At 43.8% G+C, this 56307-nt stretch overlaps 8 protein-coding genes and 1 long non-coding RNA gene across 9 annotated transcripts; 7 read left to right on the forward strand and 2 right to left on the reverse strand.

Moving 5' to 3' along the window:
• LOC8055268 lies at positions 9890-15173 on the forward strand. Its single transcript, XM_002456462.2, has 2 exons — positions 9890-10710; positions 14701-15173. Exons 1-2 carry the CDS (start codon positions 10180-10182, stop codon positions 14713-14715), a joined length of 546 nt encoding a protein of 181 aa, XP_002456507.1. The 5' UTR covers positions 9890-10179; the 3' UTR covers positions 14716-15173.
• Positions 16694-20886, forward strand: LOC8055269 (leucine-rich repeat protein 1). The gene is made up of 6 exons (XM_002456463.2): positions 16694-17169; positions 18125-18196; positions 19172-19315; positions 19589-19660; positions 19749-19820; positions 20572-20886. The coding sequence occupies exons 1-6, from the start codon at positions 16952-16954 to the stop codon at positions 20639-20641; spliced, it is 648 nt and encodes a 215-aa protein (XP_002456508.1). The 5' UTR covers positions 16694-16951; the 3' UTR covers positions 20642-20886.
• LOC8055270 (L-2-hydroxyglutarate dehydrogenase, mitochondrial) lies at positions 25453-28707 on the forward strand. The gene is made up of 5 exons (XM_002456464.2): positions 25453-25881; positions 26590-26871; positions 26984-27423; positions 27896-28055; positions 28168-28707. The coding sequence occupies exons 1-5, from the start codon at positions 25609-25611 to the stop codon at positions 28276-28278; spliced, it is 1266 nt and encodes a 421-aa protein (XP_002456509.1). The 5' UTR covers positions 25453-25608; the 3' UTR covers positions 28279-28707.
• Positions 28885-31944, reverse strand: LOC8055271 (probable U3 small nucleolar RNA-associated protein 11). The gene is made up of 9 exons (XM_002458614.2): positions 31770-31944; positions 31556-31646; positions 31282-31373; positions 31093-31186; positions 30913-30992; positions 30736-30819; positions 30402-30501; positions 29349-29451; positions 28885-29276 (listed from the first exon to the last, which is right to left on the reverse strand). The coding sequence occupies exons 1-8, from the start codon at positions 31823-31825 to the stop codon at positions 29350-29352; spliced, it is 699 nt and encodes a 232-aa protein (XP_002458659.1). The 5' UTR covers positions 31826-31944; the 3' UTR covers positions 28885-29276; position 29349.
• Positions 32978-36452, reverse strand: LOC8082418 (ribonuclease III domain-containing protein RNC1, chloroplastic). The gene is made up of 5 exons (XM_021456320.1): positions 35689-36452; positions 34880-35084; positions 33536-33622; positions 33328-33431; positions 32978-33134 (listed from the first exon to the last, which is right to left on the reverse strand). The coding sequence occupies exons 1-5, from the start codon at positions 36450-36452 to the stop codon at positions 32978-32980; spliced, it is 1317 nt and encodes a 438-aa protein (XP_021311995.1).
• LOC8082419 lies at positions 36826-40365 on the forward strand. The gene is made up of 3 exons (XM_002456465.2): positions 36826-37314; positions 39567-39691; positions 39767-40365. The coding sequence occupies exons 1-3, from the start codon at positions 36954-36956 to the stop codon at positions 39968-39970; spliced, it is 690 nt and encodes a 229-aa protein (XP_002456510.1). The 5' UTR covers positions 36826-36953; the 3' UTR covers positions 39971-40365.
• On the forward strand, positions 40804-43410 carry LOC8055272 (calmodulin). The gene is made up of 3 exons (XM_002456466.2): positions 40804-41080; positions 42407-42779; positions 42863-43410. Exons 1-3 carry the CDS (start codon positions 41005-41007, stop codon positions 42966-42968), a joined length of 555 nt encoding a protein of 184 aa, XP_002456511.1. The 5' UTR covers positions 40804-41004; the 3' UTR covers positions 42969-43410.
• On the forward strand, positions 44036-45713 carry LOC110433488. The gene is made up of 2 exons (XR_002450920.1): positions 44036-44431; positions 45428-45713. It is a non-coding gene; the product is annotated as an uncharacterized LOC110433488 (long non-coding RNA).
• LOC110433487 lies at positions 46670-52397 on the forward strand. Its single transcript, XM_021455716.1, has 5 exons — positions 46670-50578; positions 50657-50803; positions 50879-50944; positions 51021-51094; positions 51165-52397. The coding sequence occupies exons 1-5, from the start codon at positions 48946-48948 to the stop codon at positions 52020-52022; spliced, it is 2778 nt and encodes a 925-aa protein (XP_021311391.1). The 5' UTR covers positions 46670-48945; the 3' UTR covers positions 52023-52397.

Here is a 56307-nt window from a genome sequence, read left to right on the forward strand (position 1 = left end):
ACTCCCATAACAAAATGCAAAAGATAAAAATAGGTCATCTCCAAAGGAATTGGCATTTAGACTTGGCAAATGATAAAAATAGAATGTCTCCAGGCGTGCGCGCTTTCCTCGCGCGTGACTTTGCTCGCGCGATTGGGTTTGCAAAGCCATCCACAACTTGGCATTTTTGCCAAGTTTGCTCCCTCATTTGCCAAGTTGCCCGAATTGCAAACTCCAAATGCAAAACCGTTGGATACCTCTTTTAGAGCTTTTTAGCAAATTACTCAAATGCAAACCTCAAATGCAAAACCCTTGGAGATGCTCTAAGGTGTTGTTTCAGAACAAACTAGCAAGCTGGTCCGTGTAAATAGTGCGGCTATCTAGTTTTTTTTGTCATTATAACATTTATTTATATTCTCACTTGAAGGTAACTTTTTTCAAATAATTTTGTTTATTACACTATTATTGAAACAATTTTCATAAACGCTCGAATCAGGTTTCTAGAGGTGGGCACGAAGTTTACCTTCAGCGCACCTTCACTATAAACCGGTACTTTTGAAGACGGTCAAGTGTACCTCCAAAAATAGAGTAAAAAGAAAAGGCTTGTTGTTGAGCCCTCTGAGCCCATCGACGAGGCCCACCAAGCCGTCCACTTGCTCGCGCCGCCTCCTCCGATTTAGAGGCCGCCGCCCTTGTCTACCCCACCAGGAGCCCTTTCCACAACTGCATCGTCGCACTACGCAAGAGACAGACGACAATTTGATACATTGGTGGCTACGGCAGAGATAGGCAGTTGACGTTGTAGTATGCAAGAGCTTCGATGGCCTAGTGCTGCTTGTTGAATGGACAATATGGAAAGAAAGTAATACAAAGATCTTTGGGCATACAACTAGGCAACCGAGGGACGTCTTTAGTGAGATAGTCACGGAGGGGGACAACGGGATAGAGGCAGACTTCGGGAGCCTTGCCAGGTTTTTTAGCAACTCGGTCATTGCGCAATCTTTGGCCGCATAGCACACTAATGTACTCGAGATGCTAAACCAGTTTACTTCTTTGTTTGCATTGGCAGATTATGACTTGCAACCGCGCCACTGCAACTCAAGGTGGCTAGTGTGTACATTGAAATTATATTCTGCTCTTAATGAAACACAGATGCAGTCCATTCTAAAAAATGCTGCCCCAAGTCCTTGATCTGTCGCCATGCTTTCTGATTCGCCGCTCGAGTCTCTGTTGCTAGGCCATGTGCCGTTGTCTCGTTGTGCAGTTCTCTACCTCAATGTAGTGCTCTAGTCTCAATGATGGTGGTCGTGTGGGGGGAGGGGTAGGCGTCAGTCTGAGAGCGATGGAGAAAACATTAAAAATGGCTATTATAGATAAGTGTTGCTAAAGAAAATGTCAAAAAATGGCTATTAGGTAAGTGTTGCTAAAGAAAACATCAAAAATGGCTATTATAGAAATGGATGGCTATACGAACAAGCAAATAGAGGGCATGTTTAGATAGCATTACTGGAGATGCTCTTAATTAATCATACATTCCTTATCATAGAACTAATCAAAGTTCAATGCATATATTGTCTGCCTTCTAATGTGAGGCACACTTAAGGCTGACTTATAAGTACTAAAACAAACAATGTTATGCACCACCCGTTGTTCTAAGTGGAGGTGTGTGTGTGTGTGTGGGTATGTGTAAGAGGTGGGATTTGGATATTAAGGCGACAACAACCTATTTAGACCAATTAGTCCGCCCATATGCATGTGGTTTTTTAGTTGTTGCAATTGTGTAGCGTGCAAGATTAACATGGACCTTTGAGAAAGTAGCAATCTCATCAACAATATGTAGACCTGGTGGGTACAAACTTGCATTTCAGGATAAAGAGATAGCCTAGGTCTAACTGAGAGAGAACTAGAGGGAGAGATAGAGGTAGAATAGTGGGGGTGATGTTACCGACCATCGGCAGGTTCAGAGGAGGAGCTCGAGTCCCCCGTGATGTCGGTGGTGTGGTTAGCGATGATGTAGAGGATGTTGTGAAGTCTAGTGATGCGATCTAATGGTCGGGGACGATGGCGTAGAGGTGGCAGAGAAGACGATGGCAGCTTCCCGTCGTTGGTTGCACATCCTCTAATATTGGGCTAGGGTTGTGTCAGCGGGAACAGTGGTTGCGGGTGAACCTCGTGTCTCGAGCCACCATCATCTAGCTTTTATATTGCTCAGTGCAATGGGGGGCACCAAACATGTAGGGTTAGGCGCCCCGATCAGGGGGCAGGATCAAGGCACAAGTTGACTGTTGAGCCAACTGGGTGGGACATCAACCTAACACAACAGGGTCTAAGGACTGGAGGAGATTGAAAAAGATTTTGATTTTTAGGATATTATAAATCCCCCACCCCTCCTCTAATCCCGGGCTAGAGCAATCGAACAAATGAAATGAGAGGAGAGAAAGAAAGAAGAAATTTATATTATCTATAGCCCATATGTATATCATTACTACCTAGTGCACATATATTGTACTCATATATGATGTCATGTGTATTACCTTTTTTCTCTCTGTGGTTGCCCTTAGGCCAATATCAATATGCAGCTATACACCCTTAGGCCAATATTAATGCAGACATACAACAACATTAGCCTAAAAAACCACATAGGGCCATGATATATTGAAACCATAATTCACTCAAAGAAACCATTACAAGGTTCCACAACTTTGCACATTACTCAGCTCCTGCCCATGAAAAAGTTGATGTGAGTGAGCAACATCTTTCGGGTGTGGAGAGAGAACACTTGGACCAAACATAGTCTAGAGTAGTCTAAAGTTATCCCTCACCATAGCATGCTCCCTAGTTTTATCTTTTGACTTTTGTGAGACAAAGTGATGGTTACTTGTACACGACTGACATTCTATAAGGCTATAATTTCCTATGATATGGATGTTTAGAGCTGAGGTGGACAATGATGCAGCACGTGTGTCGGGAGGCCCTTAGTTCTTAGTGGCTCCACGGTGTGTGCACATAGAATTCTAGAATCTAGACCATTCCTTTTGAAAACAATTTAGATTTAGAAAGCTAGCAAATGGAACCACTCGTGGCACATCTTGAAAGCATTAACAAATTGCCTGATTCACATGGAAAATACTACGCAACTATTGATGATCAAGATAAAAAACCCTAAACCCTACAAAAGCAAAGAGATATCTTCAAAATTAGGAGTACTCTCTGACCCTTTTTATATGTTGCGCTATTGTATTCGTGTTGATCAAACTTTGCTGAGTTCAGCTAGGTTTGTGGAACATATTAGTAATATTTATGTCATCAAATAAATTTATTATTAAAATATATTTAATAATTTATCTAATAATACCAATTATATACTATGAATATTATTTTTTTTCTTGTATATTTAATTAAAATTGAGTGTGTTTCACTTCTCACAAAGTGATAAAGATAGTTAAAAGGAACGAGGGAGTAGCATAGAAAAGTTGCGAGAGGGATGCATTTGGTTTGTTGTGCGGCGCCGTTAATCCCACCCAATGCAAACTTCACGGTGGCCATGGCCGTGTTTACTTCCCGAACGAAAAAATTTCGGGACACTGTAGTATTTTCGTTTATTTGTGGTAATTATTGTCCAATTATAGATTAACTAGGCTCAAAAGATTCGTCTCGTAAATTTTAACCAAACTGTGCAAATAGTTTTTATTTTTATTTATATTTAATACTTCATGCATGCGTCTAAAAATTTGATATGACAAAGAATCTTGAAAATTTTTGAATTTTTAGGTGGAAGTAAACAAGGCCGATGTGAGAGATCAAAAGAGTGAACACGTCATCTCCATGGAAACGGACACAAGCTCCTCGAACTCCAGCCTCATAAAACAAAGATGCTGTTAACATCATCTTATCTAGTAAAGCTTGCTCTCTCAAGGTGGATATGATGGAAGATACGACACTCGGTCTCAGCCTAGGTGCTGTTTTTGTCAAACTGGACATGTATGTGTTAGTTCGTAATAAGGTCATTTTGGTTGTCTTTGATGTTGCCATCAGGTTAACCTGCTGTGTTGGTCTTCTTAGCGCTTTTTCGCCCATTTTGTGTTCAGTTCAATTTAGCAAAACTTTAGTTCGAAGAGATTTACGCATTGGATTGACTGTATATTATAATTCTATTGTTTACCAATAATGAAATTTTGTCATGAAAAAAAAAACCCTCCAGCCTCATAAAACAAAGATGTTTGTCGTAGTACTGCCACTTGCTCTTGACCGGACGTGGCTAGCTGGTTCTTCATCACTTCGAGAGCCTGGCGCCCCCGCCTGCGGTAGTATTCGCGCTGCGCCTGCGCGTCCCTCTGGTTTTCGTCAGGTCAACTTCCAACAGTAAAGGCGACCGCGACCGAGCGGCCACCTGTGACCAGGCGGCCGGCTGGATCCACGGCTTTGTGGGGGATCCTCCAGCTACTGGTGCCGACAGCCGACGCACGAGTACCGTTTGGATCCCTGCAGAATTACAGAGATTATAGAAATTTCGATTAACAGAAAGTCTCAAAATCCTATAATCCCCATCCAAACAAATAGTGGCACGGCGCCATCCGTGCAACGGCGATTTTTGGTCGATATCCCTGATCAGGCATACACGACGAGGACACAAATGATTGGAGACGATCTCAGTAGGGTCGGCACGATCTCGGTTCAATTGGACCACAAAGAGTGGTTCGGAGGACATGCTGCGGAAAATCTGGAATATAGTATACAAGGAGTACTCACTATAGTAGTAGATCCGTGCGCTTCGCTGTCCTATAATCTATCGATAAAAACAAGGGTTATATGCTGGCACACACCAGCACACGCGGGGTATTTTCCTTCCTCGCTTTATTACCCATGTTAGCAGCAGGCCTGCGGCATTTATCAGGAAAGAGCGCTGGTTACCGGATAATTGGCTGATTCTGAGCAAACACGATGCTTGTTAGCCTACTCCGATGGAGGTTTTATAGAGATTTCGAACGTCTCATCGAATAGGATCTCAGTTTGGCAAAAACGCTGACGTAGTAAGAAATAAAACAGTCTGTTTTCAAAGACTTCAACATGCTGGAACTAACATTGAGGGTTAAAGAGTTTCATTTTATCGGATTGCATCGTCAATCCCGTCGTGCATATATAGTGAATGCTAAGGCTAGATTGTCAATCTGCAAAAATGAAACCATATATACATTGAAGACCCTATTTCATTCATCACATCAAACATCTCATATGCCATGGATTTATTTTTTTAAAAAAAAACATATGAACAAAACTAGTTGTTGAGGGCCTTGTTCGCTTTTGACTGAAGCTGTAGCCACAGCTGCTGCAACTGCAGCATTCAGTTAGTAGCAATGGTCGCGGTTGTTGTGGCTATATAGCCATCTTAAACAAACAACCTGTAAATGTCATGACTTAAGAATCCATACTCGATTTAAAGATGTTTTTTTAACCATTTCTACCAAAAGTTTTGCATGAAGCAATATTGGAAACATGAAAGGGTATATCTTGGATATTGCATGTATGGATCTGAGTACCTGCTCATACATAATGTAACAATTGAAAAGTATAATGTCAAATTAAAGGAATATTTCAAAAACCATCCCTTAGAATACATGACGAACTCAATAGTTCTCTTGGAGCGACACCTAAAACAAACACATATTGGTGTAACAATATAAAAAATCATTCCTTAGCATATACGGCGAACTCGTTAGTCTCGTGGTTCTAAGGCTTCCACACTCATGTATTTCTAAATTGACGTAAAAAAGGCTTGTCAAACAATAAAATGAAACCACATATACATTGAAGGCCTTATTTCATTCATCATATCAAACATCTCACATGGCATAGTTTTTTTTTTAAAAAAAGTAATTGAACAAAGCTACTTGTTGAGGCATAAAATGCCCTTAGAGGCCTCGTTCGCTTTTGAACGAAGTCGTAGCCCGCAACCAACAATGGCTCTTTGTACAAATAAAAGCAATCTTAGTCGTTATGGTTATACAACCGTCTCAAACAAACAACTTATAAATGTCATGACTTAAGAACCTATACTCAATTTAAAGATGTTTTTTTACAAGTTCTACTAAAATTTTTGCATGAAGCAATATTAGAAACATGAAAGGAGATACCTTAGATATTGCACATATAGATTTGAGCACTTGCTCAAAATCATAATGTAAAAATTGAAAACTATAATGTTAAATTGAAGGACTATATTTAAAAAACCATTTCTTAGAGTGCATGAAGAACTCAATAAATTCTCTTGGAGCGACACCTAAAACCAACACGTAATGATGCAATGGTCTAAAAAAACCATCCTTTAGAATACACGACTCACTAGTCTTATGGTTCTAGAGCTTCCACGCATATATATTTCTAAATTAATATAAAGAAATAGACAACTTGTACAATTTAAATTGAAACATTAAACCGTACGCTCCCATTTAGTAAGGACGCAAGTGGATGACAAGTCCTAACATAGCTGTCGTGGCTTCAATAATGCTCACAAATTTGAGCAGACTGTGTGGATGCGTCTTCCCTTATTGAGCTGGATGTGTGGTCCATGCTCCATAAAGGACCGGTACAGAAATGCCTCACACTTCACAGTACACCACTTTCCAAGAAATGGGCCCTGGATGTAGGACCCACGCACGCTAGTACTATTTTTTTCAGTATTTTTCCCCTTCGCTCATTTCATGGCCAATCACTGGTCTCAGCCAAACTGGCACGTGACATCGACGCTACCCCGAAGCCTGGTTGGCTGGTTCCCAGGACGTGGGCCAGGAATGTCAGCTGCGTCGCGCGGAGGTATCGAGGGGCGGGTAAGGCAAGGCGGGCGGTGAGGAAGGATTATGGGTGTTTATGCGACGTCACGGTGGGGGCCACCGATGACGCAGGCCCACCCTGTGCAGGCTCGCCACGTCCCGAACGCTACCGGAGTGGGACCCGGGGCACCGTATGCTGGTCTCTGTTTGCCTCCCTTTGCATTAACCTCCTCGTAGACAGCACCTGCTTTCCCGCGACCACCTGCCAAATGCTAGCGCCACCTCCCATTTTATCCTTTTCAAGCGAAATCTGTGCATTTTTTTTTTCAATATCGATGAAGGCTGTGAGCGTCCTTCCTCAAAAGCTGGAAACAAAACGAGAACTCACTTTGCAAGTGACAGCAATAATATAAGGCCTTGTTTAGTTCGCAAAAATTTTCGGTTTTAGCTACTGTAGCACTTTCGTTTTTATTTGATAAACATTGTCTAATTATGGAGTAACTAGGCTCAAAAGATTCATCTCACAAATTACAGGTAAACTGTGCAATTAGTTTTTATTTTTATCTATATTTAATGCTCCATGCATGCGACCAAAGATTCGATGTGATGGAGAATTTTGAAAATTTTTGCGAACTAAACAAGGCCTAATTGGAGGGATTGTTGCTAACTTTTAGCCTTTAAATTTGTAAAGAGAAGTACTGAGGAAGATAATAATAAAATGAATAAGAACATTTACTTGTCTAAATCTATCTAACGTAGCAATATTTCATCCGAACATTTCAAAGATGGTGATGTACTTTTAGTTTATTTTGATCGTTTTATTTCATATGTTCATTTTTGTGGCAAAGGTATCTGTCTGTACCCACTTTTTAAAACTTGCATGGTTAATGATCATAATATAGATATTATTCACCAAACGTTAAAGTATTTTGGAAAATAATATATCCTAGAGTATCATATATCAAAGATAATATATTCATCATTATATTTTAAAATGATACGGCGTAGAAAAACTAGATATAGTGTTTTAGATATAGTGTTTGTCAATTGTACTGATTAGGGCTTGTTTGGCAGGGCTTTTCACGGTCACGATGGGCTTCTCTAGAAAAGCCGAAGAAATGATATTTTTGTGCATAGTACATAGAGAGAGTACCTATATTTTATAAATTCATTGTGTGGTGTCTCCGTAAAGTCATAGCCATATTTTTAATGCAGCAAAATACATAAGACTCTTATCTAGAACTACAAATCTGGCCTTATTTTATTTTCAATTGGTTTACTCAAAGAAAATATGTCGGACTCATCAGAACGGCTTGCTGCAGCAGCATTGTGGTTCCTGCTGCAATAAGCATGCGCTTGCATCTACTGTTTGCAGTAGAAAATAAGCAACGGTAGCCGCGCCGCAGCTGCTTAAAAGCACGAACACCATAACCATAGTTTAAAGTAAAAGTTATACTTGACCACTTGGAAAATGCAAGAACCTAAATCCTCACTTTTGAGAGCTAGCATATAGTCCTAGATTAAAATAGAGAAAAAAATCAAGGACCATCACTGCATTTCGCTCTTTTAAATTTGTACACATAGCCATTCTTGATTTTCTCTAAACTTACAACCACCACATTCTTGGTAAAGAGGGATTTCGAGGTGTACCCTCATTTAAAATAGAGATATTCTTTTCCCTCACGTTCCTTTAAGGGCCTCCAACAGCTTGGTACAAGTCATTACTCCCTCGGTGCTATTAAAAATGACGTTTTTATTTCGTACCATCTTGATTGACCATTCGTCTTATTCATAATTTTTATATAAATATTAATTATTTTGTTATGACTTATTTTATTATTAGAGATATTTTAATAATAATTTATTTATTTTATAATTTTCAAAGAAAATGAATAAGATAAATGGTAAAATACGATACTTACAAGTAAAAAAATGATACTCTTAATGGGATGGAGAGAGTACCTTAGTGTATAGCAGAGAAAATATAAAAAATAGAAGAACCCTAGTTACATGGCAGTCAGGAAAGAGGACTAGGATGTCATAGACAATAAATTTCTTGAACACTGGTGAAACTTGTTTAGTTCACCCCGAAATCCAAAAACTTTTCAAGATTCTCTGTCACATCGAATCTTACGACACATGCATGAAGCATTAAATATAGACGAAAATAAAAACTAATCACACGGTTTGACTGTAAATCGCGAGACAAATCTTTTGACCCTAGTTAGTCTATGATTGGACAATATTTACTACAAACAAAAGTGCTACAGTAGCGAAATCCAAAATTTTTCCACATCTAAACAAGGCCTAATATTGTTAGCATTCTCTCACATTTGTATAGACTAGAATATAATTATCCTAGCTATTTAGATTTTTGTTGGAGACACCCTAAGGCCATCCTCACTTGGGGGTTCATGACTTAGTTTCTAAAGTATCCATATTCTAGAAAACTGTGTGGAAGAGTTTCCTCCCCATGAAACTCTATACTCTCATGAAACACTTATCACCTCTATCTTTATTAATACAGTGCCACATCAGCAAATTTAATACTCATGAAACTCTGATGAAACACTGGTGAAACTCTAACGAAAGACCTTATATCGGTAGCTTATATTCTCTTTTTTGCATAGTGAACCAGGTTGGACAGCTTAGACTTCTCCTATTTTATATACTAGCAATATAATTTTTTTCTCCCTTACAAAATAAACTAAGAGCCCAAAACCATGTTTAATTGCTTCTACGGCTCATGCTCTACATCTTTTGTGGTACCGAGGAGTCCAAACAAACAAGATTTTAACATGGCCTTGTTTAGTTCCAAAAAATTTTAAAAAACTTTTTAGATTCTCCGTCATATCAAATCTTGTGGTATATGCATAGAGCATTAAAATATAGATAAAAAATAACTAATTATACAATTTATCTGTAATTAAAAGACAAATCTTTTAAATCTAGTTAGTAAATAATTAGATAATATTTATCAAATACAACAAAAGTGCTACAATGTTTATTTTACAATTTTTTTTGAACTAATAAGGCAGTACAACCTCAGAAAGGGAGTATGATTGATCTAACAAAAGCCATTGGACTTTATTGTTTTCTTGGAAGGTTAAAGTAAATGTGTTGGTGGACATAGCCAATAGCTCTCCTCGACTCCTCCAGACGACCAGAGATCACATGCCCGCCCCATCTCTCTCCCCAAAACGGCTCCCCTCCAAGCTTGCCTCGAGTCCGATCCATTACTCCACTCCACGGCGCCAGCGCCCACCTTCGCCGCCCAGCTAAAAATCCCCCCGTTCTCCTCAACGCCTGTTTGTCCTCACATGGCCGGAGCCAGACGTCGCAGCAGCAGCCCTCGCCTCCACCCTCGCATTCCGAACACCCGCTTCCAACTCCTCCCCGGATCGCTGCTTCTCCACTAGAGCTGAGCTGATCGATGGACCACGAGCAGCGGCGCCAGCGGCAGCAGCACAGTCCCAGAGGCAATGCTCCTGGGAGCGGGAGGTGCGGCACCTCGTCGGGGAAGCACAAGGGCGGCGGCGGCAAGGGCAAGAAGCCCATCAAGGTGGTGTACATCTCCAACCCCATGCGCGTCAAGACTAGCGCCGCAGGTTTCCGCGCCCTCGTCCAGGAGCTCACCGGCCGCGACGCCGACCCCTCCAAGTACAGCCCGGAGGACCTCGCCGGCGCCGCCGACGCCGCTGTGGCGGCGGCCGACCTTGACTGCGGCGCCGCCCAGGGGCTCAGCCCCGGCGGCGCGGCCGCGTCGTCCGAAACCATCGTCGCCATCCCCAGCCCTGCTGCGGCGGACCACCTGCCCGACGCCGCGGCCGAGGCCGCGCCGTACGGCGGGGACTACTACGACGAGGGGGAGGACGAGGATGGCTTCGGGTCGCAGCTGCTGGAGAACAACTACACGGTGTTCTCGCCGCCGACGCTGCTCTACGACCACCACCCGTACAGCAAGGTATGTGAAGTTGTGAACCTGATACCCAATCGATCGCCGCCGCTCAGCGTGACGCGTGCCCCCTCTCTGCATGACATGAACATACCTTGTATTGTATGTACTGTATGCGCCTAATCCGTGTGCGCGTATGAGCGAATTGCTGGCTCCAATTCGGCTCATATCTGCTGCATACCATATATATGCCGGAGAGAGATAGAACGAGATCACACTTCAAAAAGAAAAACATTTTAAGAAAAGACGATAGAACGAGAGCAAGACGAGTGTGTATGGTACTGTGCGGTAATATATCTGTGCTTTTGTGTTCTTGTGTCCCAAACCATTTGTACTTTTTCTTGCTGAGTTTGGGGGTTGCAACTTGCGAGCGATATTGCGATGTGTTCTGTCATCACCGTCGATCGACCGGCAAGTGCGATTCTCCTCTTTTTTTTTCTCTGGGTTTCTTTGCTTTGAAAATGTTCTCTGATTTTATGGTGGGGACTGCAAGGGTAGGCTTGAGATTTGAGACTGGGACGGCGCCCTTTTTCTTGTATTAGTGTTCATGTTGGCCTGGTTAGCGGGCAGTTTGCGCTTCTGGATCATCCGCACTACTTGAGTATAGCCAAGGAGACTAGACACTAGGGAGTATAGAAGAATTGGCCTATGCTCCGGCACAAGCTAGCTGGCTCTTTTTTAGAAATCGCAAATATATATGCACGTTCAAATCATCCTGGTGTGTAAAAGAACCAGAATTTTCAATAGCTTTGATCAGGCCAAGAAGGATGAGACCCAGAGATGATCGATTGTAAAGATCAGACTGTTTACCCCCACTTGTGCAACTGATTTAGAATCTGAATCCCACTTCAAAAAAAGGATATTAATACAACATGATTCTATCTTTGTCGTCCATTTAAGTGATGCGCACGCGCATACACACACTTACGGATCGGGGCCCAAGTTGCAACTTGCAAGCAAACAGTAAAACTTAGTTATCATCTGTACCGCAGGTCAGGCACGTACTCATCATCGATGATGCATGGCTAGTCAATTTTTTTTTTGCAAAGCCCATTCTTTGCAATGACAAATAGCCAATTCTCTCCCCTTCTTTTTTGTCTTACACAAATAACTGATGTAGAATAATCCTAGTCTCAGTCAAGATATGCGTATGTTATTAAGGACTTGGTAATTTCAATAGGAAAAGAGATGAGGGCATTCTGCTACTGCAAGCAAGTATAAGTGCCGTTATACTATAGTAGTATTGGTTTCGTGATCTTGGCACATGCATATCCAATTAATTCTTGAGTTACACACTCATATTAATTAGTTTTATGCACCTTTTCATGTTTAATTAATTTTGTTTTGTTCTTCCATTACTATTTGCTCATAATTAGTATAAGATGAAATGACATGCATCTCTCTTTCATGTTCGAGAAAAAAACTATATTTGCTTCATATGATGTGAGGTTTGTTACTCTTATTCTATGACGATTGCTCTACTTTTGTGTCTTTGACTTTGCTTCACGCAATTACCATTTTGTTCATTTGATCATTTCCATTTGTTTGATTTTATACTATTGTTGTTTTGTTGATTCTATTTGATTGATATCGGGATCAGTTTATCAATCCTCCTGTTTTCTAGTTCTCACTTCCATTGTTTTGACATTATTGGTTGACGAACCTAGTTTAGTATATATTCCCTTGGTGTTGAGTATTTTATATAGGGTAGTATACACTGTTACAAATACATCATACATGGCACTACAAAGACTGATACCCAGAGCTTACAGTGAATAATTGCCCAGATGGCTTTATTAATCATTCTGCCAACAATTGTTATGTGGTCCACGGTTCTATTGCTCCTTTTCAATTTGAATAATACATGCCATTTGTACCAAGTCGAGACCTGCAGAGTGAAGACTGCGGTCTCTCATCTCAAATGTATAATGGCACTGGTTTCTTTTTGAAATGAGTATATGTGCACTAAAACAAATATAGAAATAATTGTGCATCTTGGTAATGCTTGTACTGCATATGTGGTCTGACTATAGCATAGGAGTATATTTGAATTAACTGATACACAACTGTAGTTACTAAATACTTTATTTTAAATCAGCAGTAAAAAGTAATTTGGCTGCTTAAGCCTTAAGTAGCTACCACTTCTTTGTGTTGCTTTCCAAAGTAAGCCCACTTTAATTTGTCATATAAATCCAGTGCTCAGTATGTACGCACATCTTTTAAAAAATATTCTTCATGTTGATTTGGTGCTCAGTCTGAAATTCAAATGCGTGAAAGCTATACAAAATTCATATGTACCACAGGAGTCTATATGTACCCTCAAGATTGGATTGCTTCATTTATTTTTGTAAATTAAACAACATAAAATATTTTTTATTCTAGGTGTAAATTGCTAGATAACTTGAGTTGGAAGAAACAAAACTCTCCTTTTAAGTTGAACTTTTACTCATCCATTCTATGTTAATTTGTTCCCACCACCGCCAAAATCTGTTAATTCTCATAGGATTTAAGCTATCTAATAGGATTGTTCGATCTTTTAATTTGTAGTCTCTCCATTCCAAAATGCAAGGTTTTTTAGTTTTGTTCTAGGTCATACTTATTTATTTTTAGCAAAAGTTTATTGAAAAAATACATTAACATCTACTGTTCCAAATAAATATACCATCAAAACATATTTTATGGTGGATTTGTGAAATTGATTTGTTTTAGATGTTGGTAATTTTTTTCTATAAACTTGGTCAGAGTTAGATATATTTGACTTGGTCAAATAAATATACCTTTTTAGCGTGCTTGAGCACACATTTCATTAAGAGGAAGAGAGAATTACATGCAACAACAATCCATGATCTTAGCAAGCCTAGGCTTACCAAGACACTATTGATCGTGTGCGTGACCTACACGATCCTTGTGAGACAAATCTCTCAAGTACAATCACCAAAGTTTACATGAGCATATAGATAAACAGAAATAACAAAGCGACAATGAAAACTGCTATAGGTGAATGACCTAAGCTACAAAGACCTCCACATAACTCCATCCATGATTAGCACAGGGGGCACAACTATCTTCTCACTAATTTTAGACCAAATCTTCTCACTAATTAACATGATGCTTGATGACTTGATTTGTGTCACAATTAAACTTGATCACTGCCTGTTGCCTAACATTTCCCATTCTTCTTCGCTAATGAAAGCCCAGGGGTAGGAGGGGTGTATGTGGGAGGAGAAGATGTGCATCTCGTATAGTCTCAACCAAAAGCATGACCTCCAATGTTCACGGAAACTAAGGTTACTCTGATCCCTTAGTGTTCGTATAGTTTACACTTACTCTAAGGGATCAGAGTGATCAAACTAGGAGGCACATCGAACTGATTTGAGGCTTCAACTACAGTGACCTTTGAGAATTCGATAGCAGAACCCATCGCTGGAAGCACTCCCATTGCAACACCCAGAATTGGAGTAGCACAATGAGAGCAACACCATGGGCGTGGCATGGACCTAGCATCCGGACGATTCCTCCATGGCCAGGAGTGAAACCACTGCACTAGGCAACCTATTAGCAACCTCAAGAAACATTGGTGGCGGTATCAAAGAAGTGCACATGCTGGCAACCCCAAAACATCAGAGTTGTTCATGATGAGACCAAATAAAAATATCTAAAATAGTAGTATTGCTTTTTTTTTTTCCGAATGTTTTACTTTTGGGGTGAAAAACAATAGGGGCATTGACAAACCAGCATTGCCTTACCAACTTCTAAAGCGAGGTACTCCAGAGCACTATTTAAAAGTTTCTGAAGCTCGGTAGAACATCTTTAAATATTTAGTGATAATTGGCTTATTGATTTTGAAGAATTTTTTATAGTGTAATATACATGCAGAGTATTTTGTTGAATCATCCTTCTCACTGGCTATGTTATTGACACATGTTGTATAGCTACTGGAACTCAGACTCTCTGTCTGAATGATTACTAACCATGCACATTATTCTTGTGTTGTTACAGTTCCCATTTGGTTAAGCGCACATGTGGGGCTTGGAGTGTTACTCCTACACAATACTCGTAAGGGAACACCAGGAGATGATCTGTATGCAGCTGCCCTGCCCTTCAGAAACTCTATTGGCAAAGGATGTGAATACATGATAGCTCTGGTCTGCAATTGGCTGTGTTATTCGTCTGTGGTCCTAGCGCGGGAGTAGTAGGCATGCATGTTAGGCCATTCTCGGTGTGAGTTTCACACATCCATATTTTAAAAACTGTGTAGAAGAGTTTTATCTTTATAAAACTCTCTATACTTTTATAAAACTCTTATCATCTCTCTTCGTTAATATGGTGCCACAACAGCATATTTAATGCCATAAAACTCTAGTGAAACTCCATTGAAACTAACCTTAGCATGTAATGTAGGGAAGACTGGTGTACTATTTGTCCCTGGTTTGGTCGATAAGCTGATGGTTCAGTCCTCTGATCGAGCAGTAACGAACCAGATCTGTCTATGTGAATCCACTGATGGAAAAGATGAGACCCCATAGACATGACTACCCTACGATGAAGTGAAGGGGTTTAACAGTTAACACCAACGTCTAGTTTCTTTGTCCTCCATTCTGCTGGTGCTGTTCTTCTCGCTCTCGCCTCACCTCGCCTGCTAGCTTGGCTGAGCAAAGTTTGATACAGTCATACATAGGATCCCAACATTCTCCGATTCCGAATGCGGTTTTTTTGCCTTTTGCCAAGCGCACAGAGGAACCTGGAGCTGGAGCGTGCTGCGCCACCATGATTCTGACGGTGACGGGGCCGTGCCCTCGGCCTGCAAATTTCCAATTTTCCAAGCCGCGTGGCCAAGGGACTGCTCCCATTGTCCGTCACGCCATGCGCGGCTTTGTGTACGGGTCGCGGGGAAGGCGAATGCTCCATGAGACCAAGCGGGTGGGCCGGGCTCGGGCGGGCAGGCGAGCTGCTTGGTTTCGGCTGCTCAAGCGGTGGCAGATCAAGTCAATCAAGAAGAGAAAATACATGGGTCTGGAAACAGGCCCATGCTCTAGAACTGTTTCGGAGGCCTGGAGCCCATTGCGTCTCTCACGGGCCTAAAACTGTTTACCTCTGGGCTCTCACCCAGATTTTTCCAAAGGGAAAAGATCTCCTGTCCCTCACTTATTTTCTAAAAAAAAAAACCCAGTACCCTAGTAGTGGTGAATCAGTGATGTGGTGCAGTTTTAAACTCGATGTCTTTTCAAGGTTCCCGTGTGTGTTAGGTCGAATAATCGTCTTTTCTTTTTTCCCCCAAGTGCGCGGCTTCGATTCGACGACAGAACCGAGGCTTGTTTCACAAAGCCAGGTTATGCGAAAACACCGATAGCATTAAGTAAATCCGGAAAGCAGAGGCTCTAAACATCCCTCGAGCGTGAGATGAACCTCTGACCTTTGTATACTACGACTACGACAGAAAAAGAAGCAATGAAACCTGGCCGCCTCTGCGTGCATGCAGATTGCAAGTGCGAAGTGCGCGCAAAAGCGGAGAGACAAAAGGCCCGCGAAAGCAGCAGCAAGCTTGTGCCTGGCGAAGTGGACATTGACGTCGACGCATCAGTTGCCGCGGAATCCTCTTCTTTTTTGTTTTGTCCCCTGGCTCCTGCCTGCGCGGCTGCTGCACTTCCTCGGCTCTGACCTCCTCCATGGACCGTGGCTGCACCTTCTTGTTGGAAACCTGATTCCCCATGGCATGCCATGCCAATATGCCCATGCCCTTTCGAAAACGACTGTCGACACTGCTGCCCCCTCCTCTCGCTCGCTTTCCACTCGATTCCAGCAGGCGTGCCGTGGCCCAAGTACCCAACCCACCACCAGGTGGGCCCCTCCACTCCACTTTTACTAGCACAACTGCCTCACCGCCCCGCCGCAGCCCCACCCGGACGGGCCACCCCCACCCCACACGACGCGACGCGACGCGAGACGCGGAGCAATACAAAAGCTGGACTGGCTGCTGGTTCAACTCCTACCAGCACCAGCCACAAGCCCACCAGGCACCCCACCACTCCACCAGACCACCCCACCAGCACCAGGGAGCACCAGCGAGTCAGCGACCGACCGAGCAGGCAGAGAAAAGCAAACCACCAAAGGAGACGTCTCGCGTCGCGTCCCTTCCTCCTTTCCCTGCCGTTCCCCTTCTCCTTCAGTTCTCCCCAGCTGCTGCGTGCTGCTGCCCTCCCTCCGTCCGCGTCCAGATCCCGCCCACCAACCGATCTGGTCGGCCTCCAGCATGGCGGCGGCGGGGGCGAAGGCGAAGGCGGCGGGAGCCCTGGCGCTGGCGCTCGTGCTCGCGCTCGCGGGGGCCAACTCCGAGGGCGACGCGCTCTCGGCGCTGCGCCGCAGCCTCAGGGACCCCGGCGGCGTACTCCAGAGCTGGGACCCCACGCTCGTCAACCCCTGCACCTGGTTCCACGTCACCTGCGACCGCGACAACCGCGTCACCCGCCTGTGAGTGAGCCGCCGCCTCCTCCCAACTCTCCCTCCTTCTCGCCCCTTCCCTCCCCCCTGCGGCCCGTTTCAGCCGGGGCTGCAGTTGATAGGGGTACCTGTAGTTAGATGCGACCTGTAACCCGTTAATCCGTGGACTTGTTACTGTGCCCTTAGACTCTCTGGAGCTACAAGCTTGTTTCCATGACATATTGGCTGTTAAATTGATGGCTTTCTAAAGTTAGTTTGCGATTGGAAAACGAATGCTAACTAATGAGGTAGGTTGCATAAAGGCTTAGGCAATCAAATAGGAGTTTAACTTCAAGCTTAGTTTGCGAACTGATTTGTGAAGTGAAACTGAGTTAGGATTATGCCATCTAGACTATCCTAAACTCATCAGCAAAGTTTACCTTGACAAATTTCTGTGGCTTCTGCAGCTAGCAGCTTAGTGAGTTAGTTAGGGGATTGTGGTCTCTGGCTCTCTGCAAAAATCAAATTAGGGGATTGTTGAGGTTGTGGTGGATATAACAAAGGTGGTCGAACCTTCTACATAGAAGAGGCTTGTATGGCTCCAAAGATACAGATATGTTGGCTCCAAAGATACAGATATGTTAGCTACTGTGCTGGAAGTATGGATTACAAACACCAGGAAAATAGTGTTGGAATGATTGCTACCAACAAAATTTTCATTGTTTTCATTCTCTTTCGGTATTTAGTTTGATTGTTGTTCAACACATCTTTTGATATATCTTTCTGTCCACCATTTATGTGATAACTTAATTCAAAGTAAGTAGAACCATGTAGGTAAAGGACTGATTAGGATTTTATATTTCTTTGAAGTAGTTATGATAATCTAAGACACACACATGGTCTGTAGTCTGTAGAAAACCTTTGGATGACAAGCTTGTATTGTCCGTCTTTCAAATTTCATAGTAGTACCATCTTCTGATTGTTGCTTCAATACCTCTTCTAACAGAGATCTTGGTAATTTGAACTTATCCGGTCATCTGGTGCCTGAGCTTGGGAAATTGGAGCATCTGCAGTACCTGTAAGTTCTTATCCAAATGGTTTGTATCATGGTAGTTGTTCAGAATAGGAAATTGGCGTTACATTCACTGATTCTTTTTTCAACTGCTTTTGGGTATCAACCCATGTAATTTTGGTCATTTATCAATGCCATTATGCCCCTTGAAAAGGCTCATGAATCCATTTACAGTAAAATTGCAAACACCAATAGCTAGACTAGGATCAAACTACCTTTGCCCCACCCTCGATCAGTTTGTAGTTTTGACAATGGCTGATGTATACATGTGCTCATCAAATCATGTCTGGTTATCTGCACATGGGCAGTACCTAATATACAATAGATGAATCCATGATTGCAGCTTATAAAGCTTTGTTAGAGTTATTGTGGCCTTTGTACCATACAGGCCCAGCCCCTTTTTATGTTCTAAGCTCCATCAGTTTTGAATTTAGAAGTCTGGACATTTTCGTGATCGAGCATTATTGCACCACAACCTACACTATTTTAGAGCTAACAAATTTCTGAACCGTATTCATTTACCAGTATTTTTATCTAGCTGGTAGATGATAACCTTTTTATGACCTAAAGTCTAAAGAAAATTAATTATAAAGGCATGACTTTACTACTGATGATAATCAAAATACCTTGATATATTTTAGTAAAAGAAGATATGTCATGCCTTCACTTATACTATATAAAACTATGCTTGTCATCCTTGGTTAATTAGGTAGATAGGGTCCTGTTCTCCCTAGTAGGCTAGGACCCTCCTAAAATGTGTTCATGATTTTAGACATTCAATGCCTAATTTTCTAATTTTAAAATGTAGGGTGGAACAATTTTCTATGACCTGCAAATTTGTCCATGTTCTGTTTGTCTACAGTTATGACTTATGATACAAGGGCTTGATCTAGTTAGACATTTTTCACTTAGTTTGATATGCACCTGTCAATTATTCATCCAATATAACTATACTAGTATTGACCATTAGCACTGAAACAGGGAACTTTACAAGAATAGTATTCAAGGAACAATCCCTTCTGAGCTTGGTAATTTGAAGAATCTGATAAGCTTGGACTTGTACAAGAACAACATTTCAGGGACAATACCTCCTACCCTTGGGAAGCTGAAATCCCTTGTATTCTTGTAAGTTTATTTCTTTAAATTATGTTTACATATTGTAAAATAGCTGTCAGCTTGTTACATCTTAGCAAGTAAACATGGATTTGATACTAGTTTTGCTGAAGATGATCATTCCATGTTGTTTAAATTGTGTTAGGCTGTGGTAGGTCAAGCATTGTGCTGTTCATAATTAGGGATAGTTGCTCATACATTGAGGTTTAACTGTGGTTTGACCTTTATTTATGGTCATTATTTCACATCATTCTACCTTTGCTAACATGTGGTTGCGCTTCGCAGGCGGCTCAATGGCAATCGTTTGACTGGGCCGATCCCAAGGGAACTCGCCGGAATATCTAGTCTCAAAGTTGTGTGAGTAAAGATCAACTTCAAATGTTTGGTGTTCTACTCTCTCCACGTTAATACTCAATTTGACAATCTACCCACCTTGTTCTTTCAGTGATGTTTCAAGCAATGATTTATGTGGGACAATTCCCGCATCTGGACCATTTGAACACATTCCTCTGAGCAAGTAAGTTTCATTGCCAGTTTGTATCTTCTTGCATACTTTGTAAAGCTAAACTCAAAACATTTAGGCTCCCTCTGCCAGACAAGTGCAGTAAGTTCATCTGTTAGATATGTTTCATGTCTGCTTCTGTCAGTTCAGCATCGTTATATGACATTTCATTTTGTATTTTGCACTCATTTGTATGTATATATGTAATTGATCCTTAAATAACTAGTTCAAGGTTTACCCCTTGTTGTATTGTTGCCGACATGACTGGATGTTTTTTTAACAGAAAAAATAGAGGCCATTTACTTTTAGATCAATGATTTGAAATGATATGCCTAGAACCTTATCTTATCTTATCATCTGAGAGGGCATCCAGGTCCATGAATTATTACTCTATATCTTGTTTAATTTTCCTGCACTCGACCTAGTGGCTTCCTGGAATTTGAGAATAATTGAGTAGGTCAATCCAAGTTCCAAGCACTTTGTGTCCATTGTGTGCTTAGTGTTATGAGGGCATCTTTTTATAAACTACATTTTCTTTGGGTCAAAATACTGGGGGCTGTTGACAAGCTGTTGTCCATTTTCTTTTCTGGTCATAAGAACAGTAGAACAGGAGTGCTCTCTATCCTGGACCATGTTAAGTGCAGTCAGAACACATTGTATTTTCCAGCATGCATGTTTAATACGATGCGATGCATGTTTTACTTATCCATGTGCTTCACTAAAAAAGTAACTTGTTCATGTTATGTACTTATGTTTCCCCCTGCAGCTTTGAGAAGAACCCACGCCTCGAAGGTCCAGAGCTACAAGGCCTGGCCATATATGACACAAACTGCTAGAGGGCACCATGAAGAAAAGAATCGCTAGAAAGTAATGAGCGCACAATGTTACCAAAATTGGGTGATATAGATTTATTAGGTCTGGTTCTGCTGCCACTCTGTAATCCTCCCTGCATAGCTCTTATTTGTAACTTGCTGTCTGCACGAAAGTTAATGTATGTTTTAGCAGAATGCTTTCTGTCCGTGAAAGTAAACTTGAAACTGCTTATTATGACTGAAATGATATTGTCATTTCTGCTGCCAAAGTTTTGGGTTCCTTGTGTTTTCTACACCGAACTTGTCGGAAGTAACAGGCAATGCTGTCCTGTTTACTCACTGGACAAGTGAAGTTTGATTTTTTATCGTGGTAGCAGATAACCTGTCTGGTGGCGTCAGCATGGCACCTGCAATTCTTGAACTTGTGCTACACTTGTTTTATAAGTTGTTTTTTTTTTTGTCAGTCAGTAGTATTTGTTTCTTACAATAAATCAGTAAACAGTAATTTTAGCCATAACTTTTTAAACAAATGAACATGCTAAGAGGACATACTGTTTACTGCAAGGATGCAAGCTAAACACCATCTACTCTTGCTGGCATGATTTCACACTCCAAGTTCGGCAAGCGTAGCTGCACTGCACTTGTACCTTTCTTTTGTGGAGACCACATAGACGCTCACTAACACTAGTGTATACTTACGTCTATGAACGCACGCACACATATCCTGTCTCTATGAATATCTTTGAAAAATTAAGTTGGACTGACAAATCTGTCTCGCTGTTGACGGGCACGTTGTCTACCACTGAAAGCATAACGCCATTAAATCCTAAAATAAATCTAGGAAAATATGAGCATCCATATCAAGTTGGGGACTTGAACCTCCACAAGAAACTCAACCAGTTGATCTATAATCAGTTAGCCTATGTTTACTTGCTGACAGGGACGAAGCCAGCGGTGGGGCTAGCCCCCTACCGCTGCTGGGTCAATGGAGCTCCTAGTGCTTTCCTTCTAATTTTAGACACAAATTTATAAGGTAGATGGATTGAGATCTTTATTTTTTAGATATATTTTGTGAATTTTATCATTAATCGATGTTTTGAATATAAGACTACTTCAAGCTAATATTTTTTTCCTATTACAAAAGGTTATAGTAGAGCTAAATTGATGTAGCACTTTTATTCAATCCCTAAATTTTTTCCAAGCTTCACCCTGCTTGCTGAGCCGAAGTAGGTGAATCAAGTCAGTACCAGTGTACCACGTCGAGAACACTACACCGATGAGGCCAACCTAACCTGCCAACCGAGTTAACTTTAGGCCGTGTTTAGTTAAAGGAAAAATTTCGCGACACTGTAGCACTTTCGTTTGTTTGTGGTAATTATTGTCTAATTATGAACTAACTAGGCTCAAAAGATTCATTTCGTAAATTTCAACCAAACTGTGTAATTAGTTTTTATTTTCGTTTATATTTAGTACTCCATGCATGTGTTTAAAAATTCAATGTGACAAAAAATCTTGAAAAATTTTAGGTTTTGAGGTGGAAGGAAACAAGGCCTTTAGAAAACAAAGGAGAATAATTTTGTGAGAATTAAAATTCATCATAGGTTTAGCAACCCTGATTGTGCATTCATACTGGAGCATCTTTATTTACTTGTGCTGCTGGTTTTTGTTGAAATTTATTTGCTCTCAAAATTCGATTTAAAAAGGCTTTGGAAAATTTAGAAAAAAAAAAGAAATAAAAAAAAGAAGAAGAGAAAGCTCCTGGAATCCAAGCCGAGGCCCAACTCCCCGGCCCAACCGCGCGCGGCCTGCTTCCCTTCCCTCCCTTCTCCCATCGCTGACAGCACGGGCCCGCTTGGCAGCGACTCCTTTCCCCCTCCTTTCTTCTCTAACGTGACCGAGCCGGGTTTCTCGTTGGTCTCCAAACGGAAATCCCAGAAATCTCGGGATTCCTTGCTACCCTTACCAAATCCGCGCGGTATGCCCCTATAAGACTCCTAAATCAACCCCGCATGCCCCTTTTCGTCCCCAAGCTCTTTAATCCGAGCCCTAGACGCCTCTGTCACGTTCTTTCGGATCTCGCCGAGCTCGAATCCTACCGCCACCGCGGCAAGCTCTCCTTGCTCCACCTCGGGCCGAACCAAGTGCATAGGTGAAGTCGCGGTGAGCTGCTCGTCATCCCGGAGTTTTTCTTTCTCGAAACGGCGCTCGGAAACGAGAAGTCACTGTGCGCCGACGAGCTCCGGGTGGCGCCCATGGCGGCCCAAAGGCGTTTCCAGATAATTACAAGATTGCCACTGATTTTGTTTTGCTCATAAAATATTCATTATAACTCCGTTTTTGTCCATTCAAATTTCGTTAGATTCGTATTCCGAGCTCTACAAGTTAGAATTATTAGTTTACTGTTTTGAAACTTTTTAATTCTGCAGTAGCATTTAATTAATCACTTCTCTATAGGAAATCTTAGAAAATTCATATCTTTCACGTTTTAATTCCGATTTTCGTGAACTTTACGTTTATGTGATCGTAGCGCTGCGTAGAATATTTTGATAAACTTTTATATTTGTTTTACCACTGTTTGGTGTAATGTTCTAATTATACCTTGTTTGCTTTGTGTATGATTGTCTCCATTGGATTGCGTGTTGTTGATTGATGTTTGGGAATAGACGGTGAGCCGTACGTTGGTGATCAAGACCAAGCTTTTGAAGACCAGCGGGCTCAGGAGAGCTTTGAGCAAGGCAAGTATAACTTGGGATTATCTTTGTTACCTATACACAATTAATACAATATTGATCATATGCATGCTATCACCTTGTCGACCTTAGCAAAATCATAGATGGTTGTTATCCTGAATTACTTGTTACCTATTTGGATATGCATTTGGGTAGTTCTTGCTAGTGCTTGATTATTAATCCATGATCTTGTGACATGAATATTTGAATATACAATAAACAATAAAGTAAGCTTTCTAGCAACTTGAATATAAAGGGTGGAAAGAACTCTGGCTTTTGCTGGATTGATCTTGACCCTCCATAAGGACTTATCCCTTGGCAAAAGTTGGGACAACTCGTACAACCATGAGGGCTATATGGCTCTGGCTTTAGCTCAGTATGAAGACCTTTTCTAGCTTGTTAGCGGTTACCTGAAAGGGCGCTAGAGGGGCTGAACCGACACGGGTATAGTGCGAGCCCCTGTCCCTATGTGTATAGGCTGCGCGTCATTGTGCCATTCGGAAGGGGGTATCTATATCTGCTCACGAAGGAAACCTTGCGGCCCTAACATGTTAGACGAACTTTTGAAAGGCTTCATAGTGATCCCTGCCGACCTCCCTTGGAAGGGGGTTAAGAGATTAGCTACCTCGGGCGAAAGGGTAAATCATGACTCATGGTTAAAGATGTACAACCTCTGCAGAGTGTTAAATCTGGTATACTAGCCGTGCCCACGGATACGGGCGGCCCGGAAAACTGACGGAATAGATGGACACCGATGAACGTGAATAATGATAATAAATGATGGTTTATTATGTTGTTTATATGTGTTATTCTTAATTCTTGTATACATTGATCATGTGGTTATGGGATTTATTATGCTACCTTGATATTTGCTATTCAATGATTAAACATGCTATCAACTATTAAAAGCTAAATGCAGTCAAACCAGTGTCAGCTATTTGAGCCTCATGAACCTCTGGTTATACTTATTGAGTACGATATGTGCTCACTCTTGCAATTTCCCAACACCCCAGGTTATGCTAATGATGATGACTGGAATGAGGATTACCGCTATGAGTACTAGGTTTGGAGTCAACCAGTCAACAGTGTCCCTGTGTGGAGCTTCCGTCGAGAGCGTTGTTTACTTCTTGCTATCATTTTTGTATGAGACTATGTGATATCTTATATTCCGCTATGTAATAAACACTGCAATGGTACAGTTGAGATTTGTCTACTTATGTGTGCGACTATTCCTGGGGCACATATGAGTCTTTTATGCATCCTATTTTGTTCTTAAAATATGGGTGTGACAAGCATGTGTTGGGCCTTGTTTAAAATTTTGTAAAAAATTTTTAGATTCTCTATCATATCGAATCTTGCGACACATGCATGGAGCATTAAATATATATTAAAAAATAACTAATTGTACAATTTGCCTGTAATTTGCAAGACAAAAATCTTTTGAGCCTAGTTAATCCGATTGAACAATATTTGTCAAATACAAACGAAAATGCTACGGTAGTCAATTCCAATTTAATGCTCAATACAAGCATCCAAAAAAATTCGATGTGATAGAGAATCTTGAAATTTTTTGAAAACTAGTTCAGTTCCCAAAAAATTTTGCAAAATTTTTCAGATTTCCCGTCACATCGAAACTTGGGGCACATGTATGAAGCATTAAATATAGATAAAAATAACTAATTGCACAGTTTGCCAGTAATTTACGAGACGAATCTTTTAAACCTAGTTAGTTCATGATTGGACAATATTTGTCAAATATAAACGAAAGAACTACAATGCTTTTTTTTAAAAAAAAAAACTAAACAAGGCCTAAAACAAGTGTGAATTGTGACCGTGCCCGTCTCTCTTTGTGTCAGTGTGTGCCGTTCGGTTTGTTTCGTGTAAAGTTCGTCGATTTTGCTGGGAATGGGGGATGCATGTGGAGGTGCCATCTACTGTAACAGTAGAGCTACTAGCATTTGTTTTGCCGAAGATCTGACGATTCCTAGCACCGGCACTGGCCGGCTGCACGTCGCTACGTCCCGTGGCGCACGCACGGGGCTACCCTTTCCTGCTTTCCATGTGTGGCTGTGTTTTACGCACGCGCGCAGCACAGGCGTGCGTGCCATGCGCCCGTGCGCCCGTGCCGTTCTCGAGGCCGAAAGAACGCGAGATCGCGGCACCGCGCCCGCGCGGCGTCGATAACAGACTACCAGTACGAGCTGCGCGCGGTCGCCAGGCTCTCTCCACTAGCCAAACAAAGCTCCGAGCGGCCAGCGGGGCATGATCCTGGTGCGGCGCCTGGCGGGGGCCACCCGCCCGCGGGGCCTCGCTGGTCGAGGCCTCGCGTCGCGGACCTCGGGGGCGCCGCGGGAGGCGGCGGACGCCGTGGTGGTGGGCGCGGGCGTCGTCGGCCTCGCGGCGGCGCGGGCGCTGGCGATGGCCGGGCGCGAGGTGGTCGTGGTCGAGGCGGCCCCCAGCTTCGGCACCGGCGCCAGTTCCCGTAACAGCGAGGTCATCCACGCCGGCATCTACTACCCTCCGCGAAGCCTCAAGGTGCGCGCGCGCCCTTTGCTGTGTCCCCCCCGAATTCACCATACGCGCGCTGCGCAGGTGATCCTGATTCAGTGGTTTCTAGCAATTGATGCTTGCTTGGACGTCCATTTGGGCTTCAATTGTGATCGCTATGGTTTAACTACTATTTGACAGTTGCCGCGCATACTTCCAAACTTAGGTGCTTATTTGTTTGTTCAAACTTCAGACAAGTCGAAGAGCGTTGTGTAGTGGTACCGGCTACAGATAACCTTTTAGCGATCCATGACAGGATTATGGATGTATCTATGAAATTTGTTCCAGATGACACCTGACACATTCTATTCTGCAGGTTGATCCCTTATTAGTGTTTGGTGCAAAATGGGGCTTGTCAATTGATGCACCAGAGTTCACAGAAATCTGTTGCTCCTCTAGTAATAATGCATCTCTGCGGGAAGTGTTTAGCTAGATCTTATTCCTTCCAAAAACTAGCAGACCAGTTCTCAACATCTTAAATAGCTGACACTCTGACAGTGGTCGCTGGTAGGGGCTTTGACGTACTTAACAGTAGACGTGCTTTAGGATTTTAGACAGTTTAACAAACTTTAGTATATATAAAAATTGTGCATCTAACTTGAAAATAGTTCTAACTTTACAGGCGCTACATGAAACATTTATATGGATCCCTTAATTGATGTATCACAGACTCTACCTGCGGATTGCCTTTTGTAGGCTACCCTTTGTGTAAGGGGAAAGGAAATGCTCTACAAGTACTGCAAAGAACGAGGTGTTGCCCACAAACGAATCAGCAAACTCATCGTTGCCACTGGTGCTGCAGAGGTTCCAAAGCTGGACATGCTCCTCAGGAATGCCAAAGAAAATGGGGTGGATGATCTTCAGTTGATGGAGGGTTCTGAAGCTATGGAGATGGAACCTGAGCTTCGATGCCTTAAAGCTTTACTATCACCTAGTACTGGGATAATTGACTCTCATTCACTCATGCTCTCCCTTTTGGTATGATGACCATCATATAAATCAATCCAATTTAGAATTTTATGGCGAAAGACTTAGATCAATCTGAATTTGCTTTCACTGTCATTTTATTTTGATTGTTTTTATGATGCAGGCTGATGCTGAAAACTTGGGAACAACTGTATCATATAACACAGCAGTTATCAGTGCACATGTTGGATCCGAAGGCCTTGAACTCCATGTTTGCGAAAGCAAAGAGCTGCAGAACTGTCATGTAGAGTCTCATGTGAACTCACAGATTGTTTTGCTTCCGAAGCTTGTGATAAACTCAGCAGGTCTGAGTGCAGTTCCACTTGCCAAACAATTTTGTGGCCTTGACCAGGCATTTGTGCCCACTCCTCACTATGCGCGTGGATGTTACTTCACCCTCTCTCAAACCAAGAGTCCTTTCAGGCGCTTAATATATCCTCTGCCAGAGGATGGTGGCATAGGGGTCCATGTCACTATAGATATGAACGGCCTTGTCAGATTTGGTCCAGACGTTGAATGGATATCTGATGGTGGAAAGGACCATGTGTCATGTTTTCTGAATAAGTAAGCAATTACAAACATGTGTACATTCAGTTATTAAAATATGCCACTGTTTTTTAAGCAAGAGACCCCACTTAAATCGAATTATGTTTCCCTTCCTTTTCTATGGGGCTGAAATTTTCATGCTTTTTCTAGGAACACATTTAGCTTCTTGGTTCATGACCAAAGAAGGCTGTAATAAGTTATTCTAGATACCACCTTTTTTAACTGGCATGCTAATGCTTGTATTCTTATTTTGCTTATGATAGAAATATAGAATCTGTAGCAACTTAGTAGTGATGATGATAAGGTATGTTATAGATATCTGGATGTCTCATAACTGAACCTGTGTTTTCCAAAGAAAATGCAATTCGGTGCTGTACCATGCTTGTCATCATTCTTACTATCAGCATGATTTATGGAATCTGGAGCACAATAATAGAGTATTTTAGTAACTATCACAAGGTTTCTAACTTTAGAGTCTTATCTTCATCAGGTTTGATTACTCAGTAAATCCCAACCGCTGTTCTGTATTTTACCCTGTGGTAAGGAAGTATTTTCCAAATCTCAAGGATGGGTCTTTGGAACCTGGTTATTCTGGGATCCGACCAAAGCTTTCTGGTCCTGGACAACCCCCTTCAGATTTTGTTATTCAGGTGCTTACTGGTATCATATGTCAAGTACTTTGATAGGCATCTAGCTCTATATCAGATCCAAAAGCTTATTTTTCTCATGCACATTCATTACTGATTAGTTGAATGACTGCAGGGATGGGATGTCCATGGTATTCCTGGACTGGTTAATTTGTTTGGAATAGAATCCCCTGGTTTGACATCAAGCTTGGCAATTGCTGAACACATTGTTTCAAAATATTTGTGATGGGAGTCTCCTAAACAAATCTTCATTGTTCGATGCTCCATGCATTGCAGAATGATGAAACTGACGTGTCAGGACTAGGGTTCGCCAAAGAAAATAATTCTGTAAAGAACATTTTCAGCCGTTTTCTTTTTTTCCTTGATCTTTTCAGATGCTTATTGCATGTAATTGTTAGAAGATGAAATTCACTGAAAGTTTCAGCGAAACATGAATATGATGGGGATTCAACGGGTTTGACACTTCCAAGGACGGAACTTGGTGTGTAGTCTGAAGAGATCACGTGTTCTTTTGGGGTACTATCAATGTTCAGTCCGCAAAAAAAAGTTTTTTGGTACTGTAGCACATTTGTAACTCTAGTAATTAGTGTCCAATCATGAACTAATTAGCCTTAAAAGATTCATTTCGCAAAATATATGCAAAAAAGTTTGTGAATGGATTCCCCCGCTCCATAATCATACATGGTCAAATATCCAGTGCAGCAATCTTCGTTTATTGTATGGATTCTTTCAAATCCTCGTGTTCTTTCATTATACTTCGACTTCAGAATTATGCCAACTTGCTGGATAGATGGCGCAACTCAACTTCTAGTTTGTGCATAAAAAACTGTGGTCAAGCCCAACGGTATTATACATGTTGGTGTTGGATCAAATTCAATAGTTTGACATGATACATGTTGATGTTGGGTCGAATTCAACAGCACATCACTAGGTGAATTCAACAGCATAGAGAGCAATGAATTGAGACATGATACATAGGATTGAATCATACAGAATCTGATCTTGTATAAATTAAAGTTACTCTTACATCTTATCCTAATTCTTTTTTCCCAACACTCCAACAGTTTGACAAAGCCATAGTAGTTCTTGCGGAGGGCTACTTTTGCAGGTAAGTCTTTTTGGATCGAAAAAGAGCTGATCAATCGCCAGCAAGTACGCCACTATGACCATGCTTCCACTACTAATGCCTTGCCTTTTCCTTACTCTGTCACCCATTCATATCATCTGAAATTTGAAGAATGAGGGTGAGCACAAATTAACAAGATCATCATGGCAAAAACTTAAGTGACTTATGACCTCACCGCTTCCTCTGTGCTCGCCACTTATAAACAGGCTGTGATGTTTGATTATCCGTCTCCTCATCTTCATTGAGTTTCAGTTTCCTCTTGCGTCCAGGTTTCTGAACCAGTATTACAAATTGAAGAGTTAGAAATGGTACATAATTTTCTGTAAACTCTAAATATTAGCAAACAGACTTTCATTTACCAGCACAAGCTGGCAAGCTGTCTGTAAACTCCCAGAAACTAAATGGTTTACAGATTCCAGATTAGCGCAATTTTAGCGAGCTGCTGCAGGAACATGAACGAGTTTGACTGATCTGGCTGGGCTTCACATTACTCTTAAGACAGAACAATGATGATTTTTATGGCACAAAAATGCATACTGCCGCAATTACCAAGTTAAACTGGAAAACTGCCAGCTTCCAACTTATGCTCATTGTGTCATCAATTCTCTATTGATATTACACAGTGCACTGGTTTTTTTTTTCTTGGACAGTGAGAGTAGGTGCTGCCAATGACTTGAAAACAAAGCTTACATATGATACTTAAATTTCCTTTCAGAAACATGCTGGAAAGTAACTACTCCCTCTGTCCCTGAAAGCTTCGACTCCTAGAATCCGCAATATCTATGACATAAAATGAGTATCTTATGAAAATATATTCCATGATAAATCTAATGGTATTAATTTGGTACTATAAATCTTAGCATTTTTTTTCTAAAAATTCGGTCGAAGTTTTAAAAGTTTAACTTAAGACAACTCTAGGAATTGAAGCTTTCAGGGACAGAGGGAATATTAACCATTCAGCCAGTCTATACAGTACCACTACCATCCTTCTTTTCCTATCGACTTGAGCAGGAATATAAAATATACCAATAACTTTTGGGGCAGTGTTGTGGCTAACGCCAATTAAAGGATGGATAAATTACACCTGATACTGAAGAAGTTAATTCCAGAAATTGGCTGGCAGCACCACCAACCCAGCCACAACGCTTTTATATGTTGTTTCAATTGAACCCTTGAAAGTAGCACCCAAGCAAAGAAAAATTCAAAATACAGAGATGCAATACCTTCAATTCTTTTTGCAATGCCATGTCTGCATACAATTTCTCAAGCTTTTGAAGCCGCTGCTTCCTCTCTTCTAACTCCCTGTATGAAGAGGCTGTTTTTCTGGGGAAAAAAACAGAGGATTAGACAGCACTAGATAGCAGTCAACGAACTAAACTGCATAATATCATAAGCCCATTTCAATCATACATATAATCATACTAGTCCTAGTTAAATGGACACAAATATAAATAATAAGAGTAAACAGTGAAAAATGACTCAATGAGCATGATGCTATTAAGCGTAGCTATAGAAGTAACACACATGTGAAATATTCCGAAGAGAAGAGCATATTACTTCTTTATACGAGAAGGGATGTTGTCAAGACCAGGCATGTTGTTGCTTTGTCCTATCCTTGATTGTATTTCTTTCGCTTCTTCTCTGAAATAAAACAGCAAGCCACCTAAATGTCAGCACAAGCTTAACTAGCAGATAGTTCAAAAAATGGTAAGCAAATGAAGTCATTATCTGTACCTGTCTTCAGCAAAATAAACATGCTTGTTTTGAGGCTTGTTATCCAGTTCATGAAGTGTTGAGCTTAACTTTTCGATTTTCTGCAAAGCGACTCATCCAAATTAAAACATAATAAAACATTCAGCCACAGGACACAAAATTGTACTTATTTGCTCTGAACACTTTTACATCATCACAAACCTTTTTTTCACTTTGAATGCTCTGAAGGATATATCCCATATCTTTATTTTTCAACAGAAGAAGTTCCTCTTCTGTATACTTATTATCTTCAGGCCTGAAATGTATGGCACAATCAAAACTAAAACAAAGGCTAGACCAAACCTTACAATACTAGAGTTAAGAGGAGCCGAGGGGCTACGTTGTACATACTTAGGTCTATGAATTCCACCAACAGTCCTACTGTTGATCATTTTAAAGTAGAACTCATCCGGGTTCCTAAATGCTGCCTTCTCCTTCAATTTCTGCAAACAATTCGAAACAAGAAGGATTTAGATTATGCAGTCACAGCATCTGTAGACTAAGATAGCTAAAGATAGTTAAACTGCTAATAACATGCTAGAAGTATATCTAAAATCTGCTACAACAAGCAAGTTCCCAACTTCCTATTCGCTAGATGCAAGGATTGGACAGAACAGAAGCATACCGCGATGGTTGCCTCCTTGATGTGGTAAGCCCGCGCCCGGACGACATAGTCCTTGTGCTTCTCCAAAAGCCCAAACTTCTTCCTCGCCTCCCTGCAAAACTCCATCCACACCCAAAATCAGCACCCTTCGTTTTCGGAGACGGCCCGTCCAGCGGCGGCGCCATCCTCTCGTATTCGAATGGTAACAGGTAACATCTGCGGGCAGAGAACTTACGGCTGGGAGCGCTCCTTGTGAGCGCGCCGCGGGATCGCATTCCGCAGCGACGACATCTTCCCCTCCTGTCTGCTGCTTCTGCTACCGTGATTTTGTCGGCCTACACTTCGCTGCCGCCGATATCGTCGGAGAGAAGAAAGGGCAAAGAAAATCAGCCGCCGAGGCCGAGCTAGGGTTCAGGGTCTGGGAGTGTCCAACTGTCGGAGCTCGGCCCAGTCGAGCTCCGACCACCTACGCGGGCCCAAGTTTTTGCGGTTGTTGGACTGAATTTGTTTCGAGCGTGGCCTGTGGGCTGTGGGCTCGTAGCCCAAGTCAACATTGTTTTCTTTTTATTTCAGATTTTCTGTTGCCAACCACGTTCATTGTTTAACGAAACCGATAGGTGTATGAAGTATGAGTTGAGATAAAAAAAAAAGAAAAAAAAAAGAAAAGAAAGATAGACGTATGTAGTACTCCCTCTATCCCCAGTCATTCCAGAATCTTGGAGAGTCAAACTTTTATAAGTTTGACCAAATTTATATGATAAAATAATTATTATTATGATACCAACTAAGTGTCATTAGATTCTTCTTTAATTATATTTTCATAATATATTCACTTTACGTTACAAATCTTCTCTATAAATTTGGTCAAACATGAAAATACTTTGACTCTCCAAGATTCTTGGAATGACTTACAATTTGGCATGAAGGGAGTAGTTCCGAAGAAATTATAATGGCATCAGACCTATTCGACGAGAAGTATTAGCATACCTTAGAAACATCAAATTTACAATGGCATAGATCTAATTATCTTGAGCATTCCATAACCTGAGCAGACATAGGCTCAGATATCAGAACGGTGAATAGGTGTAACAGAAATCATTATATGCACGAATCACATTATTATATCATTATATATGCACGAACCACGAATCATGCAATAATGTGGCGGACTGCGGACGAATGAATATCTTTGTATTATTCATCTCACTGCTTCTCGATTACAGACTACAATTCTGATAGGAAATGAATATGCCATGCTGCTGCTATTTGCGTTTCTGCCCAAACAGGAATTCAACTAATTGTCAAAATTGTAAGTTCAAAGAACAGCAACTTCCGATTTACAGCATCACTAGTCTACCATTTCCGACGGACGAGGAGGTTGGAACGGTGATAGTTTCAGGAGAGGCCGCACCCAGTGGCTACTCAGTGGCCTCAGATCAGGGTTCATGCTTCAGGCTTCAGAACTGAATATCTCCTGTCGGATGGATGACTTCCAGAAGCCACAGCATTTTTACCGCTGCCATTGGCGGTCTTGTTGGTCAGCAACTCGAGCACCTCGAACTGTTCGAAGTCAAACACATCATACTGCTTTAGGCTGAACCTGTTCAAAGTCAAACACCTCGAACATCAAGCGCCGCACGTCAGGTTTGCCATACACACAGTATGCAAGCCCATGTAGCGCTTGCTGGACAGAGGTCGTTGAAGGATTCCTTAGACGTCGATTGTGTTCGAATCTGTCTTGCACTGTCTCCCCGTAAATAATATAGTGCTGCAGGTGCTTGTCCCGCAGGTACCGTCCGCAATACTTGTTCATTAACGTCCTCCGATGCTTTTCTGCCAGCCACCTGCCCGGTGCATCGAGGTGCTTCATGAGTAGCCTCTCTGCCATTACTAAATCCTGACCACATCGAAGTTCAGACCTTCAGCATTGCTCTTAGCCAATTGAACAGTGGCAGGATGTGGAAACAACTCCCTCTGTCAGGGAAAGAAGGTACAACATACCTGAATTTTCTGGCCGACATATTCAAGGCGCTCATAACAGAATCTTGGATGCTCAAACTTATGTTTTGACGGGTGCAAAAAGCACAGCTGCAGGGAAACAAAAGCATCATGGTGGCCTGTCTGAGTCTAACTTCTCTTATTGTAAATGTAATGGAAGCCAGGCAGGTTTCTCTTTTCTATGACATGAAGGGAATACAGAATACCGATAAACCTGAACTCATGTTACAACTGAAAAGTGTATGTGATTAAGCCTGGAAGCAGTTTTATGATTAAGGTGCACACTACAGAACCATGTAATGATCAAAATAAACTATTTGTGTTCATTACATTCAAACCTTAGCAATTTTTCAAATGTCCTAAACCAACACTTTGCTAAACTTCACCGTATCCCATCACGAGTCATAAAACACTTAGATAAGATATGGTAATCCCAATCATTGAGCCAGCACTTATGCCACAAATACACTCACTGCAGTTTAGTCTTCACAGTCCATCCTCCAAACTGTGGGCCTGTTTGGATACACATGGCTAGTTACTAGTTGGGGCTAAAAAATAGCCTAAATTAGCTATGGTCGGCTAGCTGATTGGCTATAACTAGTTGAAGACTTCGATAAAAAACTAGCCCGCCTATTAGCTCTCATGTTTGGATGCACTAGAGCTAATTTTAGCTATTTTTTAGCTAGCTAGCAATTAGCCCTTGTATACAAGCCCTATATTCCCTCATTACAGCTACATATATTATAGTAGTAAAAAATGGCATTCTCATGATCAGTCAAAAGGACCTGTATTCTCGACTGCGTTGTTTTCTACATGTAAGAGTCAAGTTGTGTGCTTCATTTCCTTTTCTGATTTACGATTCTAGCTAACTGCTATAGAAAATATAATTTCAAAAGGGTACTTATGTATCAATTTGCTTTTCTGATTTATGATTATGGCTAATTGCCACAGAAAATAGAATTTCAAAAGGCTAACTATGTAAAATACGGGAACATGCTTTGCAGATAGTTAAATAAAATTTTTGAAACAAATGACAAAAGGGAGAAAAAATGGTCCGGGGACGTTGAGTTACCTGAAGACCAAGTCCAAGCTCTATATTCCTTGCTTCTGTGATTTCTGGAATTCTGTCATTCATGGGCAAGGGATATCCTAGGGTATTCATGACCTTGGGTCTACTGTCAAAATCCCAAATATTTCCTCTGAAGCGATGCATGCCTGGTGGCACACAAGCTCGGAAAAGCCTAGGATGAGCAAAAAGAGCATCCGGTGGTGGCTGCATGAGATGTGACAAGATAAGATAGGAGCAAATAATGAAGATATAGGGAAAACAATAGTAAGAACCATTACCCTGTAGGCAGCAACATCCTGCCACGTGAGCTGTCTCTTTTCAAACTCCACTGAAACATAATCAACATCCTCTAGTTGCCGACGCAATTTTGGCTGACAGCTCTCATCGTCTGGGTCCATCCCAAATGCCTCAAATAGGACACGATAGACTTCAGGCATTCCAAAGCACAAATATATAGCTCCAAATAGTGCCCAGAACACAGCCCTGGAACACAAATAGGCATTTTATTGAAGTTCACCAAATAAGCATGCCAACCAGCAGCACACATTCTTGTGCTACTAAGTTTTGCACAGTGGATTAGCACATCAAAAGGAGTATAGACCAAAACAAAATAAAGGGATGGAACATTGTAAATTTGTAATAATGTATTGCTGTAGCATTTATACGTACATGGAGACAGCTTGATCATAAAGGCTACACAATATTCAACTTGCAATATTGAATCATATCATGAAGCAAAGGGGGAAAATATGATCCTTAAAACAATGGGCAAAGTGGCAAACACCTTCTAATCATGCTTAAACTAGCGAAATCTATTTAAATTTGATGACCAATGGGATGATAATACTAAAGCCCTAAGATACATTAATGACCATGTTTTAACATGCTAATATGTTTGTGTCTGGTTAATTACAATGCAACTACTCAGACAAATGTGGTTGCTTGAATTTGCACACGCCAACCACTAGCTACTCAAATTATCACCACACACAAGGTTCCATCTCTAGACTTCCAGTTGCACATTTTCAGCATTAGGAAATCCCCACTTTCAGTAATACGTAAATGGATAAGAAGACAGAACACTCACTTGGACGGCGGCTCCCGGTCCTTACGTATCATCTTATCCAAATCATCATAGGGGAAGACCAAATTGTGCAGGCTGGCTGCCTTGAGCCATCGGGGCAACACCTTCTTCCCAATCAGAGCGAACACCCGCTCCCTCATCGGCCCAGGAGACTCCCTGGGGTACCTCTGCAAGAAGAACTCACAGAACGCGAGCTCCAGAACGTACTGACCCAGGAACCAGAGCCTGGAGTGACCGTTCCGCACGTGCCGCGTCCGCGTGCGCTCGGAGGAGGGGTCCAGATGCTGGAACGCGAGGTAGAGCAGCACATCGAAATGCCGCGCGGGGCAGTCATCGCCTTCGCCGAGCGTCTCCGAGGGCGCGAGCGGGTACCCGAGCGCCTGCTTGGCCTCTAGGAGGTACTCGTCCATCCAGGTCCTGTCGGCGGTGGAGAGCGGCGCGGAGGGGAGGCAGGAAGAGAGCAGCGGGAGCGCCTTGAGCGACAGCTGCGGGCTGCTGAGGAACCGCCGGGTGAGGCGCTCGTCGTCGAGAGGTGGCTTCAGGATGAAGCGACGCGGCGGGTGCTTCTTCTTAGGGGATACGGCCTTCTTCCGCTGCGCGAGCTCCCGAAGGAGGCGGCTAGGGCTGTTCGCCGGCTCCGAAGGGGGGACCGCCGGCGGCGGAGGGGTCTGGTCAGCCGCGACGGCAAGCACGCGGACGCGGACGCGGCGACTCGAGCTGTGGAGTGAGAAGGGGACTGGGGTGAGGGTGAGGGCTTGGAACGCCATGGCGGGTGGCCCCATTGGTGGTGGCGACCGGCGACCGCGAGCTCCGGCTGTGGGGTTTTGCGGGGTACTGCCGGTTGAAGTTGGGGAAGAGGAGGGAGAGGATAAGCGGACGAGAATTATGAGCCGTTCATTTCTTGATCGATGGCTGCGATGGGGTGGATCAGTGAGCGAGCCGGGAAAAAATATCTATCCTTCAAAATGACGTGGCAAAGCAGAGCAATGCTGTACTGTGCAAATGACAGCCCAACGAAATAATCGCCGTCCAAATTTCGGCCCAAATTGACAAGTACTACTAGCTGTAAGCCTCTGCCGTCTGGGCCCCAGCTGATTCGGAGACGGCCCCCCGGGACAAGAGCCAGGCTGTACAGGGCGTTGAACCCGTGGGCTCGGCGCCTCAGCGGCTCAGCCCATTGCGGCGGCGGCAAGGCAAGCAACCCGTCCCCACGAACAGCTCGCCAGCACCGCCACCGCCACCGCCGATCCGCCGGGCGGCGACCGTCGATGGCGAACCCGAGGCGAGCCATCGCGCTGCACATCCAGACGCAGCCGCCGCCTCTCCCCACCACCGCCGCCTCCGCCCTTCCACCTCACTCCTCTGTGGCGTCGTCGCTGCTCCACTTCCTGAAGCGGCCGGCGTCCTTCCCTTTCCTTCTCTCACTCTTCGTCCTACTCACCTGGCTCTCGCTCCGCTTCCACCACCCCTCGCCGCCACCGTCGCTCGGCGGCCGCCCCTCCGTCGTGCACGACCCCCAGGCAAATCTCGTTCGCTTCCCCGCGGAGCTCCACCCCACCCCCATCGCCCGCGACGGGCGCGGGTGGCTCCTGGACCCCGTCGCCGCCGCCCGCGACGCCGGCCTTCCAGGTGAGCGCTCCTTAACTCACGCCTCCTATGCTACTGTGTTATTGTGGTCTGTGCGCGGTTAGGTGCGTGATGAGCCAATCGCTGCTGCAATTGGAGCAAGAGTGGTGTAAAGATTTTTTAGTGTTGGATAATGTGGTGAATTCCGAAGATTTGGATCAAAAAATGCATTAGCTAAAGTTGAAATTTATCTGCGAGTCTGTAGCACACGTTGCCCAGTTGGTAGTTAGAGACTTAGAGGTGAACGGGAGAACTGGTGTTCTGAAGTTGAAGCTAGTGAACTGCAAAAGCGTTTTTCACATCCATATGTGGATGTAAATATGCTAGTGTCTCTTCTGTGCTGCTCGTTCTTCTACAAAACTGATCCTTTTTGTGTATCGTTGAGGTTTCAACTTCTGTTTGAGGGCATCAAGTTAAATACATATTCAACTGCTGCATCTTACGTCAAATGCTGCTGGTCTATTGATATAGTGTCATTTTAGCCCATATGCATTGCTCTGATCATGTTAACCCAATGGCAGGTGTAGTTGGCGAATGCATGACAGAACACAACTATTATATCAGATCTATTGTTGATTGAACTGGGAAAGTGGGAATACAACTTGTTTATGTCAGAGACAGACATTGTGTTTTAAACAGAAGGAACCTTTGTATCATGTTTAATGCGTGAACCGTGACACAATCCGCCAGAGCATTGACTTGAGATGTTCTGGAGGCTGCTTTCTTCCCCATATCTCATCTCTACTACTCTAGTCTGTTAAAATATACTCCTACCGCACATTTGTTGAGTAATGGGTAAATTGTTTTTCCTTTGGCAATTACCAACCAAAAGTACCTTTACCTAAAATATCGTTTTGAAATATATGTTTTCCTTTATCCTCAAGTTCCCCAACTGGTCTAGCAAGATCTTGAAATGCACCCTTTCAATCCAAGGGAAAAATGTGTACAAAATAGAAAATCTGCACTATCAATGTAGTGACTGGTTTTTTAGACAATATAAAAACTGGATATATATGTTCTATGTATAATTTTTCTTCCTGTATGCTTTTTGCATCAGTTGGTTGTATCTCTGGCTGTGTTGCCATTCCGTTGGTGCTGTCACTGGAGATCTTTTTTTCTCTATGTAGGTTTGGTAGTGGGAATGTATTTCTTATAATACCCCTGCCACTTCATTTTCATCAATTCTTGGCTCGGATTGACTTAGGTACTAACTTCTTTCAAATGCTCAATATTAAATAATTTTAGCCACCAAACTATTTGTTACTGCCCTACAGATTCTATATTAGTTAAATATCTATCTATCTTCTAGAAATGTGGAAAAATGCGAGCCTCAAATCTACAAATATGGAAAATCCATGGCATTTGCGAGCAAATCTGACTCTTGTCGTAGGACAACAAAAAATGAATTCAGTGTTTTCTTCCGTTAGATGCATAGCTGTGAGCATATTCCATTGTGTTGGTGATTATCACGAGCTAGTGTGTAGCCTACCATAACTTGCTTGGGACTCAAAGGTGTTGTCGTCGTCTATAAGACTAAGTCATAATTCAAAATGTTGCATTTCACAGTAAAATAGGTGTATGCACTTAGGTTGTGTTTGTTTGCATGCATTAGTCCATATCCAGGCTTGTGCAGTGCAACTTACTCGTGTTTAATTGCCTGCAGCACAGTCCTCAAAGCAGCCTAAGCTGCATTAGCTAGTATGTGAGATTTGGTTGTAATGGAAACTGGAAAGTATAGGCTTGCACAAGCCAATAGCACTCACAAAAATGGGATCTTCTCACCTTCCCCACCTCTACTTTAACATGAAGGTGATCACATGCAATACAATGCAAGCAAGCAAACACAATCTTACTAACTGCATTTTTGCATATGAAGGACAACCAAACATAAACACATTGCATACATATTTATGCCTGCTTGGATTGTGCTACATAAAGCCTGATGCAGGTTAAGGCTAATGCAAACAACCAATCACACCCTTAATATTTATGGCGCATGCAATCATGTCAATTTTTTTCTTATGGGAGAATAGATGTGGATGGGGATAGTAACCTTGTTGAAATAATTATGATAGACATTTTATCAATTATCATTCTGCCTCCCCTAATGAAAGAGTCAATTTGTGTTAGTGCTATATTTTTCCATTTCTCTCTTTATTTTCCCTTTTTGTCGGTGGCCCGTGTTGGGTTTAAACTCTAGCTTACCCCAACTTGCTTGGACTAAACGGCTTTCTTTGCTGTTATTGTTGTGTCAGGTGGGGCACTGGTTTGTTTACTACTTCACGTCGGACAGATCCAACCAGGTGGTTTACGTGGCAACCATCGTCACCATACTTGCAATGAAACATTTGTCATCTGGGGGGCAAAGACAAAATTCAGGGTAATAATAACCGGTGCACTTTTGTAAAGAATTGGATGCTTCTAGTGGTGACTGTTTGTTTCACTTAATTTACAGTTGGAAAATGCTGACATAAAAGATAAAGGATATGGTGAAGCCATAATTGCGGCTGACGAGGTCGCTATTGTTGCAAGTGCAAGATCCACTGCACATGCCCTGATCAATATGGATGTTCGACCAACGTTTTTCATAGGATGTCAGGATACACCAATAAATCCCAACAGCTCAAATACTGACTACAAGGTCTGGAAAGACCTATGAGAATTGCTGCATCATTCATTGATCTGAGGGTAGGCAATTGACAAGCCAAGAAGATAATGGAAATGCATGACATCAAGACCTATGAGAATTGCTGCATTATTAGCAATTGACAGGCTAAGAAGATACTGGAAATGCATGACGCCTCCAAAATGATCTTCTTGTTACCATAGGTAGTTGTTTCTATCATTCTACGGTCAGATATTTGTGCATAGTTTTGGGAACACTAGCAGCTGGTTACTGATTGTTGTTAGTTTGCCTAATTTTTTTTTGTACCTTGATACCTTCTATTGTAATATATATAGTCTCAATCTTTGTACTCTCTCTCAGTATACACTATTTGCTTTCACAATGACTGTAGCTTGCTAGTTTGTTTCGATTCGATGTTATTTTAGGAAGGCTCTTGCAGTTGCAACATTTATCTGTGTTGCTGCTACTTGAAGTTCCATGTTTTTCAGTTCGTGTTGAGTTGATAGTATGCAGGCTAGTGCCATGTGTGATGTGTCATTGTGTCAATCTTCACGCACAATATTGAAAACGTGATGGATCATTTAGATAAGTCTGTAATTTTTATTTTTTATTTTTACTAACCCACAATGTCTTTTCAAGATGATGAGCTCAGCTCAATCTGTTGTGCAGCCTCCAGTTTCATTATTATCATTTTTAACCAGGTGGAGTTTGTGACCATGGGTTGCGCTTGCGCAATCCCCGTCAGTAAATTCAGCATGTTGCACATAACAAATCTTGTGCCTGGGGTGCTCAACTGCTCATCAGATCAGAGAAACACAGCATGTTTCATGAGAAATACAGTGTCACAGAGGAGGAAGAATCAGATACCTAAATGAGGAGGAATCAGATACGATAGATAGACCGTCTATCTATCGTTGGGCCCTTCCATTCCTCCGTATATAAAGAGGCTAGCTAGCTGCCTCCCTGTCTCGCGCACCAGTGCACAAAATCAGCAAACCCGCCATTAGCGCGCACTCTAGTAGCCTTGCGTGCTTCGCTCGTCTTCTCGGACGTTCCGTTCCATCGCCATGGCGGACCAGCTCAGCGAAGACCAGATTGCCGAGTTCAAAGAAGCTTTCAGCCTCTTCGACAAGGACGACGACGGTATCAATCTCGCTCCTCCCGTTTCCCCAAAGCTCCTTCTGCTACTCTCTTGGTTGACCTGACCTCTCGCAGCCACACCGATCGAGCAAAATTTATCGGACCATGCGTTTTACTAGCTTTTTAGTGTGTCCATCAACTGTCTCGATGTTCTTATGTGATTCTCGGCCGTGTCTCGCAAATGAAGCGCCTCTGTGCTGTGTGGTACTGTCTTCGGGTTGAGCAGATTGAAAATTTTAGGAACAAGGATATACATATAAAAAACCGTTTGAACGTGAGAGGATATGGAATTCAAGGATTTTGGGATTACGGTTTTGGGATATGGAAACAAAATGGCCAGTGCCTCCAGCTCCAGCCATTGCCGTTCCATCGCAAGGGATTCTGTTTCCCTTTCAGCTAGGAGAAAACTTTTCGTCCCTTCGAGAAAGGAATCAAACCTAGAAACATCTGATCCAAGCACTTACTTTACTTCTTAATACAATGATACACAAATCTTTTACGTATTCGAGAAAAAGCACCTACTTTTCCTAAATTTGATGATAATACTTACACAGTCTCAATAGATCAACTTGTCAGCCACCACTTGGAATTTGATAAATTTACTTGGAAGTATGTAGCACGGTTTTATCTTTTTGTTACTACTTGCTCCATGGAATCATGTATTCTCACTCTCTCATTTCAAAATGGGAAAAAGGTCGAAGAATAAAGTGGCGATGAAAGCGAATCTGATTCTAACCTCACCCGCTGAACCCTTTGTCATATAATACAACAGTGGCGCTGGAATGGTGGACTAATCAATAATAACAATTGCTCAAGGATATATGCTATCAGAACTTTAAAGCTGCCACATTGCGTTTTAGGTTGAAAAAGTACAAGATCCCCATTCACAGGATTTCCCTTCCTTGAATCCTGCGTTTTCCATGTGAAATTGGACAAATTCATGTATAATTTCTATGACATTCTTGCATTCCACAGGAGCCAAAGTGCAGTGACATGTGTGTACTGTGTAGAGAGAAATTTGAATGCAGTTGTCACTGTCTATTTTTATGTTGCCCTGTAAGGAGCCTGTGCACCTTGTTTAGTTCCAAAAATTATTGGAAAATCGACATTGTAGCACTTTCGTTTGTATTTGACAAATATTGTCCAATCATGGACTAACCAGGCTCAAAAGATTCATCTCGTCAATTCTGACCAAACTATACAATTAGTTTTTATTTTTGTCTATATTTAATACTCTATGCATACGTCTAAAGATTCGATGTGATGGAAAATCTAAAAAATTTTGTAAATTTTTTTTGAAACTAAACAAGGCCTAATTTGACTTGGCAGGTTGCATCACAACCAAGGAGCTCGGGACCGTGATGCGCTCCCTCGGGCAGAACCCCACGGAGGCGGAGCTGCAGGACATGATCGCCGAGGTGGACAGCAACAACAGCGGCACCATCGACCTGCAGGAGTTCCTGGGCCTGATGGCGCGCAAGATGAAGGACACGGAGTCGGAGGAGGAGGAGCTCAGGGAGGCGTTCCGCGTGTTCGACAAGGACCAGGACGGGTTCATCTCCGCGGCGGAGCTCCGGCACGTCATGACCAACCTCGGGGAGAAGCTGAGCAACGAGGAGGTCGGCGAGATGATCCGCGAGGCCGACGCGGACGGCGACGGCGACATCAACTACGCCGAGTTCGTCAAGGTCATGATGGCCAAGTGAGGACACAGACACATTGCCTACCATTGACATGAGAAAGAGGCGCAGATGGTTCTAACTTGCGCATTGACTCTGTGTGCAGGAGAAGGAGCAAGAGGACGGAGGAGAAGGCCACGGCGCGCGGCAAGAAGAAGGCGGGTGCGCCGTCCGACGCCGGCAAGCGTGGCCAGAAATGCGTGATCCTGTGAGATGGAGGTGCGGTCGTCCAGTGCATGCTGGTGCTGCGTGTTCCCCGCTTGCTTTCTGCTTCCGGGCTGCTTGGCAGTGCCAGTGTTCAATTCAACACGCACACCAGCTGCGGGAAGCTCGACTTCTGCTGTTCTGGCTGCAGGTGCATGTAGCTGTGTGTAATACAGTGCTATGCTAATGGAGTAGTGGACACAAATAACAAATGCAACCTCTGCAGTGTATTGGCGTGAGGCGGCCAACTGAAGACAGTCTTCTTCAGCACTGGCAAATTACCCGATACCCATTACCCATACCCGAATTACCGGGATCCGAACCTGAATTACCCGAACCCGAGGTATCCGATCCTAAATTCGGATAGCGATTTTGATTACCCGAAATTAGTTTGGATAATATCCCCCGTTACCCGAATTACCCAAATATTTATCTATATCTTTATATTTATCATGTGTTGTTAGTTAAATATTAGAACTTATCAATTTATTAAACATAATTCTCTTTGTTTGAACAAGTGATAGTAATATATTATTCTCTACAAAATGCTATTGAAATTCTATACAAATTGTTGCTGAAATTATATATAAATTGCTATTGAAATTTTGTATAGTGTGTTGTTTTTTGAAAATTCGGGTAAATCGGGAATACCCGAACCCGAATTAGCGGGTACCCGAAATTGCGGGTAGTGTTTTTTCGGAACTAATATCGGGTAACAATTTTCATTACCTAAATTTTAAATTACCCGACCCAAAAAAAAATCGGGTAACCCGAATGCCCAGATTCAGCACCCTGCACCTCCTCCTTTTTCTTGCGTTTTGACCCCTCGGCACCCTCATGCTTTGTTCTATAACTAGAAAACCTGCTGACCGATCAGGTCAGGTACAACGTTCTGTTTCTTACTTACCATTCTACACATTATATTATATCGGAGGAATTCTCCGGCACGAGAGCTAGGACACGTCAGCGTTGATTACTGTTGCGGCGTACTATTACAGCGCAGGATATACAGACGGAAGACAGATGTGTACCACCGCCGTCCAGGTCTTTGTCATAAAAAAAAGGTAATAAAAAAAAAACGGCCCCATCCTCACCTCCAGTCCTGGCTCCCTCCCACCGTTTCTCTCCTTTCCTTGACTTCGTCTTCCTTGCCTCCTCCGCCTACCTCCTGCGCCTACCGGTTGTCTGTAGGTGGCCTCCATTGCTGCTTCCGCCCTGGTCTGCCAATGCTGTGGCGCCGCGCCGTCGCTTCCGCCTTCCGCAGGTGTTGGCGGGGCGGGTTGTGCCGCCGGATTCGGCTGCGCCGGGTCCCGGCTGCACGTGGCCCGGCCTGCCTGCCATCCTTCGCGGCTTCCGAGGTGGGCCCCTAGGGTGGCCTGTGTTGCGTCTTCCGTCACGCTAGCTCCCGGGTGGGCGCCGCTCGCCGTGACTGCTCCCGTTCCTGCGTTCTGGCCTCGCCCTGCTCCCGGAGGTATTATCTTCTTGTTCGCTCTCTCTGCTGATGCCGCCACTGTTTCTCTCGGCCGGATCTAGCTCTTCCATCTTCTGTGCTGTCTTCTTTCCCTATTTGTTTCTGTACACATCCGCTGTCATTTTTAGTGTCCATTGCTTGTGTACAGTGTCTCCAAGTGGTTATCGGGCCACCGGATTTGGCATCCCCATTTATTTTTATGCTATAGTGCTATACATGCATGCTATGAACACAAATGGCTATGGACCAATGCTATTTCATTTACACAGCGGAAATTGTTGCGTAGTGTTCCAGATCATAGCAGTATAACTACAGGCTGTCAATAGGTGCCTATGGACTAAACAGATTTATATTTACCTACTGCAAATTTGTGGACAATGTATGCTATGCATGCTGCTTCCATAGATCAGTGTGTAGGTCGAGGCTACGAACAAGTATGGGTGCAGGCTATCAATAGGTGCCTATGGACCAAACAGATTTGCATTTAGCCACTGTAAATTCGTGCACAATGTATGCATGCTGCTTACATATCCGAGAGTCATCATTAGTTCTATTTATTATTTGTAAACAAACGGTGCATCATTTATAAGTCTCAAGATTTTCCATATACAAAAATGCAGGCTAATATTCATATTAGTACCAAACCAGACAGCTCCTAACCTTAGTGCTCAGACAAACTAATATTCAGCAGTCTCCCCACATTTAGGCCTTGTTTACTTCCAAACAATTTTGCAAAATAGGAATAGTACCACTTTCGTTTGTATTTGACAAATATTGTTCAATTATGGACTAACTAGGCTCAAAAAATTCGTCTCGCCAATTCCAACCAAACTGTGCAATTAGTTTTTATTTTCATCTATATTTAATACTCCATGCATACGTCTAAAGATTCGATGTGACAGGGAATCTAAATAAATTTTCAAAATTTTTGGGAACTAAACAAGGCCCAAAACTATAGAGATGAACACCTTCATTTTCATAATTCTCTGTTTACAGGCCACCATAGACGCAATGAGCCTCTACCACTACCCCAACCTCACTATTGTTGAAGAAGACGTCTGCATCAAGCTGAGGATTAATCAGCTTCGCCGTGCCATAGTCGCAAAATTTCCACAGCATGAACCGCACAACATCACTGCGGAAACTATCCAAACAACAATTCAAGTGCAATATGGAGTTTCTCTAGACCGTCACAACATATCACAATTTGTATCAGGTTTTTTATTGGAGATACGATCATCCTCTGCTCGCAGCCTCATGATAAGAAAAGGATTTCTAGCCATGTCTCCCTTTAGTCTGAACCTTGTTCCATGGAATTCAGGATATGATTCAGCTGCTACTCTAGCGTACACACACTTCTCTATCCAACTTTGATCACAATGCCTACACACGCAGCTCTGGCAAACCACTGAAACACGTACAGATCCAAATAACCGGCATTCCACCACACCTTTGCATAATTCCTTTGGAGGCTCAGCTGGCAAACCAAATAAAACATTTACCAAAGAGTAATAAATACTGGAAATGAAGACCAACTGGAGAAAAGAGTCCAGGGGGCCAAAGCCAGTAATTGGATGTGAAGGCGCAGATCCTAAATCACCATTTTTCAATCAAGTGCCATGCCATGAATTATATTCCACAGATTATCACAACAGACCATCCATAAATAATCACAGCACACACCACTTCAATTATCAAACACTAATTAACTTGGAGTACTTAACCGAGCACCTGATCCATTCAGCTTAGGGCACTCATAATGCAGACTCTATTATAGAATTTAAAGTTATTTTTTACCTCGAATAATATGGACTTAGAGTCTAAATAAGACTTGAAGTCTTATTTTTTCTACCTCTTTCTTCAATAAATATGCCGCCACATCAGCAAAATACCATAAATAATATGTAATTAATTGTCTTGGACTCTGGGCACTCACAATGCAAGACTCTATCACAGAGTCCAAGACAATTAATTACATATTATTTATGGTATTTTGCTGATGGACACTCACAATGCATACTATATCATAAAGTCTAAAGTTATTTATTACCTTGAACAATATGGACTTAGAGTCTAAGGCCAGTCTCAGTAAGGGTTTCACCAGGATGTCATGCACATTTATTAGAGCGTCATGTCAGCAAAACTGTAATTTTTACATGAAACGAAGAGGAGAGAGAAGGAAGTAGTTTCACTATGGTGAAACTCCGCGGGCGTTGTTTCCCACGCGGTGAAACGGGATGAAATCCCCACTGAGGGCCAAATCGTTTCACCATCTTGCATGTGATCCAATCATTTTACAGCAATTAAATGCTTTGCTTAGTCTTGGAAACAACAAAGTGAAATGCTTCATTGCTAGGGTTATTTTGTAGATGATTTCATTTTAATCTTGATGACGTGTTATGTGAAACCGTGTAGTGACACTGTCCATTAAGACTAGCCTAAATAAGACTTGGAGTCTTATTTTTTCTACCTCTTTCTTCAATAAATATGTTGCCGCATCAGCAAAATACCATAAATAATATGTAATTAATTGTCTTAGACTTTGTGATAGAGTCTTGCACTGTGAGTGCCCTTACAACAACAACATGATGCTACCAGTAAGAGTTAGGTGATACTCCCTCCCTTTAAATTGTAGCATTTCAAGTTTGACCAAAATTATAAAGAGAATTACAAAGATTTATGACATCAAATATATATACTATGAAAATATAATTAATAAAAAAAATCTAATTATGCTTATTTGGTATCATAAATGTTATTATTCTATTATATAAGTTTGGTCAAATTTAAGATGATTTGACTCTCAAAAAAAGTTGGAATGACTTTAAATTTGAGATGAAGAGAGTATATGCTAAAAACACAATATAACAAGAAAATCATTCCACATAAACAGGTTTTGAATACCATAGCTAACTAGCAATGTCACCAAGATTACCTACTTTGTTTTGCATACCATAAACAGAGTATACCCACAAGCCCTAGGCTATTGAACTGACCAATTCCACATGGAGGACGCATCTTATCGTTGGCATTTGCTGCAAGGAAGGCATGTTCATACCATTTCAATCCCATCATGAAACCAACAGCAATACATGAATGTTAGGATCATTTCTGTTGGGAAAATGCTCTCCGCACTCCCCAGCAGTACGGTGAATCGTGAACCTTCTCACTCGGTGCCGTGAGAGGATTGGGCTCCAACGGACAGTAGGCTCAACAGTAGTTGAAAACAGTGAATGCTCTCTCTTTTTATTAACGACGGCGTCGCGCCCCTTATATAGGGCCCGGAAACCGACCTAACGACATTTACATAAATACCCCGTGACGGTGGGAGAATATTCCAGCATATTCTTACACCACAGTCTACTGACCCTAAGTCACCTGTGTAATTTCACATTGCAAGCCCTTCGTTTATCCTCTGTCTGGGGCTTCAGTTGGTCGGAGGCTTGGATCCTCCGCCCAATCGCGGATCCTCCGACACTTCGGTGTCGGAGGTTCCTCAGCCTGGCCGGGCCGGAGGTTGCTCGTCCCGGCCACCCCGGGGGTTCCTCCTTAGCCTAGTCGAGTCGGAGGTCTTCGGCCTGGCCGCGTTCTCGCCATCCTCGGACCCGGGAAGGTCCCCCGGGGGTTCCTCCTTAGCCTAGTCGAGTCGGAGGTCTTCGGCCTGGCCGCGTTCTCGCCATCCTCGGACCCGGGAAGGTCGGAGGTTCCCCCCTTTCCTTGCTTGTGGGCCTCCGCCGGTGTCTCAGTCCCTGCACACACTTAGCACGACCAGACGAGTCGTCAACATCAGTATTTTCCAGTGAAGGATATCCTTCGACGCTTCAGGCGTCGGAGGTTCCTTGGGTGAAGGATAACCTTCGACGCTACCAGGGGGAAGGATGCAGCTGTTCCCCAACAGTTCCCCCCTTTTTGGGCTAATGGCACTCCTGCGGTCCATGTGCTCAAAAACATGCCGCGCTGCGGAGGCTACGAGCACGGTTGCTGCCTTCCCCCCTGGTGCGCAGGATGTGCTTGTTAGCATTGTTGGAAAAATGTTTCTTTTACTTAGTCATAATTTCCTTGGTTTGTTTGTTTTGCAAGGATTCTATGGTCATTACTGTTCTGATACCTTGTTATCCTTCGCGATTTATATTTCGGAGGTTATTATAGTCGTTGGAGTTAGCCGTTGGTGATGGAGAATCGCAACGGTCGGGCCGAATCCTCCGCTTTTAGCCGTTGGGCGCGGGGAATCGCAACGGTCACGTGGTCGCAGGCCCCCCCCCTATAAAAGGGGATGCTGGGGAGCTTTGAGCTCTCACCCCTGCCTCGCTTTGCCTGCACACTTTCCTTCGCCATATCTTGCTCTCTGAGCTGCTCGCGCGCCTTTTGGTTGTGTTTAGTTCCCAAGTGTTGTCGGAGGTTTTACGGTGGCTCAACTTCCTCCGCCGCGTCCTTCGAGGTCAGATTTTTCTGGTCCTTTGCGCAATTTTCTTAGTGTGAGGTCTGGAGGTTGGCTGCGGAGGTTCGAGGAGTGGATGCTTGAGGTGGCAGCAGCTCAAGACCTGGAGGAGACGCTGTCTGACGTTGAAGCTTCCGTTGGTGATTTGATTAGTGCGAAGGAATTTGAGCAGATGGCTTCCATCACTTTTGAATTTGGTGAGTCGACTGTGAGGGAGGAGGATATTGCCGACATGGTCGAGGCTAGGTTTTTCAAGGAGGGTCGAGCGAAGGCTCCACCTGCGGGGCAGACGGTACCTGCGCCTGAAGAGGGCTATGCGGTGGTTTTCAGGGATTTCTTCACCTGTGGACTTCGGATGCCTCCGTATCATTTCCTTCGCGAAGTGATGGAGAGTTTCAACGTGGAGCTACAACATTTCAGCCCCAATGGGATACTGACCCTTAGCAAATTTGCTTGGGCGTGTGAATCATACGGAGCTGCGCCTCACGTAGATACTTTTTGCTCGTATTTTGAACTCCAGCGCCAGCCTAAGAAGGTGAAGGATGCTGAAGGAGTTGAACATATAGCGCAGTTTGGAAGCTGCGCGTTCATGCCGCGCCGCACAATGCCTGGGTCTAGGTGTGAGATCTCCTACTGCCAGAAGGGCAAGTGGGAGAAGGATTGGATGAGGGCCTGGTTCTATGTGAAGACCCCCGCCGCGTCGAGGACTCTAGAGGATGGCAGTGTTGATAAGGTGTATCCTTATGCGTCTGAGATGAAGTTGCTTAGGCCTATCCACAAAGTTGATCCTTCGAATTCGGTGTCGGAGGAGCAGTTGCAGGCGCGACTGGCCTGCGATAAGGCCTTTGCTCTGGCCTGTCGATATTCCGGAGGTCGGGATTTAGTTGAGGAGATGGTCGCAGCTGATTATTGGCCCCTTGGCCGCAGGACTGACGAATTCACCATTGAAATGGTGCAAGTGTCGGTCTTTGGCCCTCCGGAGGGTTTGCCGTTTCCCCGGTTTGGAGCAGGTTTGCCGGAGGATGAGACTAAGGAGTCCTTCCTTGATCGAGTGGAGGTTTCCACTCGGAGGATCGTCGGGAAGATCTCGGAGAAGGAGTATCTCCAGCGGAGGTCTGCACTTGGCACGATGCCCCGCTTCAACCGAGTGTTTGAGGAATTGGGGATTGAATATGAGGATTACGTTATTCCTCCGGATATTTTGTTGGGGTTGGAGAAGAAGAAGGATTCCTCCAAGGCCGTTGCTGCGGCGGAGGCTAGGAAGAGGAAGGGTGGCGGCGCTGTGAAGCAACTTGCTAAGAAGCGCAAGGCGGAGGTTGTGTTGGAGACTCCTGTGGAGTCTTCCTCCGCTCGCTCTTCTGCTGCCGAGTCTAACTCGGTGGCTTCTGTTCCTGCGGAGGCTGCTCCTGCTGGTGGAGTTCCTGAGGTTGAGGCCTCACGCGCGGTCTCTTCTGTACGCGCGCCTTTCGCATCCCTTCTTGGGGAGGAGTCTTCCGATGCGGAGGCCCCTGAGGCGAGTCCTGCGCGGGAGGCGAATCCTGCGGTGGCCGAGAGTCCTGCGCGGGAGGCTTTGGCTGGAGGAGGATCTCCGCCGAAGGATGGGCAAGAGGTATCCAGTGATGAGGCAGAGTCTGTTTCTGTTCGGAGGATGAAGAGGACGGAGGCTTCCCCGCGCCCGGCCGGAGATGGCATAAATTCGCTGTACATAGGTTTGTTTCCTCGTTGTTATTTTTAACTTTTGTGCTTGTTTCTGTTATCGCGGTCTTATATCATTTTATGTTTTTTAGAGGATGTGGTCGCAGGGTTGGCCACTGCGGAGGAACTGGCTAAGGGTGCTAGCATAGCACGGGAAGGTCTTGAAGTTCCTCCGCCTAGGGTTCCTGCGCCGTCTGCGCTGGCTAGTAGGCCTTCGCCTGCTAATGTTATGGGTCCTGGTTAGATGATATTGCTTTTGTTTTAATGATTTGGTTTATTTTGGTTTGTGTTGATTTACCATTCTTTTTGCACAGGTGCTTCTGATCATTCGATCACAGGTTGGACCCATGCACTGCGCGAGGTTCATTCTTTGGTCGGAGGTTCGTTTCTGGCCTCCGTTGTTGATGATTTTTCTTTAATTTACTTATGTTTTTCCTTACCTCTTTTGCTATCTAGATCGTCTCCGCCAGAAGCTCCGTCATATGGACTTTGACGCCTTCCTTCGCGTGCAATTTGAGCACCATAGCCTTGTAAGTTTTCCAATTGTGTGTTTTTCCTTCGCGTTTTTTGTTCGAAGGTTTGATTTTTTGCGTTTTGCAGAGTCACCACATGGCTGCAGCCTTGGAGGAGCGCTGCTCCCGGGAGATTATTTGCCGGGACGAGGCTATTGGTGCTCTTAAGAAGGAAAACGAAAATTTAGAGGCCGAGAAGGCTCGCCTGTCGGAGGATGTTAAGGAGCTTTCTTCTGCCCGACAGGAAATTGAGTCCCTGAGGAAGGAAAGGGATGACTACAAAGCTGGGTCGGAGGCCTTGAAGAAGGATAAAGAAGATGCCGAAGCTTCGGCGGCTGTCCTCCGCACGAGTGTCGCTGAGGCGGGGAGAGTTAGGGACTTAGCCCTGCAACGAGCCGAGAAGGCGGAGGACATTGCTGAACGCCTTCGCAAGGAGCTTGACGCTGAGCGAACGTCTGCGGCTGAGCTGCAGACTCGCATACAGAAGGTGGAAGCGGAGGCTGCAGCTATTGTTGGGCTCTATGCCGACTCGCTTGCGAAGTTCGGAGGAAGCACCTCTGCTCCTCCGCCCGGCGGCGATGTTGGGGCTGCCCTCGCATGGCTGAAGTCTCATATCCGCATGCTCCCTGACTTTGTTGGAGGTGCTGTTGATTTTGGGGCTTTGGCCGCGGTTAGCTCCTTCGCTAGGCTTTTACGCCGCGGAGGTTGCTCTCACGCGGAGGGAGTCGCCAAGGAGGAATTTGCTGCGGCGGAGGACGTTGGCGAAGGCACCCCTAGCCTGCGCAAATCTGTTCGGAACTTTATCAGTTCGTTCTGGATTAGGTTTGGGCGGGCTGAGGCGAAGAAAATGGCGGAGGATCGTCGAGCTGAGGTTTGTACTATTTGGTTATTCCTTTGCGTTTTTTTTTGTTACTTTTCAACGCTACTTAAGATTACTGGCTTGTAGGAAATTGCGAAGAAGAAGACTAAGGTTGATAAGGCCGGTCTTTCGCGTCCCCCTGGCGAGGTGCGTCCTTCGGCTCAGGCTGAGGCGGAGGTTCGTGATGCAGGTGTTGAAACTGCGGAGGAACCCGGTGCCAGGGCTTCAGAGCAACCCGAAGCTCCTGAATCCACTAAGATCCTGCTTACTCCCCAACCCGCGACATTCGTTGTTATGACCAAGGCATCTGTGTGAGGGTAGCTTTCCAACCTTAGATCTTCCTCAGTGAAGGTTATTGGGGTTCTGGACCAATCAGTGCATCTCACTGGCCCTTGAACTGCAACGTTGTTGACGAGCCGGAGGTGATCCTTCTTCTGCTTCTTTGTCTGGAACTCCATTGAGGACCCCCCAGCTATTGGTAAGATCATTCCAATCGTGGGCAGGGGTGTATGAGGGCCGATCTGATTATCAGGGTGGGGTTCGGTTTTTGGTGGTGGTGGGGCTTGGAGTAGCTGTAGCTGGTTTAGGGGAGGAGGCAGTGAGTGCTGGTGGGGTTGCGGGGTTTCGATGTACGTGATATGTGGAGGTCGTGGAGGGGCATAGTTTGGTGGAAGGTTGTGGTCCGCGGTTTGCTGGGCTGGGCGCCAAGCTGGTAGGAAGCTGGGATAGTAAGCGGAGGCTAGCGCGCTGGGCTGAAGTGGAGCTGGGTGCTGCTGGCTTGAACCTCTGACGTATGAATGGTAGAAGGTTTGAGGGAATGTGTGATTTACTTCCCGAGGTTGAGTAACTGGTATCGGAGGTTGCGGAGCTGACCTGCTCTTGATCCTCTCCTGAGTTTCTTTTGCATCTGGGCAATCTCTGGTGGAGTGACCCTTCTCCTCTCCATGGAAGAAACAATACTGTTTCCGTGGTCGCTGACTTTGATTTTTTCGCCATCCCGCATTTCGACCCCCTCTTCCGGCTTGATTGGGTATGCGTTCCGAGCTTCGCGCTTCCGCTGGTGGATGGTTATTTTCCGGCCTGTCATTTTTCGGTTGCTCGATATTGATCATCTGTCCACCAGCCTCTCGCTGTGGCCGGCGTTCATCCTGGCTGAGGTTCTTCTTCTGTGAGTTTCTATCATTGCTCTGCCTCTTCTGAGAGTTTTGGTCTTCCAACCTTTTGCGGTAGTCGTTGTCTGACCTGCAATACTTCTCAAACTCGTGGTACAGCTCGTGCATGGATGCTGGCTTTTCTCTGGCCAAATGAGCCGCGAAGGGCCCTATGCGAAGACCCTTGATGGCCGCTTCAATGGCAACCTCCTCCGGCACGCCGGGTGCTCTCGCCTTAGTCTGCACGAACCTTTGGAAGTACTCCCGCAGTGCCTCTCCCTGACTCTGGCGACACTGGAACAGGTCCGTGGAGGTTAGTGATTCAACTGCGAATCCCTGGAAATTCGCTAAAATCTTGTCTCGAAGGTTCTCCCATGAATAGATTGACCCAGGTCTCAGCATCGAGTACCATGCCAAGGCATCTCCCTCGGCTGCGATCACGAAGGATTTTGCCATCACGGTCTCGTTCCCTCCAGCTGAGGCCACGGCTGCCTCGAAACTCATCAGGAATTGGCGCGGATCGGCCTTTCCGCTGAATTTAGGGAGCGTGATAGGTTTGTAGGTCGTTGGCCAAGGCGAGGTCTGCAATCCTTCGGACAAAGGGGAACGAAGGTCCAACGTGCCCCGCAGCATGCCACCGTAGTTCGCCGGTTGCACACCTGATGTTGGGCCGGCGCCGGTCAGAGCAGCAGGTTGGATTGTCGGCTGAGGTGGAGGTTGCATGCTAAGGATTTCTGCCTGCAGGAGTGAAAGCTGCTGCCTGATCTCGGCCGCTTGCGTCGCGGCCACCGCTGCCTCTTGGCTGGCGGCGTAGGCGGCAGCGATCCGGTCTCGCTCTTGCTGAAGGTTCTGCAATTGCGTTTGCAGCCGCTGGAGCTCTTGCGTGGCGGTGGGTTGCGCCGGGCCTGCGGCGGGAGGAGGTTCCTGGCGTGTTTCCGGCTGCTCGTTCTCTGGCTGCTCGCCCTCAGAACCTTCTCCCTCCACGGTCGCGTACGTGCTCCGCACGGCCCTCCTCGGCCTTCCTCTCCTGGAGGGCTCTGCCCGAGGTCTTGTGGTGCTTGCTCTCTTTCCAGCCATCGCAGGTTATACTTCGGGCCCCACGGTGGGCGCCAATGTTGGGAAAATGCTCTCCGCACTCCCCAGCAGTACAGTGAATCGTGAACCTTCTCACTCGGTGCCGTGAGAGGATTGGGCTCCAACGAACAGTAGGCTCAACAGTAGTTGAAAACAGTGAATGCTCTCTCTTTTTATTAACGACGGCGTCGCGCCCCTTATATAGGGCCCGGAAACCGACCTAACGACATTTACATAAATACCCCGTGACGGTGGGAGAATATTCCAGCATATTCTTACACCACAGTCTACTGACCCTAAGTCACCTGTGTAATTTCACATTGCAAGCCCTTCGTTTATCCTCTGTCTGGGGCTTCAGTTGGTCGGAGGCTTGGATCCTCCGCCCAATCGCGGATCTTAGAGTCTAAGATGGAGTTAGAGTCTATAAATAATATGGACTTAGAGTCTAAATAAGACTTGAAGTCTTATTTTTTCTACCTCTTTCTTCAATAAATATGCCGCCACATCAGCAAAATACCATAAATAATATGTAATTAATTGTCTTGGACTCTGGGCACTCACAATGCAAGACTCTATCACAGAGTCCAAGACAATTAATTACATATTATTTATGGTATTTTGCTGATGGACACTCACAATGCATACTATATCATAAAGTCTAAAGTTATTTATTACCTTGAACAATATGGACTTAGAGTCTAAGGCCAGTCTCAGTAAGGGTTTCACCAGGATGTCATGCACATTTATTAGAGCGTCATGTCAGCAAAACTGTAATTTTTACATGAAACGAAGAGGAGAGAGAAGGAAGTAGTTTCACTATGGTGAAACTCCGCGGGCGTTGTTTCCCACGCGGTGAAACGGGATGAAATCCCCACTGAGGGCCAAATCGTTTCACCATCTTGCATGTGATCCAATCATTTTACAGCAATTAAATGCTTTGCTTAGTCTTGGAAACAACAAAGTGAAATGCTTCATTGCTAGGGTTATTTTGTAGATGATTTCATTTTAATCTTGATGACGTGTTATGTGAAACCGTGTAGTGACACTGTCCATTAAGACTAGCCTAAATAAGACTTGGAGTCTTATTTTTTCTACCTCTTTCTTCAATAAATATGTTGCCGCATCAGCAAAATACCATAAATAATATGTAATTAATTGTCTTAGACTTTGTGATAGAGTCTTGCACTGTGAGTGCCCTTACAACAACAACATGATGCTACCAGTAAGAGTTAGGTGATACTCCCTCCCTTTAAATTGTAGCATTTCAAGTTTGACCAAAATTATAAAGAGAATTACAAAGATTTATGACATCAAATATATATACTATAAAAATATAATTAATAAAAAAAATCTAATTATGCTTATTTGGTATCATAAATGTTATTATTCTATTATATAAGTTTGGTCAAATTTAAGATGATTTGACTCTCAAAAAAAATTGGAATGACTTTAAATTTGAGATGAAGAGAGTATATGCTAAAAACACAATATAACAAGAAAATCATTCCACATAAACAGGTTTTGAATACCATAGCTAACTAGCAATGTCACCAAGATTACCTACTTTGTTTTGCATACCATAAACAGAGTATACCCACAAGCCCTAGGCTATTGAACTGACCAATTCCACATGGAGGACGCATCTTATCGTTGGCATTTGCTGCAAGGAAGGCATGTTCATACCATTTCAATCCCATCATGAAACCAACAGCAATACATGAATGTTAGGATCATTTCTGTTGGGAAAATGCTCTCCGCACTCCCCAGCAGTACGGTGAATCGTGAACCTTCTCACTCGGTGCCGTGAGAGGATTGGGCTCCAACGGACAGTAGGCTCAACAGTAGTTGAAAACAGTGAATGCTCTCTCTTTTTATTAACGACGGCGTCGCGCCCCTTATATAGGGCCCGGAAACCGACCTAACGACATTTACATAAATACCCCGTGACGGTGGGAGAATATTCCAGCATATTCTTACACCACAGTCTACTGACCCTAAGTCACCTGTGTAATTTCACATTGCAAGCCCTTCGTTTATCCTCTGTCTGGGGCTTCAGTTGGTCGGAGGCTTGGATCCTCCGCCCAATCGCGGATCCTCCGACACTTCGGTGTCGGAGGTTCCTCAGCCTGGCCGGGCCGGAGGTTGCT

This window comes from Sorghum bicolor, chromosome 3, assembly GCF_000003195.3.
Source record: "Sorghum bicolor cultivar BTx623 chromosome 3, Sorghum_bicolor_NCBIv3, whole genome shotgun sequence".
In the NCBI taxonomy this organism is placed as follows: domain Eukaryota; kingdom Viridiplantae; phylum Streptophyta; class Magnoliopsida; order Poales; family Poaceae; genus Sorghum; species Sorghum bicolor.

Coding starts and splice junctions, on each gene's coding strand:
- LOC8055268 (XM_002456462.2), top strand. CDS start 10,180: ATGGACCACGAGCAGCGGCGCCAGCGGCAGCAGCACAGTCCCAGAGGC.
- LOC8055269 (XM_002456463.2), top strand. CDS start 16,952: ATGGCGGCGGCGGGGGCGAAGGCGAAGGCGGCGGGAGCCCTGGCGCTG. Junction 19,316..19,588: donor CTGAAATCCCTTGTATTCTT/GTAAGTTTATTT, acceptor TGCGCTTCGCAG/GCGGCTCAATGGCAATCGTT. Junction 19,821..20,571: donor GAACACATTCCTCTGAGCAA/GTAAGTTTCATT, acceptor TTCCCCCTGCAG/CTTTGAGAAGAACCCACGCC.
- LOC8055270 (XM_002456464.2), top strand. CDS start 25,609: ATGATCCTGGTGCGGCGCCTGGCGGGGGCCACCCGCCCGCGGGGCCTC. Junction 25,882..26,589: donor ACCCTCCGCGAAGCCTCAAG/GTGCGCGCGCGC, acceptor TGCCTTTTGTAG/GCTACCCTTTGTGTAAGGGG. Junction 26,872..26,983: donor CACTCATGCTCTCCCTTTTG/GTATGATGACCA, acceptor TTTATGATGCAG/GCTGATGCTGAAAACTTGGG.
- LOC8055271 (XM_002458614.2), bottom strand. CDS start 31,825: ATGTCGTCGCTGCGGAATGCGATCCCGCGGCGCGCTCACAAGGAGCGC. Junction 31,647..31,769: donor CACAAGGAGCGCTCCCAGCC/GTAAGTTCTCTG, acceptor GGAGTTTTGCAG/GGAGGCGAGGAAGAAGTTTG. Junction 31,374..31,555: donor TCAAGGAGGCAACCATCGCG/GTATGCTTCTGT, acceptor AATTGTTTGCAG/AAATTGAAGGAGAAGGCAGC.
- LOC8082418 (XM_021456320.1), bottom strand. CDS start 36,452: ATGGCGTTCCAAGCCCTCACCCTCACCCCAGTCCCCTTCTCACTCCAC. Junction 35,085..35,688: donor GACCGGGAGCCGCCGTCCAA/GTGAGTGTTCTG, acceptor TTTGTGTTCCAG/GGCTGTGTTCTGGGCACTAT. Junction 33,623..34,879: donor AGGATGTTGCTGCCTACAGG/GTAATGGTTCTT, acceptor GTTTCCCTGCAG/CTGTGCTTTTTGCACCCGTC.
- LOC8082419 (XM_002456465.2), top strand. CDS start 36,954: ATGGCGAACCCGAGGCGAGCCATCGCGCTGCACATCCAGACGCAGCCG. Junction 37,315..39,566: donor CCGCGACGCCGGCCTTCCAG/GTGAGCGCTCCT, acceptor TTGTTGTGTCAG/GTGGGGCACTGGTTTGTTTA. Junction 39,692..39,766: donor GGGCAAAGACAAAATTCAGG/GTAATAATAACC, acceptor CTTAATTTACAG/TTGGAAAATGCTGACATAAA.
- LOC8055272 (XM_002456466.2), top strand. CDS start 41,005: ATGGCGGACCAGCTCAGCGAAGACCAGATTGCCGAGTTCAAAGAAGCT. Junction 41,081..42,406: donor CTTCGACAAGGACGACGACG/GTATCAATCTCG, acceptor TTGACTTGGCAG/GTTGCATCACAACCAAGGAG. Junction 42,780..42,862: donor GTCAAGGTCATGATGGCCAA/GTGAGGACACAG, acceptor CTCTGTGTGCAG/GAGAAGGAGCAAGAGGACGG.
- LOC110433487 (XM_021455716.1), top strand. CDS start 48,946: ATGCTTGAGGTGGCAGCAGCTCAAGACCTGGAGGAGACGCTGTCTGAC. Junction 50,579..50,656: donor CATAAATTCGCTGTACATAG/GTTTGTTTCCTC, acceptor TATGTTTTTTAG/AGGATGTGGTCGCAGGGTTG. Junction 51,095..51,164: donor AATTTGAGCACCATAGCCTT/GTAAGTTTTCCA, acceptor TGCGTTTTGCAG/AGTCACCACATGGCTGCAGC.